Source organism: Pundamilia nyererei, unplaced genomic scaffold, assembly GCF_000239375.1.
Source record: "Pundamilia nyererei isolate P.nyererei 1_Seehausen unplaced genomic scaffold, PunNye1.0 scaffold00022, whole genome shotgun sequence".
Classification (NCBI taxonomy): domain Eukaryota; kingdom Metazoa; phylum Chordata; class Actinopteri; order Cichliformes; family Cichlidae; genus Pundamilia; species Pundamilia nyererei.
The window spans coordinates 983,992-1,040,252 of record NW_005187423.1 but is presented as its reverse complement, the minus strand read 5'-3'; the positions used below and the strand labels follow the sequence as shown (position 1 = coordinate 1,040,252).

Sequence of the window (56,261 nt, the reverse complement as noted above, 5' to 3'; positions counted from 1 at the left end):
AAGTAACGAGTAACTTGAAGTAACTGAGTACTTTTGATAGAAGTAACTAGTAATGTAACTAAGTTACTAATTTAAAGTAACTTACCCAACACCGCTCTATAGTCACAAGATCTCAATTTGCGTAAGGCAAAATCAGAGTTTGTAAAATTCCAGTGACCTTGTAAGTCAATATTTGGTATGGCCACCTTAACTCTTCAACAGAGCCTGAAGTCTCTTAGGCAGCTTCCTTGTCATTTCTTTAAGTTGTTTTTGGGAATTGTTCTTCAGGATTCTTGAAGGTAATTCAAAGCGCTTCTCTGGATGTTAGCTGACTTTTCTTCTGTTCTTGGTTGAGTTGTACATCTCTTGACATCCTCATATTGGTGATGATTTGAACCGAATATTTCACATTTGGATTCATCCCTCCATAAGACCCATTGCCACTGACTTTCCATCCAGTTTTGTGTAATTTCAAATATCTCAGCCTTTTCTCCCAGTTTCCCTTCCTTAAGAATGCTTATCCAAGATGAGCTCTATAAATCCTCTATAGGCACATCTAGTTGGTATTTTCCTTTTAATTTGATCTGTTTAATTTGCTTATTTCCATGATTATTATTTCTATTAATACTGAGTACGTGTGTAATATAACAATTTCAAGCTGACAGGCAGGAAGGTGGAGAAAAGGGACACAAAGAAAAAAGTAGAAAGACCTGAACGACAGCTAGGGGGCAGTAAAAATAAAGCTACTACCCATTACAATCCTTTCTGTGGCTGTAAAATTAAGTTAGAAATAATTACTTCCGGTTAAAATATGATTTATTATTAATAAAATAAAAACAATGTATTGGTAACAGACGAACAACTGAACAGACTTGAGGCATGAGACCAGGCTACTTATACGTGACACTACACTATTATACCAAATAAAAAACAAAACAAACAAGAAGATCGTGTTAAAGAAAAAAACGCTTCTACACTTTGGGGACGCAGGTCAAATATGGGCCACTGCACTGACTAAATATGTCTAAGAGTGCTGGTCTGAATATGGGAAAAATAAATAAAATATACAGTACATTCGCACCTTCATGTAGAAACTGCGTCACACAAAACTACGTCCGCAGCTTTGGGGTGTTTTATTTTGAAACGCGCTGACCGGAAGCCCGCGGTTTCACGCCGAGGCTGTTGAAACAGAAGCTGGAGGACGGGAAGCAGGAACTAAGACGGGGGAAGTAAGAAGTGTATAATGAGCGCACTGATGTTACGCTCATCGGTCCGGTGTTTGGTGACAGTTTTCGGCACATTTTCCGCCTCTAGCCGCAAAGTTATTGCACAAGCAGCAGCTGTTTCGCACCAGTATTATTTCAGAAAAACGATGCACTATCAAACGGAGCAGAGAGGACACCAGAACTCTCCCGACTACCGGCTTTATTTTAGTAAGTTAATTTCCGCCATTGTGAAAGGAACCATGCCTGTTTTTGCATTGAATGCTGCAGCTGGTTAGCACAGTCTCAAAGGTTGGTGTCCGACCGTGTTGTGGTAACCATAAGACATCGACATGCAGGTCAAGGTAAACGCTTGACCTTTGAGTTATATTTCCTGCCCAATTGGCTCTTTTGCGGCTTTGCTTTTAGTGCCAAAATCCCGCTAACGCTAGCCGTCGTTGTCACGTGTTTTGAAAGTACGCGTAAGGAGAAACGAGGAAGAGGTGCGTGTTCCTCGTGGGTTGTACTTCCTGTTTGTTGGCCACGTGGATGCCAGTCATGCAAAACCGAAAATGGATGCATTTCTATCATCAAGACACATCATATCAAGTCAAACCGTGTTGTAGATCATGGATTTTCTTTATCAAAATGTAACAACAGGGATGAAACCAGATATAAAGCTTTATTCAGGCACAGCAAAGGTCCATGCTTGACCCCAAAACCGCACTGGGGTTTAACTCTGATGTGGTGCTGTGTGATCGCAATCTACACCTTACAGGGAACTCCAGTGCTTCCTCAGTGACAAAAGCCTAACTTAATTAAACAAATACATTTAGCTTCCTCGTGAACATTATTGTGATAAGGAGGAGAGAAGCTGAAAAACTAAAATAAACTATTCTGGTTCAGATTGTGAATGGCACTAAGCCCAAGCCAGGAGAGTGTAAGGAGTTGGGACAGTCCAGTTTGTTCACACTACAAGGCACTGTTTTCTTGGAGTATTAAAATGTGTTGTATGACCTCACTGTTAGCGCTTTACTGCTGCATCAGTAAATTACCAGAAAATGTAAAAGTGCCACTTTTTAAATGAAAATGCAAGTATCAATAAACATGAATATTCAAGTTATAGTGTGCACATGGTAGTAATGAGGAAACTGGACTGGAAATGAATGCATTTTTGCTTTTCACAATAATAATTGCTTTAAAAAAAAGGGAATTTGAATCACAATTTTAAAGAAAATGCTGTAATATTTGATTCATCTTGTTTCAAGCAGAAGGCTGCAGACATGCAGCAACAACATGCACACTGCAGTGCACTAACGTGTGGGCTGCATGCATGGAAATGCACTGCAAAACGTACGCCTGAGAGTGTGTTTGGGATTGAACATTGCTTTGGTATTGTGCATTAGAAAGGCAATTGTTCTTTTCCTGTTACTGTCAGTAATACAGGAACTTCTTAAAGCTTTGGCCACAATAGAAGGGCTGTACTGATGCCTGTGATTTATGTAGATAATTTATTATTGTTTAGTCAAATAATAAGACTCATAATGAAACTTTGTCAGAAGATTGAGCAGTTTAAGTTAATTTATTTTTCCCACCTGCATAATAATAATAATAACAATAATAATAATAATAATGATCAATGAATAGATTAACATCAAAAGTATTTGCACATTTATTGAACCCTGCAAAACTGTCTGAAACTGAAAAGCTTTTGATTTTACCTCACTTTCTAGTTTCCTCCATTGGCATTGAGAAAGTAGAGTAATAGTGTACCTATGACTGGGCAGTATATCAATTAAAATATGTTTTCAAAAGATATTAGCCGACAGCGTCATTAATACTGTTATAGTTTGATGCTGTGTTTTGTAAAGCTGTTCTTCTGTAAAGCAGTGTTTGCAAGGTTTGTGTCTGTCCTCGGTGCACTGTCTGAGTGTAACCTCGTCCCTTGAAGCTTTGTTTTGCTGCACCAGTAATAGCTTAAAGGCTTGACCGTGTATATATATTTGTCTCTGTTCTGTTGCATGTGACAACATACACCAAAGTCTGTTGATTTGTGGACACAAGGACAAAACAGGGGTTGCTAGTCTAGTTGGTGTGAATGTCATTTTCACTAACTGACTGAGGCGGCAGTTAATTAAGACCTTGTGTTTTTGGGAGGTAACATAACTGTTTTTGGTCAGTGGAATCTGGTGGGACGTTAAAGTTTCACTTCCTTGTGGTGAAGAGCTTCCTAATGGGAGCTAAAGCAGTGGCAATTTCTGTGCCAGTCAGTTCTCCTTTTTGCTTGAGGTTGTGCTTATTGCCGTCAACTGCAGGTAACACTGACTCATCAGAACCTCATACAATCCCCACTTCAAAAGCCCAAGTCCCTGCCTGAGTGATATGCTCCACCACCACTAAAGCAGTTCATTAGGCATAAAGCTCAGACAGGACCACTCGAGCTTCAATCCAAGGAGACTTGTTTATACCCCACAGACGGACAGCATTTGGGCAGAATGTCCTCTCTGTCAAGGGAGGCCATCTGTGGAACAGTCTTCCTCAACCCATTAGAGAATGCTCTACGCTCAATTTGTTTAAGGCAAAGGTTAAAAACTGGTTATGGACAAATTGGGTGTGTGATCATGTATGAGTTGTATAGTTTTAATGTTTTATTTGGGAACAGAATGGTGTGTATGTGTAAGTTTGGTGATGGAGTTTTTATTATGAATGAAAGATGAATTTTTATGAATTATTATATCTATTTTTTATGCTTAAGGACAACAGATGGAAATTAGCCCTTGGCTATAATCTGGTATGTTTACATTCATGTAATTTTATTTTTTTTACATTTATGTTCATTAACACGCACTGTCCTAAATAAAAAAAATAAAAAAATATATGAGTAATACTTATATTTTAAACACCAGGAACAAGTGGCACCCCAGTTCTTTGAAATATGAACTATGACATCATTGTCATTATTATGATTTTTTTCTTTGTATTTTATGCCGATTAGTCTGTTTAAAAAAACTGTTGTGACATCTCTTATGATGTTTGTGTGGAAAGTGTCAAGATATAGATATCCAGTCACCTCAAAAATAACAAGATTTAAGTTTTTGTTCCCTACACAGACGTCTGGAATTCAATTGTAAAATGTGTGTTAAGCGTAAAATGTTTATGCACAGAAGTACTTTGCTAAAGTTTTAATTTATGTTTTGTTTTTTTGTTTTTTAGAAACCTCAGATGGGAAATACATTTCGCCATTCCACGATATTCCACTAATAGCAGAGACAGAACAGGTAAGGGTTAGATAGCAAAGGTCTGTTTTCACATGAATCTAATATTCTAACCATTTTTATTTATTTTATTTTCTTAAGGAAAATGATGTACCTGCTAAAAAGTTCAAGAAGAGTGAGGTAAAGTTCGATTAAGTGTTTCAGGTCACTTCTACCAACATAGGTGTCAAACTCTGGCCCGCGGGCCAAATTTGGCCCGCAGCCTAATTACATTTGGCCCGCGAAGCCAAACCAAATTACTAGCTGGCCTACTGGTATTATACAGCTCATATATATATTGTTTAGTATTAAGCTTTGCTTGTTCCATATTCAGTTTTTCAGCAAAACGTGTTTGAGTCCATAAGAAAAGATTCATTCTTATATCTGGAGGATTAAATATATTTCAATAAATATTAACGTTAGCCCGCGACTTTGTTCCAGTCTTGAGTTTTGGCCCACTGTAAAACAATCAGGATAATGTATTTGGCTTTCTTGGTTTCTCTCAGGTGCTCTACAACATGGTGGTGGAGGTACCGAGATGGTCAAACGCTAAAATGGAGGTAAGAATAGATAAAGTAGTCATGTACGTACATGCTACAGGTAAGGTATCACACATTACATTCTACTATACCCTATGACAACTGCTGTTGCACTGGAAAAAAGGTTATTATGCACAGTCATCTGTTTTTAAGAAATTGTAGTCGTGGTTTTGTTTTTAAGTCAGATAGCATAACGACAACTGGAAGACACTTTATTTATCTTTAGATAAGCATTTGATGTGGCTTTTTGAGTTGTAACTGACTTACAAAACTAAATGTAACTCACCACAAGGAAATTTATACCGCATTTAAAATGTAATGGAATGAGTTGCCTCCCACTTCTGAAGTTAGAATAGCAGTGCCCTGAAGCTGTTTTCATTTAGCTAGCTAGCTAAGCATGAAAGTGAATTTTGGGGAGTTCCTGACATTTAAGAAGTGAAAGTTATTTACCTAATTTCTTCAGCTGCGCTTCAACAGTGGAAAAACAACAAACATGCACATAAAAACACACACCTTCATAATTGCTTCAATTCCCAGATTGCGATAAAGGAACCGCTGAATCCGATCAAGCAGGATGAAAAGAAAGGAAAGCTCCGCTATGTTGCCAACATATTTCCCCATAAAGGTTACATTTGGAATTATGGGGCACTTCCACAGGTGAGGAAAAGCACAGTATGAGATAAGCCTCCTCCTTCTTCATTTTCATCATATCTGTTTCAAAATAACAGTACTGCAGTTCATTTTGTTGTATTTAAATATATTCCAATAATTATATTTTACAAATACCTGCATGATTGTTTTCTTACATGCTTGAACTGAAGACGTGGGAAGACCCGGGCCAGAAAGACAAAGAAACTAATTGCTGTGGTGACAATGACCCCATTGATGTTTGTGACATAGGCACCCAGGTAATACAGCTTAAATCTGTACATTGATTTTATTAGAGACATTCTATTAGGTACCCCTTTCTAGGATTGCTTGCAAGTCATATCTAATGAATCATGAGTCTTAGATATTTGTGCTATCAGTTAGGTGAACAGGTGCACCTAATGATGTGGTCAGTGAGTGTATATACATGTGCAATTTATGTAGTATTGCTTTTTATTAATTGATGATTTATTATGTGTTGTTTGGTTCTTCAGGTGTGCTCTACTGGTCAGGTTATCCAAGTAAAAGTGCTTGGCATCTTGGCCATGATTGATGAAGGAGAAATGGACTGGAAGGTCATAGCTATCAATGCTGAAGACCCTGATGCCAAAAATCTAAATAGTGAGTGTTTTAAACTAATGAAAGTCAAGAACTGGTAACATGTAATTAATTTAACGTACATTAGTGATTATTAGTAATTATTTTACTGTTTCATGGCAGCAGAAAGATTAAGGCAGATTCAAAATGATAAAGTGATCTGCTCTCTACCCTGATTCAAAAATACCATTTCATTTTCATCTGCTTATTCTATACAAGAAGATTAAGCACATGTAGAGCTGTTTAAGGTTAGCTATGCAGCCAGTATGCACTACTTGTCAGATTTGCCCACGTACCAGGAGCGAGATACTAATGTACCTGCCCATTTCAGATTCAGTTGATTGTTTATCCAACACAGACATCATGGGAGAAATGCAGACTTGCACTCTGTAGTTAAGTCTGTACCCTGTGGAGGTTTTGCTGTAAACATTGCTGTGTTTATATTCAACGTGTCTTTCCAAAACACACTGTACCCTAGCCAACATGTTTAATGCATTTCTTAACCTCATACAGCATGTTCTAAATATTGTTAACCCTGCATTCATTTTAACTTGAATCCTGTTGTTGTATTAGTGTTGTATAGCTACATTGTGTCATAAATTATAATCTTAGAAACTGCTAACTGTAAATTTTCTCACTGAATATTTGCTGCACAATTTAGTTCCCAAATTCATGTTATTGAATGTGTTTTTTCTGCAGATATAGAGGATGTCCGCAAGAACCGACCCGGTCATTTAGAGGCCACTGTTGAGTGGTTTAGGAAATATAAGGTGCCGGATGGAAAGCCTGAAAACAAATTTGGATTCAATGGGGAGTTCAAAGACAAGGTACTTACTACCTTTGTAACAATCATATGACATGACAGTCTGCTACTAGTTGCAGTCCATGCAGTTAGCGAAAGAGGCAGCAAAAAACAAAATAGTCTCTATCTCTGTTGATAGGACTTTGCAGTTGAGATCATTAAGTCCACCCACGAGCACTGGAGGGCACTAGTACAGAAGCAAAAAAATACTGGAGGAATTGACTGGTAAGTTAGTTGAAGACAAAACTCCTGCTTTATGTGTTTGCATATGATGTAAAGGTGTAACTGGCTATGAAAGTATAATGAGCACTACTCTTTGCTTTTTTCTTCAGCAAAAACACGTTATGTTGTGATAGCCCTTGGAGATGTACCACTGATGAGGCCAGAGAAGTAGTTCAGTCGGTAAGAACTTTACTAGTTCTTGTTTCACACTATTGGTAGCCATTGCAGCAGTAAGATATAAAGCTACACGATGAGTAAGTGTGGTAGGTTTATTTTTATATTTTCATTCTCCAGGCTCCTGCATTTGGCAGCGCACATCCTGTGTCTCCAGAGGGTAAGTAAAAAAAAAAAGACTTATTAATATATTTCTAGCTACATAAATTAATCGATGAATAAATAAAAGTGAGAGAGAAGAACGTATTCCAAGAATCATACTTGGATTTCCACACAGGGAAATTGCTTTGCAACAGTTGTTCAATTAAAAAAATAAAAGAGATACATTTTAAATAATTCTTTGCCATTCTAAACCTCTTCTTGCACAGTGGAAAAGTGGCATTTTGTCTGACACTCCCAAAACAGCATGGATACAGTCAAAACATCTGAACACCTAATGAGGGATTCTTCTGCAATCTTATTTTGTATGGAGCCATTTAAAAGAGAGCCATCGACACTCTGTTATTTGTTGAATAAAAGAAACACACCAAGTGAAGAATTGTGCTAAAGTACCAGACTTGAAGTCGGGGCTGATTTATGGTGCCACAAGTGACACGTGTTTGAATTTTTTGCTAGTATGCCAATTATTATTTGTCATGGGGGAAAAAGGACTCCTTTTTTATGATTGTGAATCATGCTGTATTTGTATTCCAGGACTGTTGTGGCCATGTCTAGTTTATATTTATATAGTCCTCTAATTTCCTGTACAAATGTAATTGTTCTTGCAGATACAGAACCACACACTTTATATGTAACAAGTAAACGTTTGTGTAAATTAAAAGGAAAATCTTAAACATTATGTGTGTTTTATAAGTTCACATCACAAATTTCAACTTGTGGATAAAACACAGAATTTAGATATTGTGATTAACTTGGAAGTAACAAATAAAAGTGCTTTAAATAAATATAAATTTTATTTAAAAAAACACCCACATATCAGCAACATCAGGAATGATATAATAAACAGCTTTCAAATAAACTGCATTCAGTACATTACAATACTTACAGTATTAATACCCATCCTCAATTTGATTTTCTTTTTTCTTTTGTAGCATACCAAACTTCAAGAGAACTAGGGAAGCTTTAAAAAAGTAAAATTACAGGCAAAAAGTTGCACTTTTTTTTTTTATACCTTTTAGTGTCTAACTGCAAAAAGACCAAGTGTGTATGAACTGCTGGCTTAACCTTTGAGATGAGCATACTAGCTAAGCCCAGAAAATCATTCAAGTAATGTTGACTCACTCAGAATCACTCTGAAGCATCTTCAAGTATGGCTATGCTTTTTAACCCGCTATTTCTTACTACACCTTGGCTCTCTCAACAACGACCTGCTACTGTAGCTGGGTACTGTACAATGAAATTTAACATTTCTATATGATTATTTTTACAGAACAGATTAAAAAAAAAAACTAGAACTACTGACTGAACTATGGGGATACTATAACTGTAACCATTGCAGCGACAGTGAGTGTAATATTTACAAAAAACTTTCTGGATTATCTAACCAAAATCATTTTAACTTGGGAAAGGGTCTCAAAGGACGAACTATGGTAGAATTGACAAACAAAAAGAACCAACATGAACATTGAAGAATGAGTTATACTCCTGAAATACAAATTCTTGGTATGTACATTGTGACATAATTTATTTTTTTTAACACATAAACAATCTGTTTAAATAAAACGTTTTGAAATTCTACATTACATTTTTTTTTCCTGAAAAAGAAATGAAGTGCTTTAAGAAAATGAATATTGAAAAGTGGGGTGAGTTGTTGCTTTAGCATGACTGTCATTAATTTAATTACATTAATTCAATCAAATAGATTGGGAAGAAGTCATTGTACAGTTGCTTAGTGGTTATAAATAAATGTATACACAGGCACAAAGATGTGCAACTATTTTAATCACTGCTCTGGTCTTGCTTCGTAACATAAACAAAAAATTGCTTTTTGTTGTTTTTTTTTTTGTTGTTTTTTTAAAGTCAATATCATTCCCTTTAGTCAGCTCAGTGCATATATGTTCAGATTACTATTACCTCCATTCTCCTTGCTAAAATATACGTACAAAACTGCAGGAAAGTATATTTTTCCACACAAAATAATTTTGTGTGAAATATAACAAACAAGAACCATATTGGGATTCAGGATGCAATGGCAAGTCCCTGAATATGAAAAAAAAAAAACAACCACATTAATACAGGCAATGCAGATGTACACAAAATTAATTGAAAATGTCCCTGATTTTTGCAGTAATATTAAAGATTCAAGTTCAAGTAATACTTTCTTGCAGATTCATAAGAAAGTAAGAAATGAACTTTTATGCCTTTTGGTGGCCTGAATTTTAAGCGTGATCAACATTTTGAAAATAATAAACGAATAAAGAAAGAAAAAGATGTTATAATCCTATTGCCAAATGTTTGAGGTATATGACAGGTTTGTACTGTACACTATTTAAAAGCCTTCTCACCTCCCAAAGAGTCTCACATTTTATGTTTCTAGTAGGTTGAGTAGCACCTTATGAATAGATTCATTTGAAACCCAAAGAAATACAGTGAAACAGGCTGTTAGCATTCTTTGCAACAAAAAATCTCTAACAGGAATTCCAAAAGGAATATTAATTTACTGTACAAATCTCACCTGTTTATCTTACAGTTAGATTACAATAAGTAAAGACCACACAGCAAGCCAGCTGCCCTCTGAAACTGACACTGAGCTTACCCAGTATCATGTTTCTCAGTGTTTAAAAAGCACATTTACTAAGCACCACAGAAAAATCTACATGTAATATTCACAATCACCAGGTGTGTTCAATTAACCTGTTGTAAGGAACGTTTAAAAAAAAAAATTGATAAACAAAGGAACCCTGGAAAAAGAACCAGAAAAACCGAGATCTTTCTCTGTTTTTTTTTTTTCTTTCAAAAATGCACCATAAAAGAATGGCTCAATTTACAGTAAAAATGACATAGGAAAGTGAAAGAAGCACCAGCAATTGATAAAACTGTTAAAACTTTTGCATGGACACCTTTATGGATTGTTCATACAACCCCCAAGTCCTTACAAATTCATGAATGTCACAATGTGTTGCTTAGAAATGACATGCTTTCAATGCAGACATATGCTTTTACCAGATCTTATAATTTAAAGGTACTACCAAAACTTTTTTCAGCTTCAACTATCATTACCAAATGTGTTTTAAAAAACACTGGCTTTTCAAAAAGCATTTTGTATGTTGGCATGATATTTCCGGTGTCCCGCTGACATTTATCTGTGCAGTTAGTGTAAAGGCATTTGAATTAAAATAAAAGGTAATAAGCATAATTTTTTAGCACCGTGAATGTTGTCATTTACAAAAAGTCAGTGTTTTATGCCAAGATTACATCTCCAAAAAACTTTGAAAGAAAAATAAAAACCACCAAAACTCACTCTTTACAGCTAAAATAGATCCGTGTGTATCAGAGTAAAAGCACCAGAGAGTTTGTATCTTGCAAAAGTTACCAAAGAAGAATAAATACAACCTTTGTAGGGTAAACGGGTAAAGCTTGATTGTTAAAGAGGTGAAAGGTGATTTGTAGCTCATCTAATCACAGGTTCCTTTTACAACAAAAGGGTGATGGGAGGGCATTGGTGCCTGTGGTCTTGTTTGTCATAGCACCTTCAAGGGTCTTCTTAATGAGTGTTTTCTACGCAAGCTGGCTGTAAGGCCCTGTAACCTTGGTGAAGGCGTACGGAGATGTACTGACATACGTGTTTGTTGTGCATGACAAAGATCCCTCCATTAGTGCCTTGATATAACGTTTGTAAGGAGGCTCCCCTGTGGTCTCTGATGACTCTAAATGCTCACGTTTAGGCCCCTTTTTGCTGGTCTTGCTAGGAGTCCCCTCACCGCCATTCCTCTCTGCTTCTTCTTCTTTCTCTCTAGCCTTTTCTGCCATCTTTGCTTCCCACAGTGCCAAACCATGCTTGGCTTCATTCAAATTTTTGTGCTGGTAGAACACTAAGGAAATACGGGTTGGGTGGGTGCGATCTGGATTTTTAAGGGGCGTTGTCGCATGGAGCTCCCGTTTTGCACACTCAATAAGGACAGAGCCATGGCTAGGTGCCACAGCCACTCCACCAATATCAGGGTCTAAGAAATTGTGCTCGTTGTCTGACCACAGCTCTGGCTTTTGCGGCGTGGTGGGTGTCTGTGGTGTTCCAGGCTCCAGCTTGATACTGGAACCCATGAGGCTTCCATTTGGCAACCTTAACCCTGACTGTGTTTCAGGGTTTAAACACATACTGCCAGACTGAGCAGAAAGCATTTGTGGACCAGGCATACCCATCTCTGCTTTGATTTGCAAATGGAAAGGATCTTGGCCTGGGGACAGCATTTGAGGGTTCTGGGGCAGATATGGATTTGGGCATTCTCCAAACCGATTGCCTTTGCTCATAGCAGTTTTGTAATCTACGCCTGCATGGGCTGAGGATGCTCTTGAGAGGGGGTCCAGAAACCGGGGATCTGAGGCGCTATTAGGAGTATAAGGTCCATAAGGTCGCATGGGAGGAACTGGTCTAATGCTGCTGGCATTATAACCATTGACCTGTAAGCCTGGCTCACCATATCTTGGTGGGTAATTGACCTCATAACGCCGTATACCATACTGCTGCTCTGAGTAAAGTGTCGGCCGTTGTTGTCGATACATTTCTAAGTGCTTTGGGTTTGGGGGATAATATGGATTGTAGTTGTCAAAGGGAATTCCTCCATTACATTGATAACCGAGGTATGGACGATTGGATGCATTCATGTATGAGTTTGATGCATGGAGTGGGGAAGGATAAGGGCTGGAAGATGATGGCTGATGGGGATATATACTTCCTGGCTTTGAAGTGCTTGGAAAAGACCCATTATGGTTGGGAAACCTGGAGAAAGCAGCATTTGTTGAGCCAGGATAAGGAGGGAGAATGCTCTGGTGGTGTTGCTGCTGCTGATGGACCCCTAGGGGGTGTTGTGGCTGACATGATTGACGGGTTGCTCCTACAGCACCTGGAATAAGTCCTGGAAAACAAAATCCATTGTGTCACCTTTTGTAAAATCATTATTTGTGGGTCTTTTGGTGTTCAATTTAGTGTTCCAACAATATGTTGCTACAAAGAAAAAACATGTTTAACGCTTTCCCCCACAAAGACACATTTGACAACCTACACTGTACCATTAATGAAAAGTTATATATCTACATAAATCAATAAAGATGTAATGCTTTTTTTTTTTTTTTTTTAGAATACATTTCATGTTTTTCCAACGGTAAAACCTGTCCAACCTATACAGCCCTGGTAAGCTGTATAGGCATAGAGCACCCTCACTAACTTCTGATGCACACCTCATTTTGTTCTGGAAGCAAGCCTGAAATATGGCAGAAACCGCTCAGTTCAGAGAAATCAATGGATACCTATGAAGAGAAAATAATTTGTTACCCTACCTGCCATTGGATTGCTCTGAGTAGAATTCTCAAAAGTGCCAGCTTTTGATTTGGCCTTCTCTCCTTTATCGTTGGAGCTTTCCAGCATGGCATTCTTGTTGGCAGCTGCTTTCTTAGCATCCAGCTTTTTTTGTCGGCAAGATTTAGCAGGCTCTGCAAGCATGCGCACCTGGCGGCGGAAAACACTGAGAACTTGGATAGCCCCTGACTTTATTTTTTCTTGTTGACCTTCCTCACTTCCAAATTCATCAGTGTTGGAAGCTTTATAAAGAGGTAAGACATGAAGCTGCTCATCCTCTGGAATCTTTCCAATCCCTCTGTTATCCTCCCTCGTTAATGTACACACCTGAAAAAAAATAAAAGAATTACTATCTGAATTAAATGGCTTTGCAGGTTGAATTTATGCAAATATATTCAACCGGCATTTTTCTAAAGTACTTAGAAAAATGTGTTTCCCTTTTTTATCCTTACCACAGTGCTGCCACCCTGCATGTTGTGGAGGTCTCTATGAGCATGGGCGCAGAAATCCATACAAGCAGTAACCCCAGAGAAAGGACGGCCATCCTTGAGCCCAAGACGGCAATCCAAAGCCCTATGTTCATGTTCCACCTGTGTTCAGGAACAAAAAGAAGTTAATTTAAATAAGCTGCCTAAAAGTTTGTGAAGGTCACTACAAAAAACAACAAAATGATAAGCCAACATAAGGTGTTCTACTAGGGTAGCATAAATCACTTATGACAATTCTTCAAAACTGTTTACACGAAGACAATTTTTACAGTTCCTTTATTTTATGTTTTTTAATATAGACCACATGATTCCCCTCGGCTTTTCCATGGGTGTTCAACTAGGGTGAGATCAGCTGACTATAAAAGTATAATTTATGGTGCACATCATTTTACATTTAGGGATTTCTCTTACCCTATAAATGAGGACATTTTCATTGTAGAAGAAATGACACCATCGAGATAGAAATGTTCCATCATAGGATAAAGATCTTCACTCGTATTGCCTCTTGGGTTTTAGTAACCCACTCACTTTACAATGACTGTTTACAGTGATAAACAGGCCTAAGTTATGCACTTGCAGCATTGATCTAGCATTTTCATACATGCCAGAGAACAAGATTGAATCTTGGCTGCTTAACAGTAATATACAGCTTTCTTGTAAGAAAGGTCTATAAAAATTTGGACAAGGACACAGGTTTTCTTTGCCTCTGTACACCACAAACACTGATCTTAAATCAAACAATCTAGGTGTGATAAAAGAGTTGACTTTAGGCTGTCATTGAAAGCAATAGATTTTATTAAAAAAAATATGTAGTTGGGCTTTTTTTCGTACTTTTGAGCTTTAGAGAATAAAGCACTGTACCAAAATGGCTGTAATTTTGAAAAAGTTTCAGTGTCATTTTTAAGAAACTCCCAGAATTAAAGTGAAAAGCCTTCACATCTTGATTCTTTGATTTAAAATCCCCTCTGGTGGATAAAATTCTCCAAAAACTTCCCTGTTTGCAATTTGCATTAGCCACATATAAATATATGTGCAGTATGTAAATGTTAATTGGTTTAGGTTTTACCAGGTAATAAGAAACTGTATTTTAATTTTTTATTTTAGTTCAAGAAAGAAAGAAAAATATGTCCAGATATTCACCTGGTTTCCATAAGCTTCAGGTGCCATAGTTTTATACAAGGGAGCCAGTAAAGTTGCCAGATTTTGAAAGTTGCTCTCCACTCTCTCTTCCTAAATGGAAAAATGTAAGCATTAAGATGAATAGCATGTCAGCTTAATCAAGGTAAACACAATGTGAATAATATTTTAAACTTCAAAAAGTACCTCCTTCACATCATCTCCAAGTAACTTGAATTTTCTTGGGACTTTGCTCCGGGCAAACTTGCAGCCATTGTAGTACATGCTCCAGGAACAGCCAAAGGAGAATGATGCTCCACAGGCTTCAGGATCTAATCCCTGGCATGCACATGTCCTCCTGCAAGGGCAGAGCAAAAATTAGGACTGTGATAGTCAGAATGATAATCTCATGATCAAAGGGGGAACTGGACTTGAAGCAAAAAAACAAAAAGTAATGAACAGAAATACATAAAAGCAAAGGCATTAACTATATTTTCCATGGACGCAAAAAAACAAACAAACTGAAAACTGTTTGGTTTAGAGAATGGTGGAATATTTTGGCACTGGCAAGGAGATCCTTAAGATACAGTTTTTATATTATATAAATATGTGATAGCAAATATTAGATAAAGTCTGAGTGGCTAAATGTGATTTACACAGTGGTGTCACTTACTCCTCATTGAGAGCACAGCGTCTCTGGGTGAGGGTTCCATGTTTTGTTAGAGTTTCACTTAGCTCGAGGTAGAGGCGGTCAGCTAGACTTGGCAGAATCCCTTCCCAAACTAGAATTACAACAATGATGCAGGTTGTTGCACATCTGTGGCCAGGGCGTTCCCGCACCAAAACCAATAGCTTTTCTTCTTCACCGGATCGACGAATCACCTGAAATGATGAAAAGTATGGGAATATGTGCACACAAAGATATTTAAGGGAAGGCTCAGGGGGAGTATAGAAAAAATATTTGTACCCATTTGGCTATGGGGCATCCTTGTGTACTTTTTCCTTCCTTCCCGGTGTATATTACTTTCTCAATTCTGATGGCGCGCCCTGTTAGGCCAGACCTTTAAAGCAGAATAAAAGCAATTAAATTAACACAGGTAAAACTGTACATTGTAGCTATGTAACAGTCATATTATTCCACTTCAGATTTTTGTTAACCTTTTTTCCATCATTTCCCGTATGCCAGCAATGCTTGGTGCTGCCCCCAAGTGAGTGTAGTATGGGCCTTCATCCTTCTCACTTATTTGTTCTAGTCATAAAGCAAAACATATTAATATATACAATACAACTGGCCCATCCTGTTTTAGGCTGAACTTAAGAGACTTACCAACACAGTGACAGGATGCAATATCATACTGTGTTTTCATTGGGGTGTCTAAAAGATTCTTTATAGGGGTATTCAACAGCTTCACAGGAGAATCCATAAAACTTTGTAGAAGTTGTTCCTTCTTAGGGGTGGAATCAGGTGTTTTTTTAAGAACTTCAGTGGATGAGGCAAGTGCTGATGATTCTACTCCATTCACATCAGTTTTGGTTGACAGGATTGTGACAGGCCCAGAAGATTCTACTTTGACTTTATTCAATGCATTGATGACAATGGATTTTTTCTCAAACACAGGTGAAAGCTGGTATTGTCTCAGGCTTTGTTCCATAGAGGCTATGATACTTGCCTGCTTCTTACTTTGCTCACACAGAGATTGTTGGTTTTCCTGCTTAATTTGTATTCTACCTGCCTCTCGCATGTGTATCTGATGCTCCTGGTTCTGTAACCCAGATATTTCAAGTCTGGGTCCATTTTCCATTTTCACAGCTCTCTGGATATGTTTAGGGTCACTAGAGTTCTGAGGGGTTTGAGGGGAGCCCTGGCGTTCTTGCTTTTGTAACAGGTGCATACGTAGGGCTGCATGCCTCTGAAAGTCTACGTGGGGACCTGCCGGTCCCAGAGGTAGTTGAGGTCCCCTTTGGAACTGAGTGCAAGATGTCTTCAGCTGCTGTTCAGCTTTGGGATACATTTGTTTTGTGACCTGTTGGCTTAAAGCACCTTGTGGTAAATGAGGTTGTGACTGTGTGGAGTTTGGGGGAAAGTCCACGTGGTTGGGTTGGTGGCAGTGGCTTTTAGGCTGCTGTGGTTGAAATTGCTTGAGGTTAGTGCTGCCTGAGTTTGGTGGATACTGCCTTTGATGTTGTGACATCTCTACTGTGTTAATATTACTAAATGTTGCATGGTCATTTTGCTGGACGTGTTGGTTGCTGGATTGAGCAGGACCATTTCCAAAAGGCTGATTGGATTGAAGCAGCTGCTGACCTGGCTGAGGCTGACTGTGAGGTCTGTAACTGGGAGACTTTAGTTGCTGCGCTTCGAATTGTGGTGGCTGGGACATTGGCCGTTGGAGCTGACAGTGCTGTTGTTGCTGTGTTGCCAAAAACCCAGGTGACAATATTTCCTGGAGGTCATTGTCCTCACATAAGCGCTCTGACTGCATCTGGGATTGGCAGCGACTGTCAACTTGTTGATTTTGAGTGAAGTTTTGCTGCTCTGGCATTTTCTGGGCTAAAGACGGCTGCATTTGAGCTCCTTCAGAATTTGATTGCTGCCACTCAGAGGCAGTGTTGTGCTGAGCTGAAGCACAATGCGTTTGCATTGGCAGATAATCCTGCTGTTTCTTCTGGAAGTTAGACCCCTGGCTGCCATCAGAGAAAACTCTCTGTGTCTGAAATCTTTGCATTGGGTTTGGCTCAAACATCTGGTCATGATCCGGGGGGTTAGCTGTCTGCTGTTCTGACATAGACTTAGTAGAGAAGTTCCTCCACAGATCCTGCTCTTGTGCCTGAGATGATGGGCCACTTGTTGGTGGCTGTTGGGAATGTGAAGAATTCAGTTCTCTCCAGCCTCTCTGGTTAGGGGTAGAACAAGATAAATTGGCTCTCTGCTGAGACGTGTTTTCCATCCCGTTTTCTATACCAGTGTGGTGTAACTGTTGGAGTCTGGATCCCATGGGTCCCTGACTCTCAGCTCTAAGTGGGTTTACAGCATTTTCTTGAAAGTTCTGGGTTTGAATCCCATAGTGGCGATCCCTATCAGTGCCATGCTGCAGATGCTGACTAGACGTGTTTTCCTCACCATGCCCCAGTTTCTGTGTCCCAGAACTGGGAAAGGACTCGTATTCTGCCTCTGCTGGCTGTAGGGAACTATTGCAGTTTGGAAAGGAACTGCCGTTAAACTCCTGGTGGGCTTTTACATATACACCTTGATGACGTGTGTCATCCTGATAACACTGCGCACCATTTGGATGCTGTTGTGGGATTTTGGCATTATTTGTTGACAGGATCATGCCTGACAGCTGTCCCAGAGCCAGTTCCTCACCAGAATAAGATGATGTTGACTGCTGATGTTGTTGTGTCTGCTGGTCGTCTGCTCCAAAATTATTGGAGTATCCATTTAGTACATAGTTGACAGAGTTATAATTGTTGCCTCCTTCAGTATTTCCAGATGCCTGAGCCTGCTGTTGCTGTGAGCCAGGCATCTGTGCTGAATTGGGCAATCCTGAGGTCATAGGGGGAAGTTGAGCACCTTCACTGGACAGTTTATCAGGCAGTGAATTATTGACAGCATCTAATTGTGACCCAGATGTTTGTGGTGCAATTGAGACTTGCTCAGGATAATACTGAGACAAAGTTTTCTCTAACAAATCACCTGGGGTGCTTTCTATGGTTGAGGGAGATGATACAGCACCATTCGGAACTTGTTTATTTCGTGGCACACAGAAAATATCTCTGTTACGAAAATTGCAGTTCCTGCTATCGAACTTAATATCTGACGTTTGGGAATTGCATCCAAATTCATTTGTTGTTGTCAGTTCAGGAAACTTTTCCAATAAATCTGAATTTATGTCATCCTTTCCTTTAATCTCAGAATCTATTTTTGTTTTCTTGGACTGATGGACCAATAAGGACTGTTCAGTAAGTGCATGCTTTAACTCTCCATTCATCAGTTCTCCATTCATGATGTAGGATCCTTGATCCAGCAACCCTTGTTCTGAAGCAGGGTTGTTGCAGTTCTCCCTGTGCCTTTTTAAAGTGTTGGCATCAGTGCTGGGTTTATAATGGTTCCAGTTTTTATCCCCAGTGATCTGCAGAGAATTTCCCTCTGAAAACTGGCCTCCATTCTGGAGTTTATGAGGGATGTTGTGAGATGTGCCAAATTGCTCTAATATCAAACTTTCTTCCTTCTCATGTCTCTTCTCTTCTGTTTCCATCTGGCCTGCTCAGAGTCCATACACAAGGCTGCCCTCTGTCCGTCCTGAAAGACAGAAAGGAATTTGCTATTGAATTGATTTAAATATAAACATATTTTTAAATAAGATTTTTTGTCTTTTGCAAACAGTCATAAAACTATTGTCTCAAAATGATTAGTCCTCAGCAAAATTTGATTGTGCACCTATCCATTAGAAATACAGGTCAAGGTTAGGTCAGGGATGTGTCAACAGTTGTAATGCATTGTGAAAGCAAATGCGTCCATGCTAATACTAAAAGGACAAAAATGGCTGGGTGGTGTAGAGCAGCGTTCCCCAATCTTTTTTTATGCCACGGTCCGGTTTAATGTCAGACAATATTTTCACGGACCGGCCTTTAAGGTGTTGTGGATAAATACAACAAAATAAAATGATACGACCAAGACAAAAACTTTGGTATTTTGTAAATATAATAATAAACACAAATTCATTGTGTCATTGTGTAAATTTATTAGCAGCATCCTCTTGAAATGTGCTAACAACTTTGAGAGTAACGTCCTCCTCTCTGCCCCTTAATGCTCTCTGGTCTCTATGGTAACGCATAAATATTTCTTGCAAAATAACACAACTACAACATGGGAAAAGAGTTAACGATGAAAACCCTGAAAACCATAAATTTCACATCCGAGCCTCAACTTTCGCGGCCTGGTACCAAACGACTCACAGACCGGTACCGGTCCATGGCCCAGGAGTTGGGGACTGCTGGTGTAGAGATAGTGTAATATGCATTTGCCCTATATATAGTTAGATACCTTTCATTTCTGCATCCTAAACAAATGAGGGAAAATTGATTTACCCAAGAGCACCAGATTGATTTTTAAGTGTAGCCTCATTATTATGTTTTTGTGTAAACCTTTGTGTAAAGTCTTTTCATTTCAGTCCTTTAACACCAACCATATTTATTTAAATGTTTTTATGACTCACATTTATACTGCTAACAAACTCTTATTGTTACTAAGTACTCTTAAATTAGAGGCCTATTTTTGAATATAGCACATAGTGTAATGTATTTAAGCTGGGTACTGAATGTTTATCAGATGACAGCAGGACCTTTCATAGACTTCACCTCCCTCTGTTAGACTGTAGTACTTGATCAGTTGTTCTGTGACATTTTAAGTGCAGGCTTGCCTATTAATGCACACCTATCAGCCTATAAGCTCTCTTTCTAGTCATTGTTTGTACTTTTGTTGCCATGTCTTGGATCAACTGCAGGCTTTTCATGGTTCTTTAACAGCCTGTTAAATTACAATAGTCCAGTCTACAAGTAACAATTGCATTAACTAATTTTTCAGTATCACTTTCAGCATGTCTCCCATTTCAGTTTCTAGTTATGAAGATGAGAGATATTTGTTTAGTGTAAGCAGTAAAGGATAAATCCTGGCCAAGATTCCTGTCAGTGTTGGTGAGAACCAGGATGATGCCATCCAGTCTATGTATCCCTTTAGACACCATGTTTGTAAAATGTTTATGTTAAATACAATCACAGTTCAGTTCCAAGAGACAGGAAGTCAGAGTTTTGTACTTTTCTAAGTTTAATTTAAATTCTAGAGAATTATACCTATGTATAAAACTATGTTAATATTAATATATCAAGAATATGAAGTAGAGGGTTTAGCATCAAGCAAAAGTGATTCGAGCTGAACATTGATTTTTGTCTGCTGCTCTTACCCATATGGAAAAGAAATCGTAAAAACTTATATGTGATTACTCATGAAAGTGGCCACTTTCTCATTACTTTCATACATTGTTTTAGTAAGTATCCAAAACATACAAGTTTCATTATATAATTTTTCAAGGGATCTTATATCTGTTTTCACTCTTGTATGCTTTTCATACAAGTTTCACACAAGACAGATACAAACTTTATAAGATTTATATATATCTTTTCCATATGGGTAATTATTAATGCATGTCACATCTACAGCATCTGCAAAACCATTGCAGTGCACAGGTACAATGAACTGCAGTCTAATCCATCATAATTATTAGAAACTCTTTTGCAGATGCCAAAGGAATTTTTTTGAGCACCAAGAGGGGCCCTAATTCAGTATTAAAGTAAAACTGGATAAAGGAGAATAACTGAAGTGATCGATAACTGACACTGAGTTGTCTTGTTACCCAGTTGTCTTTTTGTGAATATCTACAATCAGGGTGAAGAATGCTAGTTGCCAATGCTGGGTGTGAGACAATATCTTCAACAGGACAGCACCGATCTAATGAAGTTAAAATTGTTTTTGATTTTTAAGACTTAGAAATGTAAACTATTCACTTACAACATATAAACACATAATACACTTAAAATAAGTAAATGTCACAACAGATGCCAGTTGCTATGGCTATCTTAAAATGTTATAATAATACCATACTAACATAATTGTATGCAGCTTTAGATTCACACAAAAGCAGTCTTGTTATTGTAAACCAACTATGAGGTTCACTATAGGTATTGACTGATGTCTGGGGAAGCAGGAAAGGAAAAAAATACTAAATAGGAGAGGTACTATAATTATACTCCATCACTGGGCACAATTATAACATCTGGAACCTGTTAGAGCTACAGAACAGCTGTTGTCATTCAAAGAACTTATGTCCACAGCTTTATAAACTTTGAAGCTCATTAAATTTAGAAGGAAAACCTCTGTCGTTCACATAAACACATGCTAGGCTCAGTAATTTAGGCAAATATCTTAAATTTGTGTCATTTTAGTCAAATATTTAATATATCCAATCATACATAATGACACCCTGTCTGGTGTATATTCTTTTAAGGCTTTAAAATCAAGTTCCTGTGGTAACAGCTTAAGAAAGTTTTGGGTGAAAAACTTTTTTAAAAAGTTCCTCAATTCATAAATAGTTAAAAACTAAATAGATCAAGAATGAAGAAAAAAAATTACATATGACCCACTCATTTGGACCAAGATGATAGGAAACTGCCAGGCCAAGCTTAGTCTGGAGAAGCTGGTTATCATAATGATCTTCTATCAATCACTCTTCCAAGACATTAGCAGCCCTCCAGACCGCCAAATTTAGAGCGTTAAACCTCCTACTAACAAGCAAAGCTATTACAAGGTTCCTAAAAGATTCCACTGTTGTCACAACAGAGCTGCCAGTGGCTGGTTAGCAGGTGGAAAGGGGAAGCAACACACTAAAAACGAAAAAAGCTCCCAGCACAGCTAGGGAGATGAACCTCAAAGGTGTCTTTTTGACAACTTTGATTATTTTATGTATAATTTTTTGAAGACTTTTTAGAACTTCATTGAAATTTATGTTTGCCATTTTGCAAGGTTTCAACACCCAGTCGACAGTTTAAAAAAAAAAAAAAAAAAAGGAAACGAAACAACTGAAATCACAAGCTTTTGCCACTTATGTACCACTAGTGGAAACAATAAGTGATTTAAAGTGCAGACCTTTACGAGCAATCAATATCATGACCTTTATAATGGCTATACTGAAATACGCAACTCCAAACTAGAAACTTCTGTGTGATATATTGAAATGAATCTGTGGTCAGTGAGATAAATCTTACAAAATCTTTGACACTTAAATTTGTGATCTCCGGTTAACTCACTTGGATGAATGTGGTTATGAATTGATCTGTTAACATCACATTGATGTTAACAGGGAAATTTACAAGCAGAGTAAGAGAACAGGCAAAAATCTTTGGCAACACAATTACAGCAGTTCTTGTGAGTTATAGAACAAACTACAGTAACACCAGCCAGAGGTGCATTGGCATGACCATAGACAGGTAAGTGCTCCAGGCTCAGCACAGAGGTTATCAGTGTAATTCTGAGGTACCTTGAAAACCTCTGCAGACTTTGTACACACAAAAAAGAGAAAAGGGTGTTGAAAAGATGACATTTTAAGTGACACTATGAAATAAAAAATACTGACTGACAAGATGGCTCACTGCTAGCAAAACGGTGGACTATTCTAGCATGCTAACATGTCACGGAAGAATATTTAGAAGAAAACTGTTTGGCCAAGTGAATTTATTGAGAAATTTTTGTCCAACTGGCAGTTTTAATACTGTGGTTGACAGAGTTTATCATCATAAATAAACAGAAGCACTGAAAAAAAAATTTGCCATGAAAGATGTGCTGACTCTTCTTGTATTAAGTTCCTACTGTGGCATTTGTTTTTTGTTTTTTTTTTCCTACTGGTCTATGACTAAGGCAGAATGCTTTCTATAAAAATAACTGATCAGAAATGACACTGAACCCATTTAGGATTATGTCATAGGTATTAAAACCAAGGTATTGTTATTTTGACAAATGAGGACAGTAAGAGCTATAAGCCTGGCTGTTTATGATGAATGGCAGTAGGTCTCTGCATCTGGAAGGCATTTTCATTTATGCAGCATTTCAATTTTCTCATCCATAGCAGCTCATCTGCTAATCTTACAAATTCTTGTTTGAATCTGTTTTTTACTGTGCAGTTTGCTACAAAAAACAAAACAAGACTCAAAAGATGAGAGATGATAATAATCTCTGAAAAGTACGGAGAGTACTGCCTAAAGTTACTGCCTACTTAACAATCTCTGTTTGAATGAGTAACAATGTAACACTTCCTTTAAAAAAAACAAAAAAAACCCCAGAAGTATTTCTCTCTGGATTTGTACTTGAATTACTATTGCACCCGTATTTTTAACTCTTTTAAATAAAAATCATATTTTAAAACTTGATTTTTAAAAGATGTCTCTGTGAGGCAGACGAATGACGGGAACCCCCTGACCCCTTGTGACTACTACTTTGTTTTTCTGGTTCTCACAACAGTCTGTAAATCAGTAACAAAGTCAAGAGTTGAACACTGGCTCAAAGCCGCTTACAGTGCGGCTCTATTCCTGCGGGACACTCCAGGGTTTACAACCGACCAAGTTGAGCCAAGCAGCTTGTCACAGTAGGATACACCCACACTGGTAACAAAAAAATCTTTGCAAACCCAGAACAAAGCCAGAGATCCCAGCTGTGTGTGCGTCTATCTTTCGTACAAACATAAAAAACACACATAACATTCATGCAAAGTTGTAGATCCTGTTTCTCCTGAGTGCTTTAGCAGATTTGAAGTGTTAGCTTCATCCTGTTAACTATTTGTTAGATGTGATTTATGGAAAGATCTATTTTTGGTCCGGACGTAGAGCACTAAACTAAGCTGAGGCATAGCTTTGCGGTGACTTTAGTGTGGATGCCTGCTGGGAGTTATAATGCTTTGATCTATTTTGGTTTTCTTTCTTATAGCTGATGTCCACCAGGGAATGAGCACTCTGTTTCAGTTTATGATATGACTCAGCTTACATGGCTGGAACTGAATATCCAACAGACCTTTGTTGTCATTTTCTTTGTTCCTATTTACTGTCGTTTGGTTTCTTTTTGTCTGCCACAGCCTTACCTCTGTCTTGTAATTACGCTTCAGGTTCATCTTTACTTATGTCTGCCATTCATCTGCTCCCTTCCATCGAACTAGTACAGTTGAGAACAGCCGTTGTACATAGTTATTACCTATGCAACTATGCATTTGCTGCCATTAATAGATGACAAGTTGTAAAGTGCTTTGAAGCCTATAGACAAGAGTGGACTTATGGACACAGTGGGACTAGTGTTGCAAAACAATGGACGCAGTTTACACAAGAGGGCCTTATCAGTAGCCTGAACAATCAATATTTTTCTTTAAAAATAAAGGGTTTTGGTTTGCTAAGGAGAGTGTAATTTTAGTCTGTCAGTCAACATGACAAATGATCTCTCTCTTTTGCATTAAATTATGTGTGTAGGGAATATGCAGTCTGTAACACATTGCTTTGTCTTCATAGCACAAGTGCAACAGTGTTAAATACACTCGACTTCCACTGTGTTTTTGTTATTCCCAGAGTGAGCGAGTGAAATATGAGAACTGCCATAGTAGATGGGGTTTGTTTGGCGTGACTTGGCAGCCATATGTGACATTCACCTCCAACGACAGCTGCTGGAAGACTCAGGTCTCTGCGCTTTAAGCTTTAGACCTAGGCAGCAATGGTAAGGAGCCTTGCTGTTAAAGAAAGCAAGATGTGTAGCAGACCTGTAAATCAAATACATGCTTGCCAAGCCACACCGCACTTTTGTAGAATAGTCCCAAGAATAAGCCATAATCTCAAGTGCACATTTCCTTTTCTTTGTTGAAAAGAGTGCATTTGTAATTTCCTGCTTTAAAAGATAAGAACCTTGAGCATGCACCCAGGCTAAAGACTATACATTTTCTGACTGTGTAATAAAGAGAAACCCTACATGCTCTGTGAACTGTCTCGTAAAAAGGAAAGATATGATTTTTCTTTTTTTAAATTGTAATATCTTCTAACTGACCCATTGCTTCACTATTGCAATGTTGCTTCCTCTTCTTTTAGCCACAAGTATTGATACTGAGTAGATTTTAAAACATTTGAAAGCAATGATAGCATGCAAATTGAAATCCAATCTTTTTTCATTTTGTGTATAAGATGACTTTGGCTAACTAGACTTGACTTCAGTTTTGCTGCACATGAGAATATGTGACAACATATTCTGAAGAATGTCTGAAGTATTTTTGAAACTTCTAACAGCTGTATATAATAATGACTCTGAAATATTGTATATGTTATAGCTATAGCAATTTATGCTTATATCATTGCACAGGACAGCCAGCCATTAAAATATTTAGTTTCCTCTTATGCATATTTTTTAGGTGGATGGTTTAACTCAAATTTCCACATAATTGCAGAAACATGAGATTTCCCTGCAAAAAAACTGCATGGTAGCGTGATGATAAATGTTACTTACATTTAATGTTATTTGATCAGAGTGCGGCCAGTTAGATGGGTCAGACTATAGGCAGCTCAACCGTGAGTGAAATCTCATCCTTAGCAACGCTTTATCGGGGTAATTAGGTCAGATGACTTGCATTCTACAGCGATCAAATCCCTGATGTAAATATAGAGCCGAACTTGCTGTTCTACAAACCCAACGACCTCTAGCACCTCAGCATTCCAGCTGACAATGTAAACAAGCAGTTATTTTCCACTTATATGCAAACAATCTTTTTTCTTTTTTTTTAAACTCCAAGCTTGAAATTCATCTAAGGTTACTAAAGTTTTTGCAGAAATATCATACTCTCAATCTTATTATTATTTGTTATGGGTTATTTTGGGTCTACTTTTTAATACCCCATCAATAAATGGGCAAACACAAGGAAACTCTTATCAACAAAAGGAGTTGACTCCCTCAGAGAAAATCTTTTTACAGATAAACTGTGATGGACTGGAAAGTGTAGAAAATCAGAAGACACACATCAATTCATAAGGCACAATGTGAGGTATTGTCCCTCAAGCATGTGTTGTTAACGATGGTCAAATGTTCATCAGGCGCAATAGGACAGATGTTATGTTATGTTCTTGTATTGCACCCCAGAGTCTCTTTATCAGGCATCTCACACTTGTGATTTATGTCACATGGCTTGCTCACACAGCGTGTACAATGCACATCCCACGGTGATTTATGCTTTGTCCCTCTCATTCTTTCTATCAGTCTGAACAACATATGACACTTTTTTTTAAAAAAAAGAAACAAAGGGCCCCCCTGCGTCTGGAGTCAGAAGGCATTTTAATGTTTTCAGTGCTTCTATCTTGTTGCTACACATGAAGGGAGCTTAACGAAACTGGCATCTACACTCAGATGGGACACAAACCTATCTAAACATTTTAAACAGGAAAGTAAAATCAGGGTCGAAAACCTAGATAAAAGTAAACCTCGTGTACTTGTCGGACCTTTGTTGCCATATTTCAGTTTCCTGATTTCGACACAGCTGAAACCAATACCTAAAACCACCTTTTGTTGCACACTTTGGTCTCTTTATAGACTGTGAGGTACTGGCCTGTTACTTAGCCTGTTACGATAACATTGTTTGTGTTCACATACAAATAAGCACATTTACACCACACTACACACTAAGTACATTTGAGTTGTTAGAATGTAGCACTGTTATAGGTTGGTGTAGAGAATGGACCTTTAGAAAGTCTTTTCTGCTAATGCATCTGTCTAATGTTTGGCAGATAGAAAGTTTCTGTTAAGGGTGATCTTTTGAGCTGGTTATAGGAGCAGATGCAGATACATGTGAAGGTTATTACCAGGAATGCAGAGGCTTGAGGCTGTGAGTTGCTGATGGGACACATATTGGTTCCATTAATGGCAACAAAGGTTGCTGCAAGGCTTTGCTGCATGGGGGTAGCAACTGACTTTGAATGGTACAACTTCAGGTCTATTTTCTTTTTTCCTCAGCACAGCATTTACCTGTTGATACTCTATATGGCCTAATGACAAAATTGTGATGTACGGATGTCTGTATCACATGGCATCCTGGAGTGAGAGATCTGTTTTTTTTGTTTTTTGTTTTTTTTTAATTCTCGGTTTCTCACCCCTGAGTAATTAACCACAACCAGGGCAACAGTGGAGGTAAAATCCGGTTATCGAGGGGATCATTTATGATGAATAAATTACTCATGCTCACATATGACACGCTTACCTTTAAATATGACACAAAACTGTCTCTACGTTACACTTTTCTAAAGTTCACTTTGATGGGGAATTTACATCGATGCATAAATGCAAAGACATGTAAATAAAAGCATAATCCTTTTGTTTTTTTTAACGGAATCTTAAGCCAAGATTATTAGATCAAATCAAACACATAGATGGCATAAACTTCTGTTTGTAATTTCTTGGCCAGAGAGCCTCCTCCCCATCCATATGAAGAAGGGATCTGTACGATCTACATTGTTCTTGATGTCTAATGCAAGGCAGATGTGGCATACTTGTGGAGATTCCTAATGCAGTCTTTGTGCTGTCACAGCTTATTGTCTCGTTGCCTTTTTTGGTTATATTTAAACATAACTACCTAACTATAGTTTTATTTGAGAGAGTAAAATTTAAACTAATCAAACTTAGTGTAATTCTTTTGAACTGTAAGATGTTGTTTCCTACATTCAGTTCATGTAGCAAACCAGTCCTCTAATCTAATGTATGCTATATAGTACAGATATACACAGGACAAATCAGGTTATATGTGTTCTGCAGAAATGTCATAGACATGCAAAAACAAGCAAACAAAAACAAATGAAAAGTAAGTCTGTAGCATGCAGCATTCATGAGATGGTTAATCATGCTGAAACTGATGACTGTAATTGATGCAAGATAGTAGACTTCCAGTGAATGCTAATTGAACAGCAAAGCCATAAACGCTATATCTTAATATCTAAATATTTAAAAACCCGAACACACACTTGAAGTTAATGTCAGTCAGTTTTTAAATTCACTGTTTTTGGCAAAGGGCAAACATTATGTATTATTTATTTAAATATGTACACTACCTGACACTACTTAGGCACATCATTTACTTTAGATGAGCCCGAAATCATCTAGCTGGAATATATGCAAATGGGTAGACAAGTAAAACTGGAACGATGTACAATACCTATTCAGTTAACTTCTCCCCAAGGGAAAAATACAAACTTAGAGAGGGAAAAGATTAATGGATATCATCTGCATGGCCATTCATAATTATAATCACTCTCACTGCTAATTCAAGACCAATTCAAACACTCATTTTTTTTAACTTTTTTTTTTTTTTTGCTGATGGGTGAGGTTTTATGTCTTGACTCTTTTTTCCAGAGAAACTGTGTTCCCCCTTATATTAGACCCAAAGCATTTAATAGATATTATTATTTGTAATTCTTTTACTGGGTCTAATTGTGGGTTAAGTCTGAGGAGTAGCTGATGATTTGTTTCTTGTGGTTGACAGTGCCATGAGTAACTCAAGTTGTTTGTTGAAGGTGTTAAACCCCATCTTTGAACATTTCTGATACAACTAGTTCAGCTGGTATTCTGGGAATATGACAAACGCATGCAAAACATTGTGTGGGCATGTTTTACTTTTGTCTTCCATTTGACTCACATTGGGCCTGAGTAAACTATTTTTACTGTTTACTGTTAATTTTGCTTCAAATGTAATTGTAGTCCGGACATTTCTTAATATGTGTATGTATTTGAGTTAGACTTTATTTAGACCCTTTTCTAAACACTTTGTTAAGGTGGGATTGGCAGCAGTTACAGTCTTGAGTGTTTTTGAGTAAGATGCAACAAACTTTGCACCATTTGGGGAATTCTTTCTTTTCAGATCTGTGAAGGTCATGAAGGTTTAATGGGTACTGTCAGTAGAGAGAGATTCTAGTTCTCTACAGGTATACTTAATTTGATTCAAGTGAGGTGTCTGACTGAGCTGGAAAAACTTGAATCTGTTCATCAGGCCATACAATCTTGTTTCTGCAAGTCTGAGAGCAACATCAACTGAAATTTCAAGTTGGATTTAATGAGAATTTTGTCACCAGTGACTCAGCAATAAAGCGCAGATATTCAATATTCATGCCCACAGAGTCAGTTGGATTGCTATAAGTTTTTTCCATTTTCACACAGTGGCGCTCAGTCAGAGTAACAATGAGATTCTTGGTCATCCTTCACTGTTCTTGCTCTGAATATTTTCAAAGTGCACTGTATAAATTTTTAGCTACTGGGTTGATTCAGTATTAACCAAATGGTCAGCTGCCCATGATAATAGACAATAAGGTCACAGATCATGTAAATTATCTCTCACACCTCAAGAATGAATTAACAAGTATAGTCATTGCAAACACTGTATTGTTTTATGGCAGCCATTCAGGAATCAGCAGTCATGTACTCTGCCTTGTGTTATTTGTGGCCACCAATAGCAAGTGTCACAATATTTTCCTTAAAAGCTGCATGCTTTTTTTTTATACAAGAGTCTGTATTCATTCAGACCAAATCTGTTCACCCACAGCCTTCCCTTCAACAACGTTTCACTAAGACATTGTCTTTGACGTTGTTTACCTTGACCTCAGCATTGAATATTTCCCCCAGAGCAGTCAATCCTGAAAGTTGCAGTTGAACTTGATGTCACTCCAAAAACTTTTTTAGCCTTTATTTTTCCAGTTTAGTCACCACGTGTGCTACAAAGAATCCTTGCTGGGCTCTGAGGCTGACACATAGTGTCTAAATCTTTTTTGCCATCAAGCTGGATCACATGGACACTGAAGACATTGGCTTCTTAGCGTCCAAACCCACTGACCTGCGCCCAACCCCTCACAGTGCTACACTCTTCCTTCCAGAGGGCTTGTCTCTATTTTCTCTCTCCAGCCCTTTGTCTATGCAACAGTCAATATATCTGACTAACTTGATGAACTGCACAAAGAGCAAAAGTTAATTTCTGAGTGCATGGTAGCCACGGCAATGTCCTATGAGCGCTTCAAAGCCCATCTGGGCTAACCATTACCCTAGCATGGCTGACTGCAGAAGAGGTTGCATTGCTGTGGTGCACACGTGTTCTTTATGGGTTGATCCTGCCAGTAATTCAACTGTGCCACATATTCAGAGGCCTACATTTGTATCTGTGTCAATCAGCACATTTAAAGGTCAAGTTTAGATATGTTGTTTAAAATGGAAATACCAAATTATGTTAAAGTGAAATTATTCATGATGTTTGAAGTTTAGAATCATCTAATCTTAGAATTGAGAAATTCTATTGTTTTTCAAAAATAAATGCTTACTTTAAATGATGAAATGACAAAAAAGTAGCAATACTATAAGTGTTTAGAAACTAGGGAGAACAACTGTTCACATTTGACCAATGATTACTCTGGACTTGCAAGCTGGTCAGTTTAGCTCCTAGACACATTTACTCTTTTAACCATGCTGGTTTAATATGTGCAGAACATAGTTGAGCATTTTCTTGTTAAAACAACAAAAGCCTTCTTTGAAAAAAAGACAGATTTTGGATCATGCAATGCGCTTCTCTGGAACCTATCTACCATTTAGCATTCATGGTTTCTTTTCTCTATGAAGTCATTTGCTTCCCCTATCCCAACATTTCTGAAAATTTTCTTTAAACCCATTCATCAGTTTTGCTATCTATTATGGCATCTTATCACTATTTCTAGTTTCATAGATTTAAATGATATAAAAATCATTAAATTTTGATTTTATTAATATATAGCAATTTTTTGTAAAAAGTTGCAAATGTTAGCTTCTAAGTGACTTTCCACTTAATTTTTTAAAATTCATATCCACTATAATTTAGCATGATCCATAAAGCCTAGAAGGCTTCTAGACTGTTTGCAGTATTCAAATCCAGACCAGTTTGTGGATGAACAGGAAGCAGAGGTGGACAGTAAACAGAGCAAAATGCAGAATTATTATTGGAGGGAAAGCATGCCACACAAACACGGGGGTAAAGGGATCGTAGGTGGATATTAGTGCAAATTTCAGTTTCATTGAAGTTTGTGTTTTCTTTTCTTTGTCATGACAAACTAAGGCAAGTTTGGCAACAGGTTCTTTCGTTTTACTTTAATAAATGTGTAGCCAAAAATATATCACCGGAGGGTTAACAGTCATTTTGCCTGAGAAACATTTCTACGTGCTCTCTAGTTTTCTGGAAAGCTTTTGAGATGATCCCTCATTGATTTCTAAGCAGCCTGACCTAAGCCGCTGTTTTCTAAGCTCCTTCTTTACCTTCACTCAGTAGGAGGCACGTGACTCATTGAATGGGAATCACAAATCCTTCTGAGAGGAATATTTTTGTGTATGGAGTATGGGTTGTATGAATCATCCTCAAGAATGAATTGCTAAGTATAGCCTCTGTAAACAGTGTATTGTTTCAGTGTTTTCATAAATATTTCATTAAATTATGGCAGTCCATTACTTAAATACTGCAATTTGTTTTGCAGGCAAGAGTTTGTATTCTTTCAGGACAAGAGTTGAAGTCATACTTGCAACCTTTCCTATCATAAACAAGTGGATGAAGCCCAGTTCAGTTATCACTGGGCACTATGGCTCAGAAAGATTCCAACTGCTGCAATTGTACATTCCACTTAGGAAACCTAATATTAGGCCACAGCCACTCTAACTCCCCAGAACTGGTTAGTGATGTCACTCAAAGCCTCTGGTAGGGTTACACTTTTAATAGCAGTCTTGGCCAGCTGTCTACTTTTATGCTTCTTGTGTAGACCACAGGGGGCCTTTATAGTGACAGCTCGCAGCACTAAAATGGTTCATATCTAACATCCATTTTAGAAGAGGGCAAGTAGTAATCAAAAGCAACTGTTTTAACCATTTTGGACCTCCTTTAGATTGTGCTATAATGACAAAGCTTTGCAGATTTTGATAGTTTCTGCACTTTTAACCTTTAAAAAATAAAATTATAAAAAAAACAAAAGATGCAATTTGACAGGCAAATTCTTTTCCAATAAATAGTTCTGAATTAAACCTCCACTTTTTGGTTGATTTCATTTAACTGGAAGTGAGCAATGATGGGGAATCTGAGTGGTGGTATAGTGGTGTGTTGGTTTTCCCAATTTCACACAGGCCAAAGGTCTGGATTTTCCGTTAATTGGTGATTATAAATTGGCCACTAGTGTGGATGATTAAAGTATGTATGCATATGGTTTATCAAGTTTTCCCCATCATTTTCAGGAGTTATTGTTTCCTGGTTTTGCTTTTATCTGCAAAGATTTTCATGTCACGCATTAAGAGATGCCGTGTGCATGTTTTAAGGGAATTGCTAGGCTTCTCTTGCTAATAATAGTAACAAAAATGCTAAGTACTACATTGCAACTTGGTGCTCTAAATTGATTAATGAATGTGTCCAGGAAATATTTAATGAATAATCCAATTAAGCATGCAGGACTGTGCAATGGAGACATTACTGTGGACTACACTGTGTCCTCCACGGTATCTGTGCCCATGTGATGGCTTTGTAAGCTGTAATCACAAAAAAAGCTTACGGCACGTTTAAGGCCTCTTTAGTCTCCGGACTTGATGCTATTAGAATTGCACGAGAGCAATGTAGAATGGCACAAAGAAAAAGACCTGCTCACAGTCTCGCCACAGTCTCAGGCAAACCGACAGTGACTGAAGTGACTTTTGAATTTCTTTTTCTATTCTTAACTTCTGTCAGCGCAACCAGCGACAACAGTATTTAAGAAGATCATCCAAGCGTAGGAGGAGCGGCCTGGCGAGAAGCGGGAAGAGATGCTATTCGCTTAGGGGTGGTTACATAACATCTCACTTGCCTTCCTCGCTGCGGAATGCCGAGATAGTGTTTGTAAACAGAACGGCCATGTGCGTGTTCACGTGGAGGAAGCTTTTGACTCCCTGCCCTCTCTGTCTCACCCCTGAGGTAAACCCTGACATCGATATACGCTCACAGGGCCAGCAACCCTCTCTCCGGCCCTGTGCCACTCAAACGCAGTCTTATCTCTCTCAATCGATAATTAAACGTCAACTTGGCTAACGGCGCACCGCTTCGTAGTAGGAGGCTATGAGTTATATTTATAGCATATGTTGGTTATGAATATCTTTTTTTTCTTTTTTACCTCAGACCGGATCATAATTACTTTAACAAGTTAGGGCCATCTGGTTTGGTGGTCTTATTAGTGACATATTTTTTTGATCTGGCTTCAGTTAATAGACATTGTCTTACATAATGCAGTTTATGTTCAATCAATAGTAAAGTAAAACAAACACCATACTAAAAAAATGGCAAAGCTCTACAGGTTTCACTGATGCTAAAACAATGTGAACATTTTTGCAGCAGTACGTCAAAACACACTTCATGATAAATTGCATCCAACTGTAAATTCACTGTCACTCATTTGAACATTAAGATATGTTCAAATGAGTGACAGCGTTCTCACAGAGTGATCCCACTGTTGAAGCATCTGATAGTGGCTTGCTGCTGCTCCCTTGCTCTCTATAGGAAAACAAAACCCCAGCAGCAGACAAAAGGGAAATCAATATTGCAGAAATCAATACAACACTCAGTATCTCGCCATTTTGTCTTAGGAAAGCAGCTGAGCTATGGCCAGCCAGGTGTAGTGCAATCTAAAATGTCTAGCCTGCCACTGGACCTGTTCTGTGTCATTTCTGAAATGGCTCCTGGTTGGAAAAATAATACATGGGTTGGATAGGGCAGGGTCAGAGGTGAGGGCTTGGGTAAAGGCTTGCGTATTTTAAGTAGACAGCATTGTTGTGGAACGCTATGGCAACTGGACATTCTTCCCAAAGGTGATATTGTGTTTGCCCTAGGAGTGACATAAAGGGAACTTAAGACCATGACGAACTAGCAGTCCACCCGTGAGGCTTTATCTGTAGGTGTGGATAGATGAGAGAAGCTATGTGCATGTGATTGATCTATATGGCCCTTCCCCCACTCAGCCCCCTGTAGCCCTATTAATGCTTTCATGCCTTTTCAGCTGCTGATGTAACAGCAGCAATGCAGAGAAATATAAAACTGCAAAACTATTAGATGGTGGTTGTTTTTTATTTCTGTTATTATGTAGCATTAGTTGTGCAGGTCAGGATTAGCACATATAAATCCTTTGCACAGTCCAGCTGAACAGAAAGAGAAACATGGGATAGATCCACATTGTTTTTGTTATACTTAGCATCCACACTAGTGCACATTCTTGGATGTTGTGAAAGCTTGCTGACCCAGTTTTAGTTTGAAAACTTGAAGGGTCAGTTGCATAAAGCTGACACAACCCCTGTATATCCATAAAGGTGGTATTTTTATTTTATACATTTCAATAGTGGCTTATGCATTTTACATTTGCATATATAAACACTCCATTGCAAGTTATTGGACATGGCAATAGCTTGAAATTCAGTCACACACAGCAGATGACTAGAAAAGATATACATACCAGACATAAATGATATTTTTGTATGGTGGTCTGAGCACCGGAATTGCAAACAGAATAAAAACAAAATGGAAAGTGAACTAAGTGCAGATATAGCCACAAGTTATAACATCAGACAACTGAGATTAATAGTGCACTCTCATAGCAAGAAATGAGGTGGGTTCATTTCTGTTCATCAAAGTACAATGTCTGGTATTTCAAATGACACACTAAGCATTATCTGCAGTCTGTTAGTTTATGTGGGGCAATGGGATCACCGTACACACTTACACACACAAAGGCTTGGCTCACCTGATCTCATGCAGTCACAACATTCTTTATGAATGCTACAGAGAGCACTCTTGCTTAAGAACTTTTGTTGATGCTACACAGCCAGTGACCGTGCTCATCGTGTCAAAACACAGGCATGGTATTGCACAAGAGGTGTATACCACTACTGCTGGTTTTAAACTCTGTGACTTAAATAGTATCTTCTTCTACTAGCACCAGATATGTTTTTAAAAGTTGTACCACAGTGCAGGAACTGCATGGTCTGCATCGACAATCGAAGGGAAAAAAATACAACTTTGTAACCAAAACTTAGTAAATGTCTTTAGTAATTTGACAAGGAGCTTCACTGTCTATTTAACCTCTTTTAATCTTGCCCTTATGGATCATTAATAGTCAGTGTCTGAAAACTTTCGTGTTGATTTAAAGATAAAAACCGAAGCACAAGTTCTTCAGATAGCCTTGTTAAAGTGTGATGCCAAATTAAATGTCAGTCATTAGTCTCCATCTTCCTTTTGTTTAATTTGTACCCTGAGGCCACATGGCTATCTGACGACTGCAGTTAGCGCAATACACAAGCCTAGCATGGAAGCCTCCGAAATATTTTTGTTATACTAATGAGCCATTCAGATGTTAATCTTAGGTGAATTCACATACACAAGCAGAAACAACAAATAATTATGCATTTGATAATTAATAGGAGACTTGGCGTCCTATAATAAAGCTCAATTTACATGTATTTAAAACTATGAGGATTTATACATGATCGTGTTACTGCTATCATTCTGTTATTGTACTTCTGTTAATTTGCGATTCATACAAGGCAACATAGCTGTTTTTTATTTCAATTCCTTTAAAATAATGACATTTCATACACCCTGAAAGTCACAGGCACAATCTGCATTGTGTTGTCAATAATCGTTATGTCAGCAGCTATATCCAAAACCTACAACACCCTGTTAGCTGTGACAGCTTACTCCTTGTAATGCATTAAAATAGACAAAATAGTCTTGCGAAGTCACCAAGTTGGTCAGTTTTTTAGAATTGATGTTTGTTGTTGCTCCCTGATAACAACCTTGTGTTTAGTGTCAACTTCTAAAGGAAGTAAGGGAAATCTCCAGAATTACCAGTCTTGTTTGCCCACTTAATGGTGCAGTTGGATTGAATTTCATTTCCTTCATAGCTTTCTGACCTTGTCCACCTACACTACGCTCTGCCACCACAATTCTATTCTCCTTTGCTTCTCCTTGGGATTTGCCTTTGTGTCTGCTCGTCATTCAGTGGTGAAAGCAATGAAAGCTGATTCATATACACAAAGCCAGAAGCTATTTCAGCTCTGCTGCCGTGCAGACTCTGTGCACTTACTACTGGACATGCTTAGGTTGGACTTTTACTCTCCTACTGAAGGCTGAACAGAATAAAAATGCACATATACATCAGTGAGAAAGGATTGGGGAAACCAAAGTGAATAACTACCTAAATCTGAATCCAGATTGAATTAAAAAAAAAAACAGACAATACAATCATAATTATGATTTTGTAATAGTTGTCAATAACACATAAATGCTGCAAATGTTTTTTGACAAATAGGAAGTCACTTATACAAAAATGTTTGTTATATTACATATTGAATACATTTTTAATGTGTTTAGGAAAAAGCCAGGGTTGAATAGTAAAGGTAGTGTCACACAGGCATTTAAATTATGCTTTAAAAAAAAACTAACTCCTGAACAAGTCCACTGTTTTCTATAATGTATTCAAATGCAGCAAGAAGTGCACACAGGAAAACACAACTGCTGTCTTTCAGTTTTAGCTGGCACAAAAAAAGAGAGAATTTGTCAGCCATGTTGGAGTAGCTTTATCTCATATCCCCCCCTTATTATGTTGGCTCTTGCTTTTTACGATGTGGGGCATCTGCTGTACTTCATCTGACTAAATACCACCAAAAACACACACAAGGTTACAGGGGGGAAAGGGCTAAACGGATTATTAAGGTGCCGAGCCAGTTCTCACCTGCCTTTCACGTCCCTCCACTTTGTAGAAATTCCAACAAACCGTCTGGATCTCCTCTTTAACAAATCCTAAAGGCAGCCATCTTGCCTCCTTCTGTTCTTCTATGAAACAGACTATCCTCCACATCAATATTCATGGAAACCAGTCTGACGTCGGCTCTCATCATCAGGAGAAGCCCGGGTGTCGCTGTTTGGCAGCCTCAGAAGCACACTCATATGTGACTCCCGTAAGGCAGCAGAGGTACAGAAATTGGAAACGATGCTGTTTGGAGGTCAGGAGGAAGAGCCTTGCTTTGGTGTCTACCTCAAATAATTACAAAATCGCCTTCTTGCTGAGACCTTCCCACACAAAGAGGCAGATTTCCTTCCCCCCTATGCTCCCTCCTTTTTCTTCTTTCCTCAGCCGTACACAATAGTGAACACTAGGATTGCCCTGAAGAACTGGAGTGGATCCGGATTCTGGGTTTGAGACAGAGTATACTTTTCTGTTGAATATTGCACTGGTTTCAGCTATCTGACTGTGGCAGTGTAGAAAATGTCTCCACCCACTTCCTTTTTTTTTTCAGACAGGAAGCCAAGTGACTAAGGGGTTTTTTCCCTCCCTTTTTCAGTTTATCTCTTTCTTTTTCTGTCATAGCTTGCAGAAATTTCCCTCAAGTGTAAGAGCACTCCCTTTTTGAGAACACTGCAGAAACAACAACATGTGGCCAGTTATGGAGTCCAATCGGTAGAGCAATGAATTCCAAATGCTGTTGGAAATTCATTCTAGTCTGCCGACTGGTTCATTTTTAGAGTGACTTGTAAGACAAGTCTGCGGGCAGCATACTTTGCTTCATGTGTCTGCCAAGACCCACCTCCTGTTGACACACACCACGTGGGCCTGAAAAAAGAGAGTGCAGTGTGAGAGGGAAAGGGGATCAGGGTGATTTAAAAGAGAAATTCAGCCCTGGAATGTTGCTGAGTTAACACAAGTTAGAAGTGTTAGGAAGGTGGCAAATATTAATAAATGCTCTGTATTTATTTAGCGCTTTACTAGTCCCTAAGGACCCCAAAGCGCTTTACACATCCAGGCATCCACCCATTCACACACACATTCACACACTGTTGATGGCAAGCTACATTGTAGCCACAGCCACCACAGCACTGACAGAGGCGAGGCTGCCGGACACTGGCGCCACCGGGCCCTCTGACCACCACCGGTAGGCAACGGGTGAAGTGTCTTGCCCAAGGACACAACGACCGAGACTGTCCAAGCCGGGGCTCGAACCGGCAACCTTCCGATTACAAGGCGAACTCCCAACTCCTGAGCCACGATCGCCCCGTGGCGACTTCAACTGCTGTTTTTATAGGATAGGTCATAGGATTCTGAAAGGTAGCCGCAACCTGCATGTGTGTATGTTTGTCTGTTTGGTGTTAAACTGCTAAAGGTAATCTCATAAATCTCACCAATGATAGCGTTAGGAAGGATTATCGGTTGTCAGGGAAAAGTGTGTTAGTGTTTCTCTTTTTCTTCGAGGAATAAAGCAAATCCAAATGAATGAAGGCCTTATCACCTCAACCTTACTTTTTTAACATAAGCCAATTTGTCCATTTGGCCACATAAGAAAGGCCAACTAACTAGTTACCAGGTGGATCTTGTCTTAAAATAATCTGCTATTATCTGTACTGCAGGCTTAAGACCCCACCTCTTTCCCCACAGTCCCTGCCTAGCTGCAATGACATTTGTTGACTCAATACTTTCAGGCTCAGCAGAGAAAAGGAGATTTGTTTTTACACACACTGGGGGGAGGGGAAGACGCCGCGTGAGAAGAAGGAGAAGTCACTGTAGACTGCAGCACGGATCCAAACGGACCTTGTTCTCAACGTTAGCACTGAAGCACAAAGCTGTCACTCAGATAGACACCAGGCTGTCTTTAAAGCACATTATTCAGTTGCCAAACAATTCTAAAGCTTTCTAAATCTGTTCTGCTGGCACATGGTGGCCAGGCTTCATCTTATTAAGATATTATGTGTTGCTTTTCCTTTTCCTTTAATTTGGGACAAACCTGTAGATTAAGTGTTGCACCGCAACACTGCAACTTGTCTTTCTCTTCCCTTTTCATGATCTGCCATCAAAATGCCTTCAAGCTTGGTAGTAAAACTCAAACTGCCACCACTGAATGAGGTCTTCAAGCAGTGAGTGCTGTGGGACTTTCAGGGGTTGTTTGGACTGGACAGCTTCCTTCCTTCTCCCTTTTCCTTCAGGCTGGCCCTATAAACAAGGAAATGCTCTCACTCCTCAATATGTGGTTAAATAATATTCAAGATACATATCAATGTTTTACAAGTTTCTGCATTATGGAGTAACACTTACTCTGTAATGCTTGTACAGCTTCAATCACTATTTAAAAAAAATAGAAGCAACATAATAAAGTTGGGGATGATTGTTTAATCGTCCTGTCCTAAAATGTATGATTTTTGTTTACTCTGAATGGATTGGTTGCCATTTTTGGCTCCCATAACAAACAAACCACTGTCTGCTATGTTCCCAGTAACTGAGCACAGACCGGAACAGTTAGCAACAAGCTGGTGAACACAGTGGATCATTTAACAGCCAAAGGCCCAGATCGTTCTCCCACGAGCTATTGGACAGTGAACATTGGGCTTGTGTTTGCCAAGTGGCCAGAAATCTGACTGCAAAAGCATGATAATGTTAAACACTGATTTGTTAGTAACTAAGTGTTTCCTAACAACATCACTATATGAAGTCAAACGATGATGAAACGCTGTTTGCAGCGCTCCAGCAGTGCAGTCATTGCTTTTTGCTGTGTGTATTGTCAGCATTCCAGCAGAGGAGCTCCTTGCTGGGCTGCTTCCCATTACAGCTACTGTAACTCGTAAAGCAGAGATTATCTCATTATTCCTCTCACCTTGCAGGATTTCAAAGGAATAGTGGCGTGTGCCATCACCTCTTCTGTAAACACAGAGCTGTGGCCCCATGCTGACACAGGGTCATCACAATTCAGGCACACTTGTCACTTGACTGATTTCACACTCATGCAAACGTGCTGATGACCATTAGTGGGGGATTTAAATAGCTTTTCTTGCTGCCGCAGTAGCCTTGTTTATTTATGTGCTGCAAATAAAGAATATTGGTCTTCTTGAGTTATATGATTTACATGTAAACTTAGAAAACCTAAGTTCATTTAGGGGGCTTTAAGAGCGCACATTCAAACATGAAGCTCTTTGCAGAGTTAAATGAGTCATCTTCTTTTACTCATTTACATGCCACGTAAAATGTTTGCCCTGATCCAAGTCGCAATGATAAAATCTTATAACAAAAAACATTTTCAGCGCTGAATGTGAAAATTCAGAGAAAATTTTAATTTTGTACTATTGATCTTGATCAAACAGGATTTCAGATACTAAAGACTAACGAAATCATTTGAAGGGTGACTCTTAAAGCGTTTCACATCTGTGAAACATTTAACTAGTTAGCATCTTCTACACTTTTGGAGATGTAAAACTGTGCAACAGAGTTTTTATGACATCTGAATTAATGGGCTTGCACATTTTTATCAATGAAGCCACATGAGGGCATGACCTCATTTGCAAAAGCTTTTTTTTCGGTGTTAGTCACTTGTTGCTAATCAGTTTGAGTCATTTGAAAGGACTTGTGATGTAAGCACAGATTTATGGCTTTCCTTACATTAGTCTCAAAGTAGGAGAAAAGGGTGACCGTTTGAGGAATGAATGAGAACTGCTGGGGATCATCGTGAGGCTGGGACAAGCACCACTTCCCACAATCGCCAGTGGAATTTTACACATCTTACCTGAGGCAATCTAAACACACAAGCCTTTATGTAGGGTAAAAGATACACACAGATTAGGCCAATACACAAAATGAGGACAGAGGATTCCCCCCCCTAACAAGATGTCATCCTTCTGCCCCTCCTCCTGTAGTTATCTTAAAAGACTAGGGGGAGTTGTTACTGTGGATCTCGCGTAGCCTAATTGTTTAAGTCCCAGCAGGGGCCTGGTGCACAGTGGTTTATAGAAAAAGAGGGGAGTATAAAATTTTGAATTCTTTGTGTTGTTGTACCTTATTTCACATTCCAAACACACATTTTAGACGTGTGTGCGTGTGTGTGTGTGTGTGTGTGTGTGTGTGTGTGTGCACATTCACTCCATACAAAGATTGACAGTGCACCTCTCTGGGCACAGCAGGGTTGGACCAGGCCAATCATGGTCTACTGCTGTTCCCGTGGAGACCAACTGCTTCTGAGAGGTTCAAGAAGTGGTTCTTGCATTCATGCTGCAGGTGTTTCCATCCACCCCTTACACCACCCCAACTGAAGCCTCAGTAGGCATGGACAGCTATTAAGACCTTTTTTTTTTCTTAAACCAGCCCTGAAATGTAAGCATTTTAAATACCTTTTCAACCCTTAATTAAAGAGGGGATTCGCAGCCCTCTTAGAGTTTCCAGGTCACCCAGAAGAGGTTAAGTTGACTTGCTAGTACATAGTTGCTTCTGAAACATTCTTACTTATACTTTTTATTACCACTGACTGCTTAAATCCAGCACTGTTAGGTATGGAGCGGAGGATGACCCCTGCTGGTGAAGCATGATGACCTGCAGTACGTCTGATCCTTCACTTAAGATTTTGTAATTGAGTTAAAACAAACAAAGTTTCAGCTTCATTCATTTAGTTTCCTGTAAATGCATATCCAGATATTCCCACAGACATGACTGTAGTTTCCATGAGCAACACATAATTCTTATAAAACTTGAAAGTTAAAACTGGAAGCCATTATTAAGGAAGGGAAACAGTAAGGAGAAAAGACTGAGGTATGCCAAATTACACAAGAAGTGGACTGAAAGTCAGTTGCAACATGTCTAATGGAGTGATGAATCCATCCATACATTCTCTTCCGCTTATCCTTATCAGGGTCGTGGAGGGGCTGGAGCCTATCCCAGCTGGCATAGTGCGAGAGGCGGGGTTCACCCTGGATGGGTCACCAGTACAGAGTTTATGTGTTAGCAGGGTGTTGATAGGCCACATAAAACCAGAGTTATGATAAAAAAAATATACGCAGTGTTTTTTTCTGAATAAAATCGTCATGTTTACTGCCGGAATAAATGGTAAAAACTGCGTTTTTTTTAAGGACAGCTTTAGCAAGCACTGTCTGCTTGCGAGAAAACACCCCTTTCCTGTTGGTGGAAAAATGTACCATGTTGACCGATCAAAAAATTATAGGGCAGTATGTGACATTTGGTTGTTTAGGAAGAGGGAGAAGTTTAGTGAGTGTCAGCGGCAAGAGAGAGCAAGTTTTGAGTTGTGAGAAATGACTTTTAGTTTGGAGTGTATAGTTATTGTGTTGTCTTGTGTAGCTCATGTGTAGTGCATTCGATTGTTTCTTTGTGTTTGTCAAAACAATGAGGCAACTGCTGAGTGTCACAGTTGCTGCCAAAAAGCCACCAAAGGCGGTTTACAATGTAAACGCTGCCTCCAGGTGAAAAACAGGAGATGTGATACACGTGGTACACCCGGAGGCGTGAGGCTTGTGATGTGATTAACTGTCTTATAGTGGACAAACTATTTTTGAGGTGGCACAAATAATTTGAGTGGCATCTTATGTGATGCAGAACACCTGATTGTTCTGTAAATTGTTTTAAATGGTTATAAAAAGTGCTTAAGACATTTGGCTGCATTTTTAGGTAAATAGTTGCAGAGAACTTTGTAGTTTGCAAAACTTGTGCATAGGTTTAAAACTTTATCTATTTGTATTTCAAGTTATGAAACTGATTTTTACAGTAAAACATATAACTTTTTCTACTTAGATTTTATGTTTTTTATGTCAGATTTTAGATCAATTATGTTAATACAGTATGTCAATAGGAAAACATAACTGTAAATTCAGACATGTGAGCTTGTGCTTAAAGGAATGATACCAAACAAGGCAAGGTAAACAGTTTTAAAAGGTAAAATATAGAAGTAAAAGTAAAAGTACAAAACAAAACAGCCAATTATACCCTGGACTCCAGAGGCTTAACCTAACCCTACTAACTCCATGTCTTTGAACTGTGGGAAGAAGTTGGAGTACTTGGAGAGAACCCATGCAAACACATAACATGCGAACTCCACACAGAAAGTTGGCCAGTTGGTGGAGTTGAACTGAGGACCTTCTTGCTGCGAGGAAACAGTGCTAACCACTGCACAACACAGTGATGAATCCAAATGTTAGATTTATTGGTTCAAACTGTCATCAGTAATGGACAGAGGAGGTCAGTAGAGAAGTACAACAGTGAATGGCTACAGCTATACATAAAACACAGTGGAGGCTCTGTCATGGTTTGGGGCTGCATTTCATCCACCACTGGATGACCCCCAACACCACTGTTGGGGGTCTTTGATGGACACAGAACAGTACCATCAGATTGTGATCCACCATGTGAATGCTATCTAAAAAAGCATCTGATTGGCAAGTGCTGCGTTTATTAGCATGACAATGATCCCAAACACACTGCCAATGTAGTAGAATCATACCTGGATAGAACAACACACAATGCAGCACTATCAGTCATGGACTGGCCTCACCAGAGCCCAGAACTCAACATTACTGAAGCAGTGTGAGATCATCTTGACAGAGGACAGAGCTAAAGAGAGTTCAGGCAGTGTTGAAGAATAAAGGTGACCATGTCAAATATTGATTCTCAAGCTCATTAGAAATGTACAAATGTGTTTGTATTCTATTCTGTATGTCCATTTATTTTTTACACATTTCACTAAATTACTACACCTACCTTACTGTTATTATTAGACATTGTTTCAGAGAGGACAAATGTTTGCCTGTCCAAAGTACATATTACTTTTTTTAATCATTCGTGTCAGTCTAGTTCTAAAACGTAATACAAGAGCTTATTTGCTATCAGAAAAAATTGGTTTTTTGGTGTGTGTTTTTAAAGAGGCACAGAATCAAGTAAAGATATTATTTCTTTAAAAGAAGATACATTAAATGCAGGAACTCCATGTGCAAATAATTTGCACTTAACAGTTGTTGCTGTTAATGTCACATCACACAGGAGCAGTTTTGAATAGTCCCCATACTCTCTAAACAGGCTACCAATTCACCACCCACCCACAGGTGTCTCCTAGTTCTGCCTGCCAACTGTCCCTGCAGCAACACTGTAGAAGCCAGAGCACATCCCACTCAGCTGACATGTTGTCAAAGGAAAACAGTATTATTTCTATTAATATTATGTTTTCTTCTTTTTATAAGTGTTCACTTAGGGTTGAGGCCATAGTTTTGCTCTTCTCTAACTGACTAACTGACCGGAGTATCTGGAAAGAGAAACGGGGGATATACAGGGAGTGCAGAATTATTAGGCAAGTTGTATTTTTGAGGAATAATTTCATTATTGAACAACAACCATGTTCTCAATGAACCCAAAAAACTCATTAATATCAAAGCTGAATGTTTTTGGAAGTAGTTTTTAGTTTGTTTTTAGTTTTAGCTATTTTAGGGGGATATCTGTGTGTGCAGGTGACTATTACTGTGCATAATTATTAGGCAACTTAACAAAAAACAAATATATACCCATTTCAATTATTTATTTTTACCAGTGAAACCAATATAACATCTCCACATTCACAAATATACATTTCTGACATTCAAAGTCAGTCAGTGTTTTGATCTGTTCACCATCAACATTGCGTGCAGCAGCAACCACAGCCTCCCAGACACTGTTCAGAGAGGTGTACTGTTTTCCCTCCTTGTAAATCTCACATTTGATGATGGACCACAGGTTGTCAATGGGGTTCAGATCAGGTGAACAAGGTGGCCATGTCATTAGTTTTTCTTCTTTTATACCCTTTCTTGCCAGCCACGCTGTGGAGTACTTGGACGCGTGTGATGGAGCATTGTCCTGCATGAAAATCATGTTTTTCTTGAAGGATGCAGACTTCTTCCTGTACCACTGCTTGAAGAAGGTGTCTTCCAGAAACTGGCAGTAGGACTGGGAGTTGAGCTTGACTCCATCCTCAGCCCGAAAAGGCCCCACAAGCTCATCTTTGATGATACCAGCCCAAACCAGTACTCCACCTCCACCTTGCTGGCGTCTGAGTCGGACTGGAGCTCTCTGCCCTTTACCAATCCAGCTATGGGCCCATCCATCTGGCCCATCAAGACTCACTCTCATTTCATCAGTCCATAAAACCTTAGAAAAACCAGTCTTGAGATATTTCTTGGCCCAGTCTTGACGTTTCAGCTTGTGTGTCTTGTTCAGTGGTGGTCGTCTTTCAGCCTTTCTTACCTTGGCCATGTCTCTGAGTATTGCACACCTTGTGCTTTTGGGCACTCCGGTGATGTTGCAGCTCTGAAATATGGCCAAACTGGTGGCAAGTGGCATCTTGGCAGCTGCACGCTTGACTTTTCTCAGTTCATGGGCAGTTATTTTGCGCCTTGGTTTTTCCACACGCTTCTTGCGACCCTGTTGACTATTTTGAATGAAACGCTTGATTGTTCGATGATCACGCTTCAGAAGCTTTGCAATTTTGAGACTGCTGCATCCCTCTGCAAGATATCTCACTATTTTTGACTTTTCTGAGCCTGTCAAGTCCTTCTTTTGACCCATTTTGCCAAAGGAAAGGACGTTGCCTAATAATTATGCACACCTGATATAGGGTGTTGGTGTCATTAGACCACACCCCTTCTCATTACAGAGATGCACATCACCTAATATGCTTAATTGGTAGTAGGCTTTCGAGCCTATACAGCTTGGAGTAAGACAACATGCATGAAGAGGATGATGTGGACAAAATACTCATTTGCCTAATAATTCTGCACTCCCTGTAGAAAAACCTGGTGGATAAACCTAATTACTTAGTGACTGTATTGCTCAGTAGGTCTGTTAATCAGCTTTGTCCTGGTACCAGGATGCCAAGCTAGACTAAAAGGTTTACTTCCATCCCAGTACTGTAGTCAGTAAATCTGATTCAAGCTTGTTGCCAGGTGCAATAAATTAAAGACACATCTATGCACGATGTGCATTAAGTCCTTCTCACATTTAGAAAATTTCACTGACACATTAAATGGACCAGAACATCAAAAAAAGTTTGATCCTGGTGTATCTGTGTGTTCTATCCCAATACAGATGCATGGACACGTAACATTAAGATGACAACTCTTGTCTCTGCTATCTCTTAGCTGGAAAGCTGGAAGGTACTTTACTTTCTGAAAGTACTTTCAGAATTCCAAGAAAAAAAGAATAAATAAAATGAAGCTTTTGGAGGGGACCAGTCAAAGTCTGGACTTAGGTTAAGATGCTTTGAGCATGAACAGTTTAAGATGTTTAAGATGCGCCCCCCCCCCAAACCAACCAACCATCCACCACCAATCTGACTAAATAAAACAATTCTGCAAATAACTTTTTTGGATAACTTTTTTATGTTAATAGATGAAATCATCACTTCAGGAAACTGCATTTTGTGTATATATAGCTTTCTCCATTTAGTAATTACCTATAATTTTTGTCTATGTCACTAAAACAATAGGTGATTATAGGTGATACATTAACTGTTGTTGTGTTGCACCCAACATAAAACAGCTCTCAAATGACAGAATTTAGCAGGGCAGCTTTAATACGTGTGGTTCCAACCCTGGCTGGGAGCCGTTGTGTTAAAATGCTGTTAAATAGAAAAAAGTGTGTTATTGTTTTGTATCCACAGGTGCACCAGATAATAAGCAGATAACATGTAGACCTGAGAACTGATGTCAGTTTTGGGAGGGGTGGGGTTGCTTTTTTTTGTGTGCCAGGTTTACTTTGTCTTTGAAACATCTCCTTTACTTCTTTTTCTTGCTTTTTCGTCTCTTCCAGCATTTTTACACGCTTTCTTTGCCAGTTAGTGTCTACCAGCTCTGTCTGAAACCCCATCACATCAATTTTCTCTTCTTCACATTCTTTCTGGACTTTCTTTCTTCATATTTTCACTTTGCCTTTTTGCTTCCCATTTTCCATTGTTTTCCTCTTCTAATGCTTCCTGGACTTCCAGCAATTTGTTCTTTATATTTCCAGCATAATCCATTGTGTTTTCCATTTCATTTTGCTTTTCACTTCTTCCAACACTTTCTGAGCTTCTGACAATTCCTTCTTTTTCCATCTCATTTCTTGCTGCCCGTTTCTCCTTTTGCTCCTTTCTACATGCTTTTTGTACATCCAGTAATTCCTTCTTGAGATTTTTAGCTTCTGTCCTTGCATTTTCAGGTTTGTTTTTTTTTGTTGTCTCCTGCATTTTTCTTCTTTCCTCCTTGAGTGCTTTCTGCACTTCCAGTAATTCCTTCTTGGAATTTTATTTATTTTATTCGATGTTTTTTTCCCAATGTTATTATAGTGTATTTACCATACAGTATAAAACACCTTGAGTCAACTGATGTTGTGATTTTGTGTTATATTAATAAAATTGAATTGAATTGAATTTAGCCCTTCACTTCAGTGTATTTGGTGTGATTTCCCTGTTTTTTTAATATTGTATGTCTTCCTCAACTATAAGTAAACAAGCTGCTGTTTCACTGTTATTCAAACACAAAAATGCATTTGTTTCTGTAGCAAGCTAACATTAAAATTTAGCACATCTTTTGGGGACCACAAGGCTTCTGTATATATAATGGTAAACACTGCACTTGCTCAAGATTGTTGCTCAACTTGTCAGGATGGAATGATTCACAGCCAGTCTGTTGAGCTGCCTGCAGCTCGTGGTTCAGAACCACACCACAGCTGCCCAGAAGCAGCTGCTTTCTCCTTGCGTATCTGTGCACTGGCAGCTGGGATGGTCCTTCCAGATAGCGCAGACATGAAATCATCCCCCTCACCTGCTCCGGGCTTGGTTCAGCATGACGAGCACCCTGTGCAACAATTGCCCCTAGCCATGTTGTCCATCACAAGGCAAACCTCCTTCCCTCTGAACTGTTCAACCATAAAACACTTAAACCTGAGAGGAAATAAAAAACAGATAAGAAGGGCAAACCTCTGATTTTACCCGTCTAACAGTATAAGAAGAGATTGAAGATTGAGCTGAGATTAAGGCATCCACAGCAGAATTCTTCCAGACACGGGGATACAGTGTGGCATTAAGGTAATTAAGGTGATGTTTTGCAGCAGCAAAGACGTGCTTGTGACTCAGAATGTAGAACGGCAGCTGTGCAGTGACACATAAGCCCCCCTTCACAGCTTTTCACTGATTGTGGCGAGTCCTTGGTTGTGACCTTGCTGTCTCTCTTCCTGCCCACGCTGTTGTGAGCTGAAGATGGTTGACAATCAATTCTAGCCATGTGCACTGCAGAGGAAGGCAGCATATGGCAAGACATGATTTACACACAGACACAAGCTCTCCCTGATCTGCCCCCCTTCAACTCACAAACAAGCACTTACATAAATTATCATGTTCTGCGCTGCTGCAGATATTTCTGGAGAATGTTGGATCCAGCTCTGGTTCACATGAAAGCTGCAGTTAATAAAGCATTAGCATTAATAGATAGGTTAACATTTTTTAATCAAGTGTGTCTTCAAGGAATATACATGTAGTTTACAATAAAACAGTTTCTATTTTTTGTAATCGTTCCATTGATTATTATTTATTATTTTTCTCTTATCAGTAAATATTATTTTAAATATTATTATATAATTATATTATTATTTTAAATGTATTATGTAGAATTATTCTGAATGTAAATGCTAGAGGCCAAAATCCAACTTTCTTGTATAAAAACAAAATGAAAAAACCCCCCAAAAAAACAAAAAAAGAGAAGCAACCAAAAACTATATAATCGAGCATACACTATATATTCAACTGCCAAAACCAAATGCATAGTTTCCAAAGTTACAGGAAATGCTAATTCTTAGCATTTCCTGATTGTGCAGTAGCCCTCCACACATTATAAAGGAATTTTTTAATCAAATGGGGTAGCCAAACGCCTAGTGTACTCCTAGTGTTGGTCCCAAGCCCAGATAAATGGGGATGGTTGCATCAGGAAGGGCTGCTGGCGTAAAATCTTGGCCAAATCGAACTCGCAGATTATAAAGAATGAGATTTTCCACATTGGTTAATGTGGAACAACAACCGCCTCTGGTGCTGTTGGTCAACTGGGTGCTTGTGGAAACTCTGCTGCTACTAGCCAAAGACTAAGGAAAAGGAGGCATGTTTGGAGGCAGAGAGATAGAAGGAAAAGTAGGAGTGTGGAAGTGAGAATGAGCACTTTAAATGTAGGGATTATGACTGTGATGAGCAAGAACTGGCTGAGATGGGAAGGTAGATGTATTGCGTGTGTAGTAGACCAGGTGGAAGGAAAGTAAGGCTTCTGGCACCGAGGGTCGATTCAATCTTTTCTACTATGGTGTAGATACGAAAAGAAATGGAGTAGGGGTCATTTTCAAGGAAGAGTTTGTGAATAGTGTTGTGTACATGAAGACTGTCTGACAGGATCGCAAATTTGGAGCTGGGAATCAAAGAGGTGATGTTAAAAGTTGTCGATGTGTATACCCCACAGGTTGGAAAGAGGACAGAAAGAGGAATTTCGGAGAAAGTTAGATGAAGTTGTAGAGAGTGTCCCTGGGGGGAGAGATTGACGATTGAAGCAGACTTCGATGGACATGTAGGTGAAGGGAGCAGAGGTGATGAGTTGTTGGTAAGTATGATGCTAAGGAAAGAAACCTGGAAGGACAGATAATGCTGGATGTTGTAAAAGGTGGTAAACCCTATGGTGAACATGCACTTTAAGGGGAGGGATGACGTATAGGCGTGGAGGAAGGTGAATAAAAGTCGACTACTTTTTTATGCAGATAATGCATAAAATTGCAAGTTTGTGGCAGAGGAGAATGTAGCTAAGTAGCATCAGATGGGAGTCTGTAGGATGACTTTGGATGATGATTAAGGGGTGAACGTTGAAGAAGAAAGAATGTTGCTTAGAGTTCAGAAAGTTGAAACAGGCTCTGGGTGGTGAAGATTTACCAGATGACTGGAAACTTCTAAGAAGGTGTATCCTCATCCGACAGAGGAAAGAGGACAAGGACCAGGCCTTCTCATCCAACGTAAGTGTCTGACCTCACAAATGCACTTTTGGAAGAATGGTCTGACATTACCATAAACACACTCCTAAACCTTGTGGAAAGCCTGAAGAGTTGAAGCTGTTATAGCCGCAAATGATGGGCTGAGATCATATTAAACCCCATGGATTAAGAAGGGGATATTACTGAAGTTCTTATGCATGTCAGGGAAGACAAGCAAATACTTTTGGCAATATAGTGCACCTGTGGAGATAGAAACATGTCTAGGAGAGAGTGCAGTGTTTTAATGACCTACCATGAGATGGTTTTTTTTTTCAAACTTTTGGTTATATTCTTCTTCCACAATACTCCATAAAGTGTAGTTTTCTAATACCCACAGCAGACCAAGCAAGATATCAGTTTAGTTAGTTTCCCATCACCTTTTCCAGCCTCTTGGAGACATTTCGTCTTTAATTCGAACACTTGGAAATAGTGGACGTTCAGCTCACTTTTCACAGAAAGCTTCACCATAATGATATTTTTATTTCCAGAGACATGGCCTAAATGATTTCCTGTGCTAATGCAATGGGCTTGGCCATCCCTAAGGCAACAGTGCTGTGCTCATTAGCGTTTCTTGTCATGAAAGTCGTGAAAAAGGAAAAGCACTGAATAGGGTCGTTAAATACATCATCAAAGAGGTGTGTCTCTGCTCTCGTTATAAGTTAAGATAATGCAAAAAAAATAATAAAAAAAATCCTCGATTGTGGTGGAAAGGAGGGGTTATATGCAGGGAAAACGCTGCTAGTGTTTTTGTGTATTTCTGTTTTTCTATCTAATTACCGAGTCGTAATGACTTTTCCATTTCTAAGGAGGGAATTAATTTTTTGCAGCTAATAACACCAGTTGCGTTGGTTCTGTTTGTACAAAATAGTCATTAATCTCAGAGTTTAAAAGCTTTTTAGGGCATCTTTGCACTTTATTTACACTTTTTAAAACTTGATTTAATGAGAGAAATCCAAAAGAAAAAAAGCATTTACCTGGAAACACTTTATGACTCTGATTATTGAATACATGTATTTGTCACCATTAGTCACAGCCACATGGGACTAATGAGACACGTGTTCATTTATTACTATAAATGCATTTCTTTGTTGAAATAAATGCCGCAATAAATAAATGCTAATCAAAGGCAAGCTATAAATATTTAATGAATATTATTTCAGTATTCATGAGGGATAATAGCAGCATAAATTCTGTACTGCATCACTTTTACCTATGGCTTAAGTTTTATATACAGACATGCATTAAATATCCACTAGAGGGCAATGTGTCCAATGCATTCAATCTGATGTCACAGGTTTCATAAGGGTGACAAACCACACAAAGAGAAATGACAAAGAGTCAGTTATTACACCGCGTGCTGATTGGAAGAGTGAAGCACCAGCAAATCTGATCATTACCGTGATATAAATCCATCTTTCCCTCCACCCCTCACCTCTGTACTTTGACTTGGAGCTATGAAAAAAAAAAACAACATTATTCTTTTGCGATTTCTCTTTGCGTCACATTTTTGTGCAATTTATGTGTTTTTTGTTTTTTATATCCTTACTGTTTAACCCCTGCAATGTCGTTTTCCAAATTAAATCCAGCAATGATGCAGCTTGCTGTTAAATATTATAAATAATCAAAATTTAAGAGAAAATTAAATCCCTTTCTTGTTAGATTTCACTCAGTTTTTAGCAATTACCACAGAAAGAATGAATTCTACAGTACAGAAAATACAAAATAGCAATATTTTTTAATTGAGTAATAACTGATATAAAAATGTGTAATAGTGTTATGCTCAACATAAATTTTTTTGTTTGTTTCCAGTAAAAAGCAAGCTGCCTGCCTCCTCTCCCACTATATTTTCTCCTCTCTCTCTCTCTCTCTCTCTGTCCCCTCCATTCCCCCTCCTGCTATCTGTTCCCCCTCCTGTGGGATCATGGGAATTGTGCAAGTAGCGTGGCGTTCCACGCTCTGCCCGCGGCGCTCCAGGAGGAGGCGTGCAGTAATGACCTGCTCCTCAGCTCGCTCGCCATCATCGCCCTCACAATTAATTCCCGCCTCGCGTTCCTCTGTGACGGTGGGGGGTGAGAGTGTGGGCTCCCTCATTAGAGCTCCTTGTAATGTGTCTGGCAGCAGTTCCCATCCTGCCACTTCTGCCCTTCCACTGCTGCTACCATGTTTGTTTTATGGATGCCTGCCTCTGTGCTTTCCTGCCTCACAGAATGACTGACACAGAGTGTAAAAGTGTGCCTGCTCTGTGTTTTTATCCGTCAGTGCTGCAGGAACGTGCAAAGGTATATTTTCAGCAGGTTATTTCAGGTCCATCTATCACCAGAGCCTCTTTACATCACAGTCATGATAATACCTAATGGTCTGCCATACTGTAAGACCCACAGAAACAAGTGGTGACGTTTACAACGATTGGTGATGCCACGATGGTCTGTAAACTGAACTTTTAAACTGAGTGGAACAGAGTCTGACCGGAATTTCAACTCTTGACTATGACCAAGGATGTTTTACAGTTTCATCATACTATAGTCTGCTTCACATGGTTGGCTAACCGGGATATTTTCCAGGTGGTAATTGTGAAAGTGTGGCAAGCACATAAGGCATAATAAGATGTTTTCACCTCATTCTGTATAGAAATTCAACCTTCGTTGATGAGTGGTTTCTTAACCACTCATCCAGTTCAGGGCCACAGGGTGGCTAGAGCCTATCTCAACTGTCATGGGGCAAAAGGTGAGGTACACCAGGGACAGGTCATCAAACTATCACCCTGACTAACACAGACAGAACAAACATCTACACCCACACAGGCATACTCCTAAAAAAAAAACTGGTCTGTGGATTCAAACCCAAGACCTTGCATTTTGGCAAAAGTGCCAAACGTTCACAATGAATAACGTACGTGATTTGTTTTTATTCATGTGCAAGCCACATTTTGATGGCACTAATCTCATGAAAAGGATGTCTTTTAACTGCTTTAACTGCATGAATGGTTTCACTGACAACTTGTCTCTGCCAGTTTAAAAGAAAAATGACAATGTAGAACACAGCCAAAATGTTTCCCTTTTTTAATCTAGAGAAGTACGAGTAAATTCAGAATTCAGAATTAATGAACCATCCATTTACAAAACAGACGAGGAAAAGTTTAAAATATCTTAGATTTGTTTCATGTCTTAGTTTTAGAAAATATTGTCATCAATCACAGAAAGGCACTGGCGCACTACTTAGCTTAGCCATCTTAAGAGGTGTGGCATGGCAAGTTATTGGTAACGTCTTCATAAGTAAGGAGGCTATAAAACTCTAACCCTAAGCCACAATGTAAAACAATGAAAGAACTGTTTCCTCTCTGTTTCAATGTTTAGATTTATACTATATACAACACAAAACAAAAAATTCAAACATTTATGCATGAAAACTCACTGAATCTCCCCAAATCTGAGGAGTATATAGGATAGAAAACAGGTGTGCTCAGTCCTTCAGACTGATAAGCTCCATCCTGAGCTATTCTACATGTGCATTGTTTCTAACAAGACCTTCGGTGGCGTTTTAACTAGTAGAAACCATTTAAAAATGGCTTTCTGTTACAATAGAGTTCATATTAAGAATGGATAGGCGACTGTTTGTACACACGCCCTTCTAAAGTAGCACAATCAAAGACGACTTCTCTACACTGTGTCAGGGATAGTTTGGTGAGTTGTGCTCCATGTTCCTTCAACACAGAGCCTATTCCCTGTCACGGTTGTTCAAGACTGTTTTGCTGTATTACATTGATTTTTTTCACTGCTATTGTGCAGGAGACAGATTCAGCATCTGCCATTGTGGACTTTGTCAAAGCCAAGGCTGCGGCTCAGAGGTTGAGTCAACACGCAGATAAATAGTGGCTAGTTCTGGTTGACAGTGTTATGAAGTATAAAGAATGAAAGTTGTATTCATTTCACCTCATATAGATGAAATGATCACTGTAATAAGTGGGTTTGTGTGTATGTGTGTGCATGTGTAAGTGTGTCATGTCTCCCAGCGGAGCAATTTTCCTGTCTCTTTTTTGTTTGTTCATTTTTTATTTTAAGCAAAAACATTAACAGTTGTACTTACAGAACTGAGCACTGGGGGAAACTGTGTATGAAAATCTTATTATCCATCCAGATAGTTGATGCATGTTGGAGAACATTTAAATATTAACTTAGCAGATGGTAGAAAATCTTACTAGTGATCTATAAGACTGAGCGCACCTCAGTGTCGCCCTTCTTATGTCTCCATGTGAACTCACACATCTAGAAAAACAAGCCAGTATTAAAGATCTAGAAACTCAAAACTGTCATACACAAAGTAAATTTATGTAATTTTGTTAATTTTGACTGCATTTTCTTTTAGTTTTCTAATTATGAGATTAAAAGAAAATTAAAGTAGACTAAAGGTGGTTTAGTTGACTGAAATTTAAAGCGTACAAAGTTTATCAGGTTTTCACCTGTGAGATTTTCTCCACACAGTTTCCAAAGTGTCCCATTTTCCTTGACATCAAATGCGAAAGCTGTAGCATTTCTTGTGGAAAAATCAGATGTGCGCATCTAACATCACTGCACTCTTTCCAGAATATATTCTTCTCTTTTTTTCCCCCACTTGTTGATAAAAGTGTCATAGTTTCATCATAGTTTTTCTCCTAGTGAATTCGTTTTTATTTACTTATGGTCTTGTTTTTGTCAAAAAAAAAAAGGTGTTGACAAAAGCATTGGTCAACAAAATTAACACTGATATTCTCTTTTTCATATTCCCTCTCAGCAAGTTTGCTGCATCTGACTTTATGCATAAAACCATGACTACAGTGTTTACTTGCTTTTCAAATAATTAATTTATTTATTGCTTAAAATTATGGATTTAGGAGACTCTGTTCTATAGATCTACTGCCATACTTTAGTTTAAAATGTTGTCGTAGCATTTTGGCCAGCTTGTTCCACTGTAAAGTATCACCAGTGTAATGCTTTTCTCAGCATTGCAGTTCAGTTTCAGTCTGCCCAAGTTCACATTTAAAACATCTCTTTTCTCTGCTCATGGAAATCAGTAATCCAGTGTCTTAAATTATTAGAAAATATTTTTACTATACATAAATGTCAACTTTTGAATAGTATGTTCATTCACACTCAGTACTTGGCTAGAGACTCGAATTACTCCATCACTGGCATGGAGATGATCAGCTTGAGGCATTGCTGAGGTCTTATCCAAGTCCCGATTGCTTTGGTAGAAACCTTCAGCTCATTTGTATTTTAGGGACAGATGTTTCTCATCTTCCTCTTCACAATTTATCTGTGACGTTCAAGGTTCAGGTTAGGCAAGGTGGCTGACCAAGCTGATCAAGTACAGTAATAATATGGCCAGAAAACCATTTGGTATTAGTTTTGGTTCTGTGGCCAGGTGCTAGGTTCTGCTGGAAAAGAAAATCAGCATCACCATAAAGCTTATCATCGGATGGTTGTGTTAATAGATGGCTGTGTTGACACTGAGGTTGATAAACACAGTGGACCAACTAACCAACACCAGCAAATGACATGGCACCCCAAATCATCACAGACTGCAGAAACTTGTACTGGACTTGTTAAACATGTTAAATTCTGGGCATCTGCACTCTTCCTCTCGACTATAGGACCCTGAATTTCCAGTTCTTGACAGGAATTGTAGCCCCTTAGCTTGAGATGTGTGATGACGCTTGAGGCACTGATTCAGTCCGTTCCTTGTGAAACTCTCTTGAGTTCTTGAATAGACTTTTCTTGACAATCCTTCCAAGGTTGCAGTCATCCCTATTGTTGCTGTACCTTCTCCTATAACTTTTTCCCCTTTCATTCAACTTTTCATTATTTGCTCTAATACAGCAATCTGTGATCAGGCAGCCTTTTCACCAGTGACCTTGTCCTCTAGCTTACGTTCCTTGCAGAGGATGTCAGTGATCATCATCTAAACACCTGTCAATTAGCAGCCTTCTCCATGATTGTGGTTATGTGTACTGAACTACATGAAGAGATAAATGGCGTTTGTACAGTTTGACTAATAATTTACTCATACTCTGATTTTCATAAGCTGCAAGCTGTAATAATGAAAATGAAAACAAAAAAAGGATTTAGATGTTTCCACTTACCTGTGACGAATAAGACGAAGAAGTTGTTTCCATTTCATTAGAGATGCTGAAAAGCAATAAATCATTTTTTAAAAAGTTTATACTACAAAGACCTCTTTTTTTTAATATCAAACTATGCTTATGCCTTTTCTTTGTAACAAATTTAAGTTCTAATAACAAATTTCTCAATATTGAATACACGTAGACATTGAGGGC

General features: G+C 38.7%; 2 protein-coding genes across 3 annotated transcripts; one reads left to right on the top strand and one right to left on the bottom strand.

Annotated features, from left to right (window-relative positions):
* Positions 1–1,131: 1,131 nt before the first annotated feature.
* Positions 1,132–8,250, top strand: ppa2 (inorganic pyrophosphatase 2). 2 transcript variants are annotated; one of them, XM_005726841.1, is made up of 12 exons: positions 1,132–1,412; positions 4,395–4,459; positions 4,538–4,576; positions 4,942–4,995; positions 5,512–5,631; positions 5,796–5,882; positions 6,117–6,243; positions 6,919–7,046; positions 7,161–7,246; positions 7,354–7,423; positions 7,538–7,577; positions 7,786–8,250. In XM_005726841.1, exons 1-12 carry the CDS (start codon positions 1,223–1,225, stop codon positions 7,806–7,808), a joined length of 1,029 nt encoding a protein of 342 aa, XP_005726898.1. In that variant the 5' UTR covers positions 1,132–1,222; the 3' UTR covers positions 7,809–8,250. The 2 variants fall into 2 exon arrangements, with proteins under 2 accessions (XP_005726898.1, XP_005726899.1); XM_005726842.1 differs by lacking the exon at positions 4,538–4,576.
* A 2,074-nt stretch (positions 8,251–10,324) lies between these two features.
* Positions 10,325–37,319, bottom strand: tet2 (tet methylcytosine dioxygenase 2). Its single transcript, XM_005726840.1, has 10 exons — positions 36,872–37,319; positions 15,861–18,833; positions 15,692–15,782; positions 15,501–15,594; positions 15,207–15,415; positions 14,741–14,891; positions 14,558–14,647; positions 13,382–13,519; positions 12,911–13,256; positions 10,325–12,489 (listed from the first exon to the last, which is right to left on the bottom strand). The coding sequence occupies exons 2-10, from the start codon at positions 18,787–18,789 to the stop codon at positions 11,135–11,137; spliced, it is 5,403 nt and encodes a 1,800-aa protein (XP_005726897.1). The 5' UTR covers positions 18,790–18,833; positions 36,872–37,319; the 3' UTR covers positions 10,325–11,134.
* Between the last annotated feature and the right edge of the window lie 18,942 nt (positions 37,320–56,261).

Coding starts and splice junctions, on each gene's coding strand:
- tet2 (XM_005726840.1), bottom strand. CDS start 18,789: ATGGAAACAGAAGAGAAGAGACATGAGAAGGAAGAAAGTTTGATATTA. Junction 14,648..14,740: donor TTGGAGATGATGTGAAGGAG/GTACTTTTTGAA, acceptor TTTTCCATTTAG/GAAGAGAGAGTGGAGAGCAA. Junction 13,257..13,381: donor TGCAGGGTGGCAGCACTGTG/GTAAGGATAAAA, acceptor ATTTTTTTTCAG/GTGTGTACATTAACGAGGGA.
- ppa2 (XM_005726841.1), top strand. CDS start 1,223: ATGAGCGCACTGATGTTACGCTCATCGGTCCGGTGTTTGGTGACAGTT. Junction 1,413..4,394: donor CGACTACCGGCTTTATTTTA/GTAAGTTAATTT, acceptor TTTGTTTTTTAG/AAACCTCAGATGGGAAATAC. Junction 7,247..7,353: donor AATACTGGAGGAATTGACTG/GTAAGTTAGTTG, acceptor TTTTTTCTTCAG/CAAAAACACGTTATGTTGTG.